General features: G+C 32.8%; 6 protein-coding genes across 7 annotated transcripts; 2 read left to right on the plus strand and 4 right to left on the minus strand.

Annotated features, from left to right (window-relative positions):
* The first annotated feature begins 32,056 nt into the window (after positions 1-32,056).
* LOC11409822 (F-box/kelch-repeat protein At3g06240) lies at positions 32,057-32,707 on the plus strand. The gene is made up of 2 exons (XM_024772948.1): positions 32,057-32,207; positions 32,310-32,707. The coding sequence occupies exons 1-2, from the start codon at positions 32,057-32,059 to the stop codon at positions 32,705-32,707; spliced, it is 549 nt and encodes a 182-aa protein (XP_024628716.1).
* A 2,088-nt stretch (positions 32,708-34,795) lies between these two features.
* On the minus strand, positions 34,796-35,248 carry LOC112417355 (uncharacterized). The gene has a single exon (XM_024772949.1). The coding sequence runs from the start codon at positions 35,246-35,248 to the stop codon at positions 34,796-34,798; it is 453 nt and encodes a 150-aa protein (XP_024628717.1).
* Positions 35,249-35,251: 3 nt separating this feature from the next.
* On the minus strand, positions 35,252-35,857 carry LOC112417356 (uncharacterized). The gene has a single exon (XM_024772950.1). The coding sequence runs from the start codon at positions 35,855-35,857 to the stop codon at positions 35,252-35,254; it is 606 nt and encodes a 201-aa protein (XP_024628718.1).
* A 10,955-nt stretch (positions 35,858-46,812) lies between these two features.
* On the plus strand, positions 46,813-48,528 carry LOC120577745 (probable BOI-related E3 ubiquitin-protein ligase 3). Its single transcript, XM_039829655.1, has 3 exons — positions 46,813-46,992; positions 47,108-47,450; positions 47,825-48,528. Exons 2-3 carry the CDS (start codon positions 47,112-47,114, stop codon positions 48,416-48,418), a joined length of 933 nt encoding a protein of 310 aa, XP_039685589.1. The 5' UTR covers positions 46,813-46,992; positions 47,108-47,111; the 3' UTR covers positions 48,419-48,528.
* A 16,786-nt stretch (positions 48,529-65,314) lies between these two features.
* Positions 65,315-68,495, minus strand: LOC120577614 (protein WHAT'S THIS FACTOR 1 homolog, chloroplastic). 2 transcript variants are annotated; one of them, XM_039829267.1, is made up of 4 exons: positions 67,810-68,495; positions 66,658-67,363; positions 66,052-66,551; positions 65,315-65,761 (listed from the first exon to the last, which is right to left on the minus strand). In XM_039829267.1, the coding sequence occupies exons 1-2, from the start codon at positions 68,421-68,423 to the stop codon at positions 66,817-66,819; spliced, it is 1,161 nt and encodes a 386-aa protein (XP_039685201.1). In that variant the 5' UTR covers positions 68,424-68,495; the 3' UTR covers positions 65,315-65,761; positions 66,052-66,551; positions 66,658-66,816. The 2 variants fall into 2 exon arrangements, with proteins under 2 accessions (XP_039685201.1, XP_039685200.1); XM_039829266.1 differs by having other exon boundaries at positions 66,052-67,363.
* A 1,777-nt stretch (positions 68,496-70,272) lies between these two features.
* LOC120577487 (protein MAIN-LIKE 1-like) lies at positions 70,273-71,494 on the minus strand. Its single transcript, XM_039829042.1, has 3 exons — positions 71,153-71,494; positions 70,913-71,071; positions 70,273-70,830 (listed from the first exon to the last, which is right to left on the minus strand). The coding sequence occupies exons 1-3, from the start codon at positions 71,492-71,494 to the stop codon at positions 70,273-70,275; spliced, it is 1,059 nt and encodes a 352-aa protein (XP_039684976.1).
* Positions 71,495-72,089: the final 595 nt, after the last annotated feature.

The raw sequence follows: 72,089 nt of genomic DNA on the forward strand, positions 1-72,089 counted from the left end.
CTATGTGTCTATGATTTTGGTCAAGTGGCTAGTTCAAGTCCAAGAACAGCTTGTACCTGTCTATCTGTTTCTGTTCGGTCAAGTGGCTAGCTCCAAGAGCAGCTTGCACCTGTCTATTGGTCTTTGTCTTCGGTGGAGTAACCAGTTCGCATCCAAGAACAAGCTCGCACCTGTCTATTTGCCTTGCTTTCAGTCGAGTGGCTAGTTCGAATCAAGAATAACTCGTACCTGTCCATCTTTTCCATGTCCCCGGTCGAGTGACCAGTTCGAATCCAAGAACAACTCGTACCTGTTTGTCTGCTTTTATTCCCGATCAAGTGCCCAGCTCAATCCAAGAGCGGCTTGTACCCGTCAATTTGTTATCTGTTATCCTGTCAATGTCTACCAATCCCGCAATGGATACAACATCTTTTGTTAATTCCAGCTTTCGTTTGTCTCGCACTCATAATCCAAATGTTGCATGGCATTCATGATATTTGAAAATGTACAAACGTATTTTTACGTCCAAACACAGTGCAAATGTTAATATTTAAGTATCTTCGTCCCGTCAAGCCAAAGACTCCGTCTCTTGACCCTCCGGACAAAGAAACTTAAATAGGGGCAGCTGTTATACCCTGATTTTGGACCTAAAAATACTCGTTCAAATTTCTTTTGTAACACTGATATTTGTCAATTCTCTGTTATTTTACTCTGAATCTTTACTCTCTTTTTAAACGTATTTTACTGCCTCTGTCTTTTCTGACATTACAAGTCATTTAAGAACTCTCTGAAACGTCGCATTACTTTTCTTGCATTTTATTTCAAAAAATCATACAAAAGGGTATTTTGATCATTTCCTGCAGTGGAACCCATTTTAGTCCCTGTGTTTGCCTCTGAGTCTTTTCAACCTGTCTGTACGAATTATTGTTGAGTCTTTGTTTAAAAATCATTTCAAAAAAATGCGTCTGAGTCAATTTGAGTCGTTTTAGTCCCTAGGGGCATTTTGGTCATTTCCTGTCGAAATTTCGACATGGAGGTATTTTGAAATACCTCATGTCGGTAATTGGTTCGTTTTAGTCCGTTTGTTGATTTTATTTTTGTTTCACTTTACGTTTTTTTTCAAATTTCCAATTTTAATCCAATTTTATTAAAATTTCATTTTAGGACTAAACACTTTAGAATTTGCATTTTGGTCCCCTTTTATTATTTTTTATTTACAGTCCAGTCCTTTTATTTTTCTTTTTTACAGAAAGGTCCAAGTCCAGATGGCAGCGCCTCATTGGTCCAAAATTACACTTGGCAGTCTATAAATAGACTGAATCTGCACAGATACACAATCATTGACATCACCACAAACAGATTTTTTTTCTCTCTCCATTCAGTTACAAATCAAAACAGAAAAATCATAGAAAATCATCAAGAATATTCACATAAACCCTAACCAAAAATCATCACAAATTCATCAAATTCATCATTCTTTTTGTGCGATTCTCGGAGATTCTTCGCGAATCTTCATCACTGAACCGTTTCTGCTCTGCAATTCAAGTGCGAATTCGCCACCGAAAGCGGCGAATCCGAGCACGATCACAGAGAGAGGAGAAGAAGGAAAAAAGTTCGGAACCGAATCCAGCAACAAAACCGAATCCAGCGCCGAATCCAGCAACAAATCCGCGCCAAGAACCACCAAAATCAACAAAGTCCGAACCAAATCACCAAGAACATCACCAAACAACAAGCACAAATTCGGTCAAAGAGTCACGAGAAGAAGAAGAGAAAAAAGGAAGGAATGTTCCGGATCTAGAAGAAAGCAAAGCTCTCTCCCTTGCTCCACAACACATCACAAATAGGTAACAACTTCTTCTTTCCTCTTTCCTCCTTTTGAATTCAAAAATTTCTGAACCTTTGAAGTTAGATCTACTCCGATTGGGACTTTTTTTCAAAAAATTAAGTTCGGATTCGTGAATAGCATAAAAAAGGATATCTAAATCTTTAAAAAAAATTTTGAATTCGGAGCTTTTGCTCGATTCCGGCGGCGGCGCCGCCACCCTAGGGCGGCCGGCCACCACGCCGGAATGGCAAGGTCCATCGGAGAAGACGATCGGAGTTGTAGAGAGAAATGGGAGCTTCTCTCACTAAGTGAGAGAAGAGAGAGAAGGAAGGGGAAGCAAATGAAAAAAACCGGTCCCATGCCTTTTTATAAACAATTAAATCGGTCCGGTTTATTTCTGGTTTTTTTTCCCTTCATTCTAAGCCATTGGATCTAGGGTTTGGGATCTTGGATCAATCTAACGGTTCCTGTGCACCCAGATCCAATGGACGTTGGGCTTATGGTCTGGGCTTAGTTTCTTTTTTTCTTTCCCTTGTTTTTCCTGTTATCTGCACCCTGCTTTTTTGCTAATTGAACCTCTGCGTGCTCAATCTTTTCTCTAAAAATTCCAAAAAAATTGTCATATGTTTCTTAACACATTTTAATACCTTTGTGATATTTTTCAGTGGTTTAAAAAATGATAAAAATGTGTGTGTTATTTCTTCTTGATTAATTTTGTGTTTGATCTAAGTTTGTGTATTTTTGTGGTATATTTTCTCATAAAATGTTGGCATGTGATGTGGATGATTGGTGTGTAATTTCATGGTGAATGTGTTGCTGATCATATGTATGTCTTGCTGATTGTGGATGTAGATTTTCATGTCTTTCTTGTTTTGCAAGCAATGTGTGTTTTTATCAAGAAATAAAGTGCAAAATATCTTTAAAAACGTGTCATGATTCTTGGTTTGAATGTGTCCTATTTATTCCCACATTATAGCTCAAAATCAGACCCCTTTAACATTGCTATAATGAGGGGATTATAGGTCATATGCATGTCTAAGTGTCATAACCAATTTTAGGTATATTTTGCCATTTTATTTCATTTCATTACTTTTTTTTCTCTTGCTATTCTATTCAATTTTGTTTACCTTTCTACTATTTTTATGCCTTATGATACTAACCATTTCATCTCACATTTCATTCATCCCATAGTTTAGACATCATTTTTCTATTCATTTCTATATCAAATGGGTTTGTAATAATTTTAGGTAGATTAGTTCCCTTTTTAATTCCTTGCAAGACCATAGCATGTATTTAGGACTCAATGTAAAAGGACTATGGACACTATAAGTGATGTACACCGACACGAGCACCGACACATGCACACACCCCACATGGATGTTCTAGATGCATGATTAGGGAATGTATGTTTAGATGTATGCCTAGGTTTTACAACGCTTAGACAAAAAAATCATTTTTTCAAAAAATGTGAATAACCTCACTTGGAAACCTTTTTTCTAAAATAGGAGTCAAAACTCCTCATTTTCCTTTTGTTTTCTTAAGAAAAATCCCAATGAATTTTAATCATACTTAGACTTTATTTTGCAAAATAACTACTTCCACCTCACATTTTCCAAATCTCATGCCCTTGAGGCCTCTCATCTCCATTCTTCAAAATTCCTTTTTCAAACTTAAAATCAACCAACAAAAACAAAGTAAAACAAAAAACAACTTAAACTCGACAATGCAACTTCAACTTCTTAATCATGCATGTGGTACCAACCAGGGCATCAAGCCCTCAACATATAAAGTATAATTATACTCACAGGGCATCAAGCCCTCAACTTAAGAGCAAATAGGCTCACAGGGCATCAAACCCTCAACGTAAAGAGCAAAGGCTCACAGGGCATCAAGCCCTCAACTTATATGAGTATGCATGGACTCAACAACTTACAACTTAGACAACTTCAACGACTTATATACCTCCAATATCTTGGAATAACAACTTACAACTTTACAACTTAGACCAACACTTGCAATCAAATGATATTATTAAATCAATAACAGCAGAGACAACAACATAAAGCAACTTACATCATAGCCACATTAATACTAACAACTTGGATAATATAAACAATAACAATTTCCATATCATACATTTTCAACACAATATATAAATATCTCAACTAACCAACAATCATTAATCATTTGATTCATGCTCTCTGTAAATCTATAACTTAATAAACAACTTCCATTCCTATCCTAAGATCAACTCACAACATCACGTGCGACAAAGATCGCAAGAACCCTAAACAAGGTTGACTGCCACTAAGTCGCTCGCAAGGCGAGCCACTCTACTCGCTATGGCGAGTTCAGGAAAAGGGATACTCGCTATGGCGAGTTAGCTACACGCCGTGGCGAGCTAAAACTGATTGCTCTCGGGAGTTTGACATTTTTCACCCAAAATTCCCATTTTTAACTTCTCTATGCCCAAATTTAATCTAAAAACTTGCCTAATCATTCCTAAACAGGTTAAGGCACTCAAAACCATCTCAAACTTGACATCTAACATCAATTCACAAAATCATGTTTCACTCACTGGGTAACTCGCTATGGCGAGCGACAACTAGGGTCACTCGCGAGGCGAGGGGAAATTACTTGCAAGGCGAGCGATGAAGTTCATCACTCGCGAGGCGAAGACAGCTACTCGCTATGGCGAACGATGAATGTCAGCTCGGGCAGAATGCAAATTTTCTCAAAAACTCATCCAATTTCATGGTTCTAACCTTAAAACTGATTCTAATCATTGTTCTATGAATATTCTAAGGTCTGGTCACTAATTCTACATCAATTTAACAGGTTCCTATTCTTAATTAATCAATTCACCAACTTTTAACCTAATCCTCAAATCCTCAAAACTACAACCTACAACATGTTAAATCCGATTCTTAGAATTATACAACTTAGAATTAAAGAAGGTTAGTCCCACCCTTACCTTAGGTTAATCGATTGCAAGCTTCTCCTCTTTGGTTCTTCTCTTCTCTTGGTTTCTCCCTTTTTCTCCAAAAACTTATTTCACGTGAAAACTATTATGACTCTACTTTCTCCTATTTATTTCCTCAACCCTCTTTATCTTATTTCAACTTATTCCACTAAACTCTTCTGAATTCCAAAACAGCCCCCACAACTTAATCTTATTTTATTTTCAAATCTTATTCTATTAAATAATAAAATAAGCCACGTAATAATCAACAACACATCACATAATAATATAAATTGCATAAGTCATATAAATAGACTCTAAACTCAATAAAATAATCAAATAATTGAATAGGACGTTACATTACGGAACCCTAACAGCACATGTTAACATTTGCTAAATTATAAATACACACTAAAAAACCCTTTTAAAATTATGTTCATAAGTATTACATACATTCATCCCCAAAATACATAAAAATTATACCTAATATTTCTAGTACTAGCACATTGTTATTGAAAACAAGTGTGCAACCAAACTCTCAAAAATCTATATACTACCCCCGTCCCTAATTATAGGGTCTTTTTGGAAAATAACGGGAATTAAGAAAATTGAAAGTGGTAATATATTTGTTTGTAATTATTACTGTTTTTACAATTTTATCCTTTAAGAGAAAGGGTTAGTGTATGTTTTGAACATAATATTTAATGTTGATTGAAAAAAATATATAAAATAAATTGGGGTATGTTTTTTGGATAAGGCAAGAAGAAGGTTAGACATCATGGAACCCAAAGACATCCCAACTAGGTTGTCACTCCGCTAGAACTCCTATCCTTTGCCGCTTGCTTCATATATATTATTAAAAAAAGGAAAAATATATGTACAAGAGGGAGGACTAGGCCAAAACCCTCGAAACAATACGAAAAAGAAACATCTGACAACTTAGGGAAAACGATAATTGGGATATGTTGTTAAAGAATTAATTAATGTACTTGAAAATATCAAAGGGGGTCTTATAAAAAGAGGAATATTTTTTCTTAAAAGAGTCTTGTATGTAGCACTATATTTGAACAAGGGAGATGCATTTCATAAAGCGTTGTTCCCTGATTTTATTAGGATCGCATCTAAAACAATATTTTTTTGGTCTATGTGTACGAACCCCAGACCTTACATATATTATGCATTATCCTTATCAACTGAGTTAAACTCACGAGAAAAAAAAAATTATTTAATATCTTTGAAAAACTAGCTGACATTAATGGAAAACTTTTTAACCAAATAAAAATCAATTAGAACTTTTAGTCAAAAAAATAAAAAATAAATCAATTAGAACTTTGTTTGCAACTCTATTTTTACTACGATCCTTCTCTTTTTAATTTTTTTCCGAATTGAAACTTCATATCTATATTATTTTTCTTTGTAAAAATAAATCTATATTTTTTTGCAAAATAAAATTTTATATGAATATAAAATAAACTCCGTATATAATATTTTACAGTATTTACACACCATACACCAACTATTTGTGCAAAATTCGGATGGTATCTCTTATTTATATATCATATAAACATTCAAAATAAAAATTATTTGATTTTGAAAAAAAAAACATATTAGTAAAATAAATCAATAAATTATCAGTTAAAATATATTTTGTGTACATCAGAAAAAAAAAATACTACCAGAATCTTCGAACTGCCTGCGGAACCTACGGATTTTGAGAAAATATCTGCAAGAAACCTTTTCCCTGCGGATTTTATCAAAGATAAATGTTCCCAGCTAAATACCTTTGAGGATTTTCAAATATATAAGGAAAATGGCAGCAAAATCCCCAGGATTTCCTGGGGAAGATTTTCTGCAAGATGATAGCCAACATATATTATATCATGCTAGCCAAATTAATAACTAATCAAAGTAAGAATGTTGATGTTTAAATAAATTAATATCTCATCAAAGTACATACGAACTAATAAATAACAAAAAAAAAAGTACTAACTAAGCTAATTAAGAATTTTGATATTCAAATAAACTAGCTAAAGATAAGAACACTCTAATTTCGACAAACATAGTATAATACCAAAGATGCACAAAAGATTGAAGCAAAACCAATGCATCAAACTGCAGAAACAACATTCACGGAACTTGATTGTTTCTTGCTTTTCCAGCCCGGTACCTTTCTTTGGTTTATGAGGCAAATCCTTGAGACGAAAGCATTTTAGTGAAGATCCAAAACGATACTTTCCAACATGAGTAACAGCATTTTCTGCATCACAACGTTTCTGGAAAACAACTCTGACGCCGTTAGTCTTCGCTAAGAGTTCGGTCTTTGATTCAATTAAGGGCCCAAAACAGCATAAAAGCTTGTTGAGAATAGTTGTTGAAGGAACAGAATCTTTGTTTGTATGTTTAAGAGTTAGCGCAGTAGGAGAACACTCCAAAGCATTATGCATTAAACCTAAATTTGAACTATTTTCAGAAGATGGTGAAAGCTCCATAGCTAATGTTGACATACTAATTCATTATCTATAATTATAAAGTAAGTTTTTATTTGTTTTTTAACGGTGTAAGGTAAGTTTTCTTTTAAGGGTGTATATATATGTAGAGAGAGAAAGACACACAAAAAAAAAAAAAATGAGGTGGGACAAACAACCATACCTTCAGAAGAACTAACACAATCTAAAACAAGTGAACCCCATTCTATTTCTAGAAAAATCTTCCCTAATCTGACTAGGAAGATGATCCCACCAGAGATAAACCAATGCCAGCCAACTTATCAGCATAATGATTCCCCTCTCTATAGATATAAGAAACAAACAATTTTCCCATCTGTTTCTTAAATTGCAAGACATAATGGTTCTAGACATAAAAGCTAGAATGACTAACATTGAGTCTGTTTCTAACCAAAGATGGTTCCGACCTTTTTGAGCAGCCATTTGAATTTATATATTATAGCACCCTGAAGCTCAGCACTCAGGGTTATAAGAGAAAGCTCCCAAGAAATCGGCGTTACAATCTCTAATAAGACCTCCAGAGAGGAATAGGGACCAGGATTTCCAATGGATGCTCCATTAATATTGCATTTGATCCAACTAAAAATGGGAGGCTTCCATAAAACTTCCTTAATTCTTGGAGCATTTCCCAATTTCAGCTTGACTGAGAAATTATTGAGAAGAACAAATTCTAAAATAGAAGATGTAGCAGCCATATTGGAATTATAGCCAGACATAGAAGTGCTAGAAATAATGAGATTTTTTTTTTAAAAGTTAAATTAGCCCACCTTAATTGACACTAGGGAGAATCGAACCTGAGACCTTGAGGAGGAGCACACTCTCAGGTCCCAAGCCAATACCACTAGGCCAACCCAAGTGGGTTTAGAAATAATGAGGTTGATTGCCGATCTACAGTTAATCTTCCTATCCTCAAACCTTCTTTGATTTCTATAGAACCAAATTGTGTTGAGACAATTAATGATAGAACCACTAACTTGCAGAGGGGAGACCAACTTCTATTTGCAGATATCAATTGCATCAGGTATTGAGGCAAAGTTGCATTGTATGCTCAAACACCATATTGGATAATCTCCAAGACTGTGTGAGAACTAGAGTAGTGCAATTAGGGTGAATCGTGATTACGCTATTATGTTCTATTCTCTATCCTTACCTCTATTTGATAGATCATAATCAAAACATTCATATTATGTCAAGGATACATACTTCAAATTATCCAATATTCTACCTCCATATGTCAAAGTCATTTTGAAAGTGTCAACCACTGCGATGGGTTTGAAAACCAATGACTCCCATAAGACTGGCCCATCATTTGAAATGTCATGTTGATTAAAAATCCTACAAAGGAATTCAAGAAAATAAAGTCAGAACCATAGTTGAAGGAACCATATGAGACCACTCACGGTCTTAATATTCTGTTTTTATTAGTCGATCTAGAATGAACCCATACACATGTCCATATATAGATATATGTTTTTAAAAGATGTTTTCTTTTTCAAACCAATTAACTCTTGTCAATTTGATTACTCCAACAAGGTTTGTTAGAATTGGGATTTTACTTCAAGTCCAAAGGGAATAGCAAAATCGGGACTCGTAAAATCGCAATCAAAATCAAAGGAATTTACTCAAGGACTGTTGTAGAATCGATATTTGAAATCTTAAAATCACAATCAAAATCGATGGATTTTACCTAAAAAAAAAAACTAAATATATGTTACAAATGGTATATAGTCATAAATAACTTGGTTTATAAGAAATCGTAAAATTGCAATCAAAATCGATGGATTTTGCCTATTATGGAATTCTACTATGGATTTGAGTCGTTGAAGGTGAAGAAAGTCGCAAAAACCTTGAATTTTAAGATTTAAGTTGGGATTTTGACAACAGTGTACTTCAATGGTAAACTTAATCTCCTTTACTAATTAAGCGATATCCTTGCCTAATCATTAGGTTAGCTCTTTCTATAAATAGCCTTGGTTGGATATTGTCCTCCTTACCTTACTATCTATTCTTCCCCTCTGTTTGCTAAGCATTCCCAAATTCCAATAATTTTTTAATAGTTTTCCTTTCTTATTGAAAACCAAAATCTTAAAAAAAAAAGTCGTATTCAAATTCTCAGAGTTGGGATTTTCTTACTCGGAAAACGCTTCAGTCTATTAGAAGTTCTTGTTGTATTGGTTTATGAAGTTCATCATATATGTACTGGTTGTGTAGCTATGGTCCAAGAGTTTTAGCTACAAGTTTATAAGTTTACCATCTTTTTGCTGCTAATACTCTTCATACGCAATCATAGGCAATCGTTCTAATACTCCTTCTTTATGCTGTTAAAACCTACTGAAAATGACTGAAAAACATACTAAGAATAACGTAAGATGACATGTCATCAGTTGTGAAGATTCCAATAGTTTTTCTTGTTATAATCACTGAGAGTTTTCTGAGACAACACCTTGAGATTGTGAGGTCATATGAACTCCAAAGCAAAAAAAGAGTGACTTTGACTTTTGACTATAGGCCTTGTGTCGGACCACATGTTCCATACATTGTGATCTTTGCTGGTTTGTGTATGATGTTTCCAAGAACAGTGTTTTCTTATGGCCTTGTTATATTGTGCAAACAAAGGTGAGATATTTGTGTTTTGAGTAATTACTCTGATGTTTGGTGTGCTTAATTTGGTATGTTCTCTTCACTGCTGATTTATATCTAATGTGGTATGCCTCCTACGATCTTATCTTGGAGGTAGCAGCTCTGCGAACTATATGGTAGTTATGATGGATGTTTTAACAGGATTTGTGAGCCCTTGATCTAGATATGTGCGCACTTTACATGCCTATGGTCTGTAACCTAATACTCCGTATGTTCTGCTACTTATGTTCTTATATTTATGCTTCTTAATGCATGATAGTTTGTTAGAATTTCTGGCTAAAAATGGGGAGTAGTATATGCATGTGTTCTGCTATTGAGGGAGAGTAGTTAAGTGATTGTGTTTGGTAGATTTTCATTTGCATGCCGTATAAGGAAGTATTGCCAAGGGGGAGTGTTAGCTAGCTTGATGATGCCATGTTTAATTTATGCTAGTTTATGTGCTTGATGTTTGGATGCAGGTGGGTGTGTTGTGTTCTGGTGTACTGATGTCTTACCATATGTCCTAACATTCTGATGTGAGAATTTATTTTTCTCTGAAGTGTTTTTATGTGGGAGTTTATTTCTCCCTGGGTTGCTGTTGTGAGAGTTTATTTCTCTCTGGAGTTGTTTGTTTATGTGAGGCTCGGTTCTATCCATTTCTGTTGTGTGTGCCTCTAATGTTCCAGATGATGTCTCAACATGTTCAATTATGCATTATTCTTAAAGTTGTCTCTTTTGAAGTAATGTTGAAGTTTCTTTTTACTTTTTTTCATGATGAGTTCTTATGTCAAAGTGAAAGAAGGTATGACTGTATGATATCCTGCTCGTTTTTATCTATGCAAGTTCTTTGGTTTTTGAGGATATGCGCCATAAAGGTTGTTTTAGCCAAAATTTGCTAAAGGGGGAGATTGTTAGGTTTGTAAACTGTAGTTGGCCGTATTTTGTTAAAACAAGTGTTCTGGCAAGATGTCTTGACATATTGGTACAACATCATAGTGTACCTTGTTTCACAATCTTGGAAGATTTGTTTTAAATGTGAGATCACTTAAGATTTTATTGAAGATATGATTTACGTGGATTGGTTGTTGTCCAAGAAGCGTGTGATTCTAGAAGGTACAGAGGTTGGTTTATGCATTACCGTATTCCGTAAAATGGATGTCAAGACATTTAAGGAAATAATATATTTGCTCCTAGAAAATTGTGAAGACCATATTTTCGTTTTGGTATGCTGATTGTTTAGCCAATGAAGAAAAGCCCATTCATAATCATGGCTATATAAAGGAAGAGTCTTTTAGGGTTTCATGTTTTTGTTAAGCCTTGTGCTTTATTGTATGCCTCAATGGTTGTTCCTATTGATTATTAAAGCACATAGTTTGAAGGTGAGAAAAACACAAGAGGGGTGGGGGGGGGGGTTGAATTGTGTTAGCTTTTTCTTCGTTTTCTCCTATTGAAGTCACTGATCAGAAGCAGATAGAGTTCAACTTCTGAAGTGATGTTCAGATACTAAATGGAGCGGTTAAAGAGAGAGAGAGAGAGAGAGAGAGGAAACACACAAAGCAATTATACAGGTTCCTTCCACAAATCGAAAGTAGTCCTGTCCCCCTTGCACTTCCAAGGAGAGTTCACTAAAAATGTAATATCTAATTACAACTTCTCACTCCTAAAACTAGCAAGAGACTTCAATTTCAAACTGCAAGAGATTTCCTATGCTCCTGAACACAATCAATAGACTTCCTATGCTCAAGCATAGCTGCAGGAGACTTTTATTCAAACAGAATTACAAAGAAAATTGTTTGAGGTTGAACACTTGATATACAATCAGTGGTGTTCACAATACAAATCAGATACAGACTCTTAAGACTCTAGAATTTCTAAGATATGAACTTTCATAAGAAATTCTAAGTGAAATTTTGATGCAGAACAATTTCAGCAGAGTTTTGGCGCTTTCAAATTGTTGTAGAGTCTTGTCGTTCTCTAAGTCTTCACTCCTTTATATAGAGGTGTGAAAGAGACGAGGTGAATTGTCAGCACATCAAAAAGAGTCGTTTGAAGTTTTGATCAATCACCAATGATCTTTTGTCTTATATGGTTATTGTCCTATGAAGGATCAATTTCAAATCCATTCCAAGTATGAAGGAACATTGTTCCAGGCCTAGTTGTTATTCTTGTCCTGTAGTAGAGACACAAACTGAGTAGAGGATGTAGTGGTTGTACACTTCGTACAATTGTACTTTGTCAACGTTCTTCAAAGAACAACCATTCAATGCCTTCAAATTCATTTGAATTAGCCGTTGCTTCACTCTTCTGGTCTTCTGCAATGTTAGGAATGATTAAGTCCTTTGAACAGCCTTTGAAGCTTTAATTCTTTCATCTTCTGATGATCTTCAGCTTCTGGCGATCTTGCTTCTAATGAGGTGCTTCTAATGAACTTGCTTCTGATGATGTCATCACTTCAGGAGCACTTAACTTCAGGAGCACTTTTCTTCAGATTCTTCAAGCTTCCTTTTTGTTGATTCCATTGCCCTCATTTGTTCTTCCATAACCTATACTTTAAATAGACACTTAATTTTTGTCTATGGTCTTACACACTTGAACAAATATTAGCATATCCAATTGACAATTTTTAATATTTTGTTATCATCAAAACTCTAAAGGTTAATGTTAAACACATTTTGTTCCAACATAGTTGGTTGGTTTTAGTTGAGTTGTATTAGGTCAAAACCATTGTTTGAGAAAATAGTCTTATTAGGGTTTTGAGTACTTGATGTGAGCCTCTATTTGTATCACCTTGATGCATTGAGTTGGACTTTTAGTTGAGTTGTAAGCTTTGAACCACTCGTAACCTTTTAAGCAAGAGTGGATTCTGTCTTTCACGGAGTGTGTCTCCATTTCATGTATAACTGTTGATTATCACTATTGGGTGATTGAGAGGAAGTGAGACGGAGGTCTCATATCTAGGTGTGTCTTATATAGAAATACCACGGGTTGTAATTAAGTGAGAAGGTAGTGAGCTGGGATAGTTCACGTGTGAACCGGTGGTTGTTCACATAGGACTTTGAATTAATACTATTATAGTGGATTTCCTTCCTAGCTTGGAGCCTCCAGATGTTGGTGAGGTTGCACCGAACTGGGTTAACAAATACCTTGTGTTATTTTCTTACTGTTCTTTACTTTAATTTATATATCATGTTAAAGTATTTGTTGTTACGTTGTCATGACATTGCATTCGACATTCTTGATGTCCTGACATCGTATGCGACATATGTCCACTACGTGCCAGAATTTCATAAAGAACCAAGTTATGCATGTTTTGGAAAAATGTAGATGTAGCATCAAAATCTCTTGAATTATTGAATTTATTGCATTATTATTGCTTATGGGGTTTAAAGCGATTTATTGTATCTTCCCCGTGTTTTAAGAGAAGTGGCAGTTTTTGGAGTTCGTGGGAAGTTGAGAAGATTTTTCCAGAAAATAAAAGCCTATAAACTCCCAAAGGTTGTCGTCATGGTGGAAAAAAAAAAATAGGAAAAGGTGAGGTTTGGAAAAGTGATGTGTTTTGATAGGGAAGAAAAGAACTTTTGAGTTATGATCCATTAATGCACTGCCAGGTGGTTGAGAGTATTGGCCCCCTAAATCTTGAGTTCCTGCAGTGAAAGGAGAACTGAAAAGAATACTCTTGAAAGTAATAATTATCATGACGTCATCCTCCAAAAATACATAGTGTTTTCAAAAATGCCAACTTTCTCCTTCATATTTTTAGTCAAAAATGGCATTTTTTGGGGGCAATTTGTTAGCCAGTAATTTCGACAGGCTCATTTAATGCAGTTAACAAGAGTTGTCTTCTGTTCTTTCAAGAACTGAAAGAGTCATCTTCAACATGAAGTATTTGACACTGTCTGGAGTTTAGAACTTAGAAGAGTTTATGTTCTTTGAAGTTTGACAAGAGGCGATGCAGAGAGAAGATTGGTCGAAGCCAAGCAGTTGTTGTCGAAGGAAAATAATTTGAATTCAAAAAGCAGCAGTTTTCCCATTAAAGACGTGGGGGACAGACAATTTTCGATGGAAGGAGTGCAGATCGTGGCAGTTAGCTTTTTCATTTATATTTACTATGTATAAATGGTAGTTTTTCATATGAAAAAATAGGTGGCAAATCACTTATAGAATTCTAGCACTTAAAGTACCGTCGTCCGGAGAAAAGAGTCATAGATAATGTATGTAATTTGATTTGTCGAACCACATTTACATTAATGCAATGCAATTTACCTTTTCTTTAAATTTATGCATTTAACCTTTTAGTCCTTTTTTACTTCCATTTTCTTTATTTACCCCGTCGAGAGACAATTATTTTCGTACAAAACTTCATCTTCTTCATAAAGAAACCTATTGATGAACATTCACGCACTTTCTGAAAAAAGATTGCACAACATGTCCTAGGATTTATGGTTTGATCCTGCTTGCAATAATCAAAATTAGGCTTCTTGTTTACCAAAAACACCGGTAAACAGGCCCTTAGTTGCCTCTTTGTTGAAAAGAGAACTTCACCTGGGGCACAACATGACCTTAGAATTTTTTTAGTCTACAACGATTTAGAAAGTGAATCAACTCCTCCTAAGCCATAGGATAAGCCCTTTCATTTTTTCGGCAAACTGGGATTCAGTGATGACTTCATTATCAGCTTTGGGCCTTCAGTAGCCTCCACCACCTGACATTCAGCAACATCATCATTTGCTTCAACAGATAGGTTTCGACAACACCTATGATGGCTTCGACAAAATTGCAGTCAGCAACTTCAGTATACATTGCATCAACAGCCTTCATAGGATCAATATCAACTTGCATTTGAGACTTTGACTTGTCTTCAATAGATAAATAGTTGTTATTGTAATGACTCTTGTTTTACAAAGTCCATGGATTACAATTTGAACACATTGTTCGAAAATGATTTATAATGGGTGGCATTTATTCTGGTCATCATTTTTGGAAAATACTTTTACTCAAAAAAAAAATTTGGAAAATATTTTGAAAGAAAATTTTTACTCTGATTTTCAAAATAAATAAATAAAAAATGCATTCTCTCCATTAAAAAAATCAGGATGTTAAATTTATCGTTGTTGTAATTTACTTTTTTCACAATTTAAGTATTCTACGATTTAAGTTTCTATATTTAGCTTTTAAAGTCATCTAAACTTATGTAATTTACTTTACAAATTCATTATATTATGCACTTTAAATTTCATTGCAATTTACTTTTCAAGTTATTTACATTTCTTTCACTTTACACATAAACATTTTCCTTTAGAGAGGAAGCGGGATCTAACATAACACTTTGCTACTTGAGTATCAGAGCAGTACCATACATCTCTACAATCATAATCAGTAGTACATTCAAATAGGTCTGTAAAGAAAGAAGAGAGTAAAAAGCTGTTATTAAAATGTGATAAATATTATGTAGGAAGTAAGTAATAAAATTTGAAAAGGATAAAAAATTACTTACAACCACCATTCATTGCAACAAGAATTAGGAAGAGAGAAATAACTATAACATAAAAAAACTTGACAATTTGAGCTATGTTTTTTCCCCTTTGCATGTGAGAAATGGAATATGGTTTTATGGCTTTATAATTTATAAATCCCATCCTCTCCTTTTATACATTAAATAGATTTCAGGGCTTATGGAGTTGCAAAAAAAACTTCTTAAAATAGAAATTATTATTAAATGTCTCTTAAGTACATCAAACTATCGTGTTTACCCGTTTAGCAAGCTTAATAAAGAGGTCACGTAAATAAACTTACTAATCAGAATAATTTAATCTTATTTTCAAAGTTTCCATTATTTTATAACCTTTTCGCAAGACACAAAAGGGAAACTAATGAGCTTTAAGTACACAATTTCTATAAAATAACAAAAAGTATCGATCCGACAAGGACTAGAGTTAGTTACCAATTTGTTTTACTAAATTGATTAGTTAAAAATATTAGATTTCTGAGTAGTTAAATTTGGTAGATCATGTTGAAACAAAATGGATTTTGTACAATGTCTCTAAAGTTTCGCTGATAACAAATCCAACTTCCGTAATCGATAAAATTATATCTTATCTTTTTTTCAATACTTCATTTGCAATAAATCCTCACTCACAATTAAATTTTTGTTCAACAACTTGTACACATATTTCCCCTATAGCTTATAAAAAGTGATTTAACCGGAATTCTTTCACAAAACGATTATGTGAAGAATTAACCGTAACATGCACGTGTTTTTCATAAATCAACCGAGCTTTGATGAACATGATTCTAGACGACTACATTTCACCAAATCGTCGTTTTCAAAAACACGATACGGTGAATAATTCCTAACTAACCAAGAAAACCTTGGAAATCGTTGCAAACCTCAATTAATGATTACGATAAACAAGTAAGAGAACAAACACAGGAAAAGTTTAAGAGAAAGAACACATAAATGATAAATGATGAAGAGAACAAAGATAAAGGAAAAGGAAAGAAAGCTTGCTGTTTGTTGGAAGCAGAGGCAGCAGAAGCAGAAGTTTTTTTTTTTTTTTTTTTCAGAAAAAGGTGGCGGTGAAAAGTGAAAGGGTGATTGTGGTTTGTTTTATATAAAGGGTAAATTTGGTAGTTTATGTCAAATGTTGGGGTGAAGGTATAATAAGGTTGGGGTATGGGGTATAACTTTCTAAAAGAACAATTAGATATGTTAATATATGTTCAAGTATGCAAGACCATACACTAAAACTCAATGTATAAATTCAAGTTCTGATACTTGAAGAACGTATACAATAGCAATTAGATTTTGAAGAAGCTTGACAGGATGCATTAACTAAAAAATAAAAGAGAAATACAAAGAAGAAAGAAGGAAAACTAGGTCAACACCTTTTCAAAAAGATAAAAATTTAAAGTTAGGCAAACTTAACCTATTTTTTTATGTCAATGGGATATCGTGAAAGGAAGGGAACCAAACAAAAAGTGCTAAATCAATATTAGCTAACTTTTCTTCACAAGAGTTCCTTCTCTAATAATTAATTAATTGTTTTGAAAAAATATTAAAAAACAGGGGACAAATATTTATAACTGAAACATAAAAAAAAGAAAAAAAATGTTCATAACAAAAAAGGCAAATGTTGGTTGTTAGTTAGTAAATATAAAAAATAATGAAAATATATTTTTCACTACGGCATAAAAATATTGGGCATATATTTATCACTAACAAACATAAAAAAAAAAATATAAAAAAAAATTATGAAACATATTTGTCATTGTGGCATAAAAAAACATGGATAAATTTAAACAACTATGGGATAAATATTTTTCATTCATAAATAAAAAAAAAAAGAAGTCTGAGATTGAAACACAATAGCACGTCACTTTGTTAGGGGCATGTTGTTTGTATCAGACTTTGGATGATTCATCACGTTAGCACATCTTGTGCGGGGTGAACCATTCCTTTTTTGAGTAATATATTCCATTTTGATTTGTTCAGAAAAAACAATAGCACGTCACTTGTGCATTGCGTGGGTTAATACACAGTAAACTAATAAATTAATGAAAATAAAATGATTATGATTGAGATGCACAAATAAAACTACAGGAAGAGGCAAGAGAGATTGTTGACCCTAAGCAAGATTTTGTAAGAAGATAGTACCCATATTGTGAATAAAAGTGGTACATAAATACATGAGTTTGAACATTTGATGAGTTAAATTATAAGTCATTTGGGAAAGAAAAAATATATGTCTTAAATTATAAGTCGCTTTACAATATCAATGAAATATTAATGTTATTTTTATTAATATAATCTTAACTATTTATAACTCTCTCTGCTTTCAATTATTTAATTTATTTGTCATAACATGTGTGAAATGCTCAAAACGTCGTATTATTTCGGATGGAGGGAATAATAAATTATGATGCATGAAATGAATTTGAATGTCATAATTATATGGTTTGTTACTTTTTTTCGAATTATTTGAATGTCATTTTAGTTGTGAAGATTGTATGTTTTAGATTTAAATTTTGGAAAAGATAAAAAAAATAAAAATAATGAAAAGCATGCAGCAAGGGTGAAGAAGTGCCACATAAACAAGCTGTGTTATGATTGAAAATTAAGAGGAAATGCATTTAATATTTTGCTTGTTAAAAAAGACTCATTATTATTAGTTTAGATTAATTCTTCTTTTGTGATACAAAATTACCGGATTCATGAGACAAATATAGAAAACAGTGATTGCATAAAAACAAATAATGGGTATGTTTGTGTGTGTGTGTATATATATATATATATATCATTGATCAACAATGGATTCAACCAAGTGTTAAGATTAGTGATTAAGACATGTTTGATTTTAAGAATTCGGACAAGTTTTCTGGGGAATATTAGTAAATTACCGATCAACTATATAATAGCATGCTAGCAAAATTAAAAACTAATCAAAGTAAGAATGTTTTTTTTAATAAATCAAAGTAATAATGTTGATATCTAAATAAATTAACAACTCATCAAAGTGATAATTAAATATATCAAATAAACTAACCACAGAAGATTATAGTAAACCACAAAAGATTACCGAAAAAACATTGTAATTTCGACAAATTACTTTGATACCAAATATGTACAAAACATTAAAGCCAGTGCATCAAACCGCAGAAACACCATGCACAGAAGTTGATTGTTTCTTGCTTTTCCTGCCTCGCTTTCCGGTTCCTTTCTTTGGTTTATGAGGCAAAACCTTGAGATGAAAGCTTTGTAGTGCAGATCCAAAACGATACTTTCCGATATGAGTAAAAGCAGTTTCTGCATCACAACGTTTCTCGAAAACAACTCTGACGCTATTAGTCTTCGCTAGCAATTCAGTCTTTGATTCAATTAAGGGACCAAAGCAGCATAAAAGCTTGTTGAGAATAGCTGTTGAAGGAACAAAATCTTTGTTTGTATATTTAAGAGTTAGAGCAGTAGGAGAACACTCCAAAACATTATGCACTAAACCCAAATTTAAACTAATTTCAGAAGATGGTGAAAACTCCATCTCTAATGTTAAAACATATAAGCAATTCCAGCAGCTTCTATCCTGAGAGACGTGCTTTATATTACCACATGTATTCCTTTTCTACAATTTTCAATAATGAGCCTTCAATGCTTTTTTTATTAATTATAGATGTATTACCACATGTATTCCTTTTATACAATTTTAATAATGATCCTTCAATTTTTAATATTAATGCCTCTATTATATCTCACATACAAATGTCATTCTCATTTAATATATATCGTTTGGAAGTAGTAATTCATTGTATATAAGTTAAAGGTCATAAACAAGTTAAGGGTTAGAACACTAATAGAAAAACTCGAATAGAGAGGGTACAAATTCGTCATTAAACCACTTAAATTCTATCGCAAACTGATTTTGTGACGACCGATAATTTGTAATGTTTTATCTCCTTACTAAATATTAGTGAGCAAAATAGAGTTCCGCCACTAATGGAAACCGAAAAATCCGTTACTAATTCTATACATCCTCTAAATATGCAGGAGAAAACAATATTTTGGTTTATATTTCTGTCATTAATTAGTGACGATATAAAGTTCCCTCTCCATTTATGAGGGAGTATTCTGTCACAAATTTAAGAGCGAATACATTTCCGTCACTAACCAAAAATCATTGTATTTGTGAGGTTTTCTATTTTCTGTCACTAATTAGTGAAAAAATCCTAAGCTTATATCATTCATGACATTTTAATGTATGATTTCCTGCCCAATTCCATTGTTGATATTAATGTTGCAAATGCATTCACCATATTAAACAAAATGAAAATTACAATTACACACTAAAAAACCCTTTTAAAATTATGTTCATAAGTATTACATACATTCATCCCCAAAATACATAAAAAAAATTATACTCCCTCCGTCCCAAATTGTATGTCACTTTAGAAAAAATATTTGTCCCAAATTGTATGTCACTTTACAATACCAATGAAACATTAATGTTACTTTTCCTATTATATCCTTAATTATTTATTACTATTTCTTCTTTCAATTCTTTCATTTATCTTTCCCATATCATTTATTAAGGATAATTTTGTAAAACAACTCATAATATTTCTTTCCCATACAATATTAATTATATTTCTTAATATATGTGAAATGCCCAAAACGTCATACAATTTGGGACGGAGGGAGTAACAAATATTTCTAGTACTAGCACATTGTTCTTGAAAACAAGTTTAAAACCAAACTCTCAAAAAACCATATACTACCACCGTCTCTAATTACAGGACCTTTTTTTAAAAAATAACGAGAATTAAGAAAATTGAAAGTGGTAATATATTTGTTTGTAATTATTATTGTTTTTACAATTTTATCATTTTTTTTTGTGTAAACCAGGTATTCTCCGCGCGCAACTGCGGAGACTAATCCCCTCGAGCATTGTGGGACCCAAATGGGCGGCAAGCTCTCCCTGAGAGTTTTAACGCTGCTGCATGCCCAAGGCTGGATTCGAACCCAGGACCTTGGTTAAGCTAGAAAAGACATGTTCCATCTCATCTAAGCGCTCATTTAAGATAAAAGGTTGGTGTATGTTTTCAACATAGTATTTAATGTTGATTGAAAGAAAGAAAAAAAGATATAAAATAAATAGAGGTATATTGGTAAAGAACTAATTTTAATACTTGGAAATATCAAAGGGACCTTATAAAAAAGACAAAAAAAAATTGTTAAAAGAGTCATGTATTTAGGAACTCGGATAGCACTATATTTATTTTTATTTTTTGACAAGAGTAGCACTATATTTGATGATGAGAGATGCATTTCAGTTCAGTTGGTTGGGACAATGCATAAAATATGCAAGGTTGAACCCCGGCCACTACCAAAAAAGAAAAAGATGCATTTCATAAAGCGTTGTTCCCTGATTTGATTATAATCGCATCTAAAACAAAATTACTATAAACTTAATAAAAATTAATTAGAACTTTTGGTCAAAAAATGAAAAATAAATCAATTATTACTCAAAAAAAAAATATCAATTAGAACTTTATTTGCAACTCTTTTTTTACTACTATCCTTCTCTTTTTAAATTTTTTCCGAATTGAAACTTCATAGCTATATTATTTTTCTTTGTAAAAAATTTTTTTTTTTTTGGATAAACTGGAAGAGTGGACATACATCAAGAAAAGAAAATTTTATTATGAATATAAAATAACTTGGTATATATTATCTTACAATATTTTTATCAAAAAAATATTTTACAATATTTACACCATACACCAACTATTTGTGCGAAATTCGGATGGTATCTCTTATTTATATATCATATAAATATTTAAAAGAAAAATTATTTAATTTTGAAAAAAATATATATTAGTAAAATAAATCAATAATTTATCAATTAAAAATATATTTTGTGTACTGTAATTAAAAAGTAACACTACCAGAGTGTTCGAATTGCCTGCGGAATTACCTACGGATTTTGAGAACATTTCCGCAAGACACCTTTTTCCTTCGGATTTTATCAAGGATTCATGTTCCGGCGGCTTTTCCTACGGAGATATTATCTGTAGGAAATATAGTTCAAATAAGGAACATGGCAGCAAAATTCCCAGGATTTCCTATGGAAGGCTTTCCAACGGAAAATCCGATGGACAAACCTTAGGGGGATGTATTGGATTAGGATTTTAAAAGACTATTTTAATAAAAAAAAAGTCTTTAAGATTTTAAAAGACTGTGTGAGATTGTATTGATTCTGTGAGATTTTAAAAGACTTTTTATGTAAAAGACTTTATACACTCAAGATTTTAAAGGATTTATCATACAGACTTTTAAGGATTTCAAATGATTTTATGTGATTTTAAAATTTCAAAGGATTCAATGAATTTTAGGGGAAAAAGAACAAACTTACAAGCGTGAATGATAAAAATAATGAACAAATAAATTCTAGCGTTTGAATAAAGAAAAATAAAACCAATAGAAAATTCTTTTACTATTGATTTTCAAATTTTAAGAATTTTATGGATTTTATAAGATTTTAAGGGACTAAAAAACACTCTAACACGTTATTCTCAATACACATTTTTTATTTATTAAAAATGTTATTCCCACAAAATTCAATTGTACATATTTAAAATTATGCCAGTACTTACAAATGTTTAAAAAAAAATATTGTGTCAGCCATTACAAATCGGTCGAGTTACACAAGTTTACCGAGTGTTAACTCAGTCAATCTCGTTAAACCTTCCAATTTTACCAGAAACCGATTTTACCTCAGAGTTAACACGATTTTTGTACCTAAAAATGTAAACTCGGTAATCTCGGAGAGTTAACACTCGATTTGCGGAACATTGATTACGACATACTCTCTATCATAATATTCTCAATACAATTTTTTATTTTTTTTATGAGATAGAGTGAGGGATATAGGGGGGATGAGAGATGAGAGAGAGAGAGAGAGAGAGAGAATGGAGAGATAGAGAAACGAAGAGAGAAAGGAGAGAATAGGGAGAGAGAGAGAGAGAGAGAGAGAGAGAGAGAGAGAGATAGTAACTTTTAAAACAAAAACAATCTCAAGAAATCTCATCTTTTCATAAAAGACTTTTTCTTGTTAAAATTACACTACAAAATCCCACAAAATCCATTAAAATCCAATTTATTAAACAATTCTTCGAAATTTGAATGATTTTGAATACCACAAGACTTTTTTTAAATGATGAAAAGTCTTGATTGAATACCTCAAGACTTTTTTAAAATGACAAAGAGTCTTGATTGAATACCACAAGACTTTTTTTAAATTGCAAAAAGTCTTGATTGAATACCGCAGGACTTTTTCATAATTAAAAGGTCTTTTAAAATCCCATAGAATCCTAATCCAATACATCTCCCTTAGTTTATGGTAGTATATAGCCATTAAGTAAAGGAGAGGATCAGCAATAGTAATTGAGTTTAACGAAAAGACACTTTTCAATCTTTCACAAGGTTCAAACGTGATAAAAAAATAAAAAAAAATTAAAAAAATTCTATGGTACACCCGCAAATTAAGGTGTACTTACTTTAAAAATCTATAAATTAACTATTATTTTTATGAAATAAAGAGCTATTTGTTGATATTTATATTTTAAAAATTATTATTTTTAAGAAAAAATATCATTTCATTGTTTATAAAAATCATACTAATTTTTTTTTACATTTTATTGTAAAATATATCAAAATTCTCTATTATGAATACTAAAAATCCAGAAAAATTAAATTTTATTTCGTCAACTTTTTGGTAAATAAAATTTAATTATTATAAACAGTTCCCTTCAAAAAAAAAAATTAATTATTATAATTTTGGTGATAGAAAACAATTTTTCTCTTCAAAATATAACACATTTAATTATTAATTTAATGATTTGGTGTACTAATACACTCAAATTTTTGGATGTACCATAGAATTTGCCTAAAAAAAATGGTTAAAATCTATTGAAGAGATACATAGAAAACTCATGGAGACTCGTAGGCGCAACCAAAGAAAAAAAGAAGATTTAATCTAACAATTCGGTGGAATTAAAAGCATGATAGCCAACTTATATATTACTATCATGCTAGCCAAATTAATAAATAATCAAAGTAAGAATGTTGATGTTTAAATAAATTAATATCTCATCAAAGTACGTACTAATAAATAACAATCCTTCAAAAAAAAAAAAACTAATAAATAACAAAAAAAAAGTACTAACTAAAGAAGAACACTGTAATTTCGACAAACATAATACTAAAGATGCCGAAAAGATTCAAACCAATGCATCAAACTGCATAAACATCATGCACAAAACTTGATTCTTTCTTGCTTTTCATGCCTCGCTTTCCAGTACCTTTCTTTGGTTTCTGAGGCAAAATCTTGAGACGAAAGCTTTGTAGTGAAGATCCAAAACGATACTTTCCAACATGAGTAACAGCATTTTCTGCATCACAACGTTTCTGGAAAACAACTCTGACGCCGTTAGTCTTCACTAAGAGTTCGGTCTTTGATTCAATTAAGGGCCCAAAACAGCATAAAAGCTTGTTGAGAATAGTTGTTGAAGGAACAGAATCTTTGTTTGTATATTTAAGAGTTAGCGCAGTAGGAGAACACTCCAAAGCATTATGCATTAAACCTAAATTTGAACTATTTTCAGAAGATGGTGAAAGCTCCATCGTTAATGTTGACATAGAAGCAAGTAGCATCACTACTTCAGTCTGCTTTCAATTGTGAGAGACGTGCTTTATATTACTACAAGTTTTCTCTATACAATATTTTTTGAAGATATTTATTTTCTTTGATCCTTGGTACGGTATTTTTTTATTACTTACTTACGGATAATAATATATTTTTAGTGTTATTTTTTACAAAATTAAATTGTTGATGATGTATATATGAAGATTCGGTGGAATATTTTATTAGTTTTGTTTTAATCAAATGTATTATAGGTATATTAGATTTTTTTAATAATAATCATTCAGTGCTTTTTTATATTACTTATTATGGGTATATTGGATTTTTTTAGAGGATGGATATATTAAATTATTGGTGTTTTTTCGATATTAAATTATTGATGTTGTAAATATGAAGATCGGTGCAATATTTTATTAATTTTATTTTAATCAAATGTATCTCATTCTCTCAAAAAAAAAAATCAAATGTATCTCATAATGATATTTTCGATATATATGCATTATGAGAGGATTTGCAAAATAATCACTGATCATATCATATGATATTTGATGTAGACAAGATCAAAATATCATGTTTCTAAAAAAAACATTTTTTGTGATTTCGTCGTCTCTGAACGATATTGTTTGTTTTGACCGTCTTTGTACGGTGTGTTTTTTATTTCTCGTCTTAATGCGGTAATTATTTGATTCAGGTTGAAAGATTAGCTTTGAGCAAGTGCAGGTCCGATCAATAACAATGACTTTGACGTCGTCAACGTTGCAGATCCGAAGACATGAGTATTCCGGAGACTTGAATATAGTCATATTAGTCATATTTGTAGGCATAGGCACTTTGCCGTTTTATGCTATTAACATGGATGCAGTGAGTTTGTCCACAGATTCATCATTTTTGTTTTTAGCGAATTTCGATTTGTATTGTATCGATGTACTCTATCAATCAATTTGAATGAATGAATATCGTTTATTTTTCTTTAAAAAAAAAACATTTTTTATATGTTAATTTTTTGTACACGCCTCAAAATTAGGGGAGGACAAAAGAGGCCAATTGGTCGTGTGTTGGCACACCCTATGGTTGCAAAAAATTTACCTGAATTGGATGAATTTGGATTTAGATCATGATGATCAAACCAATTTTTTTTTTTAAATATGATCAAAACAATTTATTAGTTCATTTATAATCTTTAAAGGTCTCCGCCAAGGCGACCCTCTCTCACCTTACCTCTTTGTGATGTGCATGGAAAATTTGTCTCATATGATTTTGGAAGCAGTTGATGACTCTAGATGGAAACCGGTGACCTTATCGAGAAATGGTCCTCCCTTGTCCCATCTCTTTTTTGCAGATGATGTGTTACTTTTTTCCAAAGCAACGGTTTCCCAAGTTCGGGTGATGGAAGACGTTTTTACTAAATTTGCTGGTACTTCAGGGCTGAAGGTTAATACTTCTAAGTCAAGGGCTTTTTTCTCAAATGTTGTTACGCACTCAAAAATCAATACCATGGTATCTGTCACGGGGATTCACAACACTTCTTCTCTTGATAAATACTTAGGTTTCCCCATTTTTCATGGTAGAATGAAAAGGGTCGACTATGATTTTCTGATTGACAAGGTCCAATCTTGTTTAGCTTCATGGAAAAATAAATTATTAAATAAAGCTGGCAGGTTGACTCTGGCCAAATCTGTCCTCAATGCTATTCCTACCTATTATATGCAAATCTCTTGGACCCCTCAAAGCATTTGTAATCAACTGGATAAAATGACTAGGAAGTTTATCTGGAAGGGTACTGATGGTAAAGGAGTTCACTTGGTGAGTTGGGATAAAATCACCCGGCCTAAATCTCTTGGGGGGCTTGGTGTTCGTGTGGCTCGCAATGCTAATACTGCTTTACTTGGAAAATTGGTGTGGGATATTCATACTAATGCTAACAAATCTTGGGTGCAAATCTTGTCCAACAAGTATCTTGGAAATTATAATGTTCTAGATGTTCCAAAGAAGAATGGCTCCACCACTTGGAACTCAATGTTGAAGGCGAGGTCGGTTTTGCGAGATGGCCTTGTGTTTCGGGTAGGTAACGGCACCACATCCTTTTGGTATTCCTCTTGGACCACCTTGGGGACCTTTGCAAGTATGGTTTTGTGGGTTGATATTCATTACATATCCTTGTGTATTCGTGACTTGATAATAGATGGTAATTGGAACTTTAACCTGTTGTATACTATTCTTCCTACCAATATTCAAAACCATGTGAAATCCCTACCCCCCCTGCTTGCATAATGATGTTCCAGACCACATCACTTGGGCCAACCATCTGGATGGTATTTATACAGTTAGGTCGGGATACTTCTGGCTCCTAACTACTCATTCTGAAGACCACCATGATGAAGATGTTTCTTGGAATTGGATTTGGAAAATGAAAGCCCCAGAGAAGATCAAGTTCCTTTTTTGGACCGCTAGCCATGTTTCACTCCCCACTAAAGCGCTTTTGCACCGTCGCGGTATGGTTTTGTCTCCTATGTGTTATAGATGTAATGATCATGTGGAAGATGTTTTACAGTGCCTCCGGGATTGCCCTCTTTCTGCTTGTATTTGGAGATCCTTGGGGTACAACGATATTTCTTTCTTCCAGGAGTTAAACACTCACTCGTGGCTCAGAAAAGGTCTCCGCCTCTCGGATCCTTTGATATTTATGGCAGGCATCTGGTGTATTTGGAAAGCACATAATACAATGTTGGGAGCTATCTTAGTTCTCTTTGAACGTATTTGGGTGGAGGTCTTGTCTCTCGTCCACAACAACGCTTGACTTCTTGGCACCCCTCCCATATGCAAGCTACAATTCTTAATGTTGATGGGAGCAGTTTCGGCAACCCAGACCGTTCTGCCTTTGGTGGTGTTCTTCGGACGGGACTTGGCTTTGTGGATTCTTAGGTTTTCTTGGTATTTCGAATAACTTGCATGTGGAACTGCTTGCGATCATGCATGATTTGAAGTTGACTTGGGAGAAAGGGCACTGAAATGTGATTTGTTATTTTGATTCCCTTCATGCTATAAACTTAATTCAAGCCCCCCTCAATGATTGGCATATTTATGACATTATCATCATAAATGTTAATGATCTCCTTAATCTCCCTTGGAATGGGCAGTTGACTCACACCCTTCGAGAGGCTAACGAATGTGCAGATTTTTTAGTTAAACATGGTGCTATTCACGATTCTGCTTGGTGCAGCTTGGAGAACCCCATCCCAGACTTGGAAGATTTACTCCTTGATGATGCTTCTAGAGTGCAGTTCTTAAGGTTGTAGCCTAGTTTATTTTTCTTTTCTTTTTTTCTTCTCATTTTCTCCTTCTCCCAAAAAAAAAATCCATTCAACTATAATTTTTTATCGAAATCTTTTAAAATTATATTGAGCCGTGTTTTTTTTTACATTATTAATTATTATTATGGTAAGGGTTTACCAACTTTTCTTTTGGTCCGTCTAGATTTTTTTCTTCCACTTTTAGTCTCCTTATATTTTTTCATATATTAAAACAATCTCTCGAAAAATTAGAATTTTTCAACAAAACCCAAATTAAATATAAATTTTTAGAGCAATGATATTTGTACATCTATATCATGACAACTTTAGTGACAACCTTGTTTTTCTCTCTTCTTATTAGTCAAAAACAATGGAGAGAGAAAAAGGAAGAGAGAGGATAAGACCATCATGTGAGTATGAGAGAAAGTTGTACAAAAGTTGTCACAAATTGGTTGTACAAAAAAACTCCAAAGGTTTGGTCTAGTGGTAAAAAGACAGGTCTTGAATCCGAGAGAACCCGGGTTCGAGCCCCGCTAGTGCCTTTGGAGGGAGGTAAATGTAATTACCTTTGTAAGTGCTCTTTGAGCCCAAAGATCTTCCCTGCCTTGGACTGGGGCACCATCCCCTCACCCTAAAATTTTTGTAACCAAAAAAAAAAATTGGTTGTACAAATAGCATTTCTCAAATTTTTATATTTTAAGAACTTAAAAGTTCATATTTAATTCATGTTTTGTTAAAACATTATTATTTATTTTATGAGAGATTGTTATAATATTTTAAACATTCTATAAAAATTTATTCAAAATATGAAGGTTACACGTGAGTTGACTTAAAAGTATGAACTAAAAGTGGTGATTGAAAATTTTTGAAGACTAAAAGTGGAACATAAATTTTAGTAAAATTAAAATGAAAAATTGATATATTTATAAAAAAACAAACACATATTTAACCCTTAGGGAATCCCAACTGAGAATATGAATAAGATTTTTTTTTTAAGACTATGGTTTTCTATGAGATGGAAAAGTAATCGAAAATTATTGGAATTAGGGAATGCTTAACAAACAGAGGCCTAGGGAAAGGAAAATCAGGAAGGAAGAATATATAGTAAGGTAAGGAGCACAAAATTCAACCTAGGCTAAATATTTATTGAAAGAGTTAATTACCTAATGATTAGGCAAAGGTTATCGCTTAATCAGTAGAGGTAAGGAGATTATGGTTACCATTGGAGTAATCAAATTGACAAGAGTTAATGAGTTTTGCCAAAAAAGGCATCTCTAAAAAACATATTAACATTCGTGGATATTTGTAAATACACACGCATACTTCAAAATCCGTTAAATAGTTGTCTAGACAATATGCTCATATATGACTACTATCGATGTTCATGGATATCCATCATCTTTTCTAATAAGGTTAATAGCACAAAGTTATTATCAACACGAATGTATAAACTAATTAAACTTGTGCCTCGTTGTTAGGTTAGAGATTACTGACTGCAATTATCATTTGCGATCGTCGTATAGATATCGAATAAATCTAAATGATGCAATCTTAAATAATTTTATTTCTCAAATGCTTGGAAGAAAAAGAAAAGAAAATAAGAAGGGAGAAAAGATAACCATTCAAAATAAAAAAGACAAAAGATCCAAAACTATCAACATTATATTTTAAAAAATAGCATACATTGTAAATGATCTAACTGTCCATATCTAATTAACTGATATATAAGCAAAATTGAGGATAAGTAAATTTAAGGATAATCTTGTCAAAATAACCAAACTAGAACTAGACTTCATTTTTTTTAAGTAGAAGAAGATAAAATGAAATATATTAAACCGAAAAACCACACCCGTGCAAGGAGATCTAGGCTAGGGTTCCAGATATTTTACAAACTTAATACATAATAAAACCAACACCACCACCGACTATAAAGCAATACAACACTCTAGCAAGGTAGGTTAGTCCATCAGTGATGAAAATTGAAAATTAAGTTTTTGGTTTTTGGTTTTAACCATAAAAAAGACAAGAGTTTCACTCTATCAACGAGCTGTTATAACGACTATTATTTTCACATAAAAATAAGGCTATTTATTTCCTTCAAAAGAAGCCAAACAGTTGTCATCCAAACCAAATTAAGCGTGGATCGGATTTTCCTACAATCTCCTACTAAAGTTGAAAATTGAGTAAAATGATAATATATATATATATATATATATATATATATATATATATATATATGGTAATTTCTACAATACACTCAACAAAATTGAGTGTACCGGTACACCTATATATTAAATTAATAGTTTAATGAGTTATTTTTTAAAAAAATATATATTTTCTATCAGTTATAATTATAATAATTATATTTTATTTCACAAAAGTGTCCGCAAATCAAAATTCAATTTTTTAAATTTTTATTACTCATAATATAGTGAATATTGATTATTTTTTCGATAAAATTTTTTAAAAAAATTGTATGATTCTTAAAAAGAATGAAATGATGTTTTTTCTTATGAAATAATATTTTCTAAAATATAAAAGTCAACAAATATCTCTTTATTACATAAAAATTATCATTAACTTATTGATTTATGAAATAGATGTACCTGTACATCTTAATTTAAGGGTGTACCGTAGAAACTCCCTATATATACATATGTGTAATACGTTCGCTGATGAAATATCAATCTAGTGTCGTACATGCGACCAAATACTTTCAAAAATTGTGCATCCCACAAATATATGATCAACACTTTCGTCCTTACTGTAAAGGATCATTTTCCTTCAAAAATAATATTTCACTATTTTATTCATTCAATAACAAGGACGTTATTTTGATGATTAGAGAATTTGATGAGAATTGGTAGTTATTGCAAAAATAATATTATTTTTGAATGAATAAGTTAAGTTGAGACTAGTATTTTTCTTAGATTTTTTTCAAACTAAGCGCAAAATATGAGTAGGGGACTAATTAATCACAAAAGGGGTCAAAATCGTACAAAATAAATTAGGGAGAAATTAAAAGCATAGTTTTGAAAACCGGACCGGTCGGTCGAACCGGTCTGACCGTGAATCGGATGGGTAACCAGTTCGGTAGACATATTGGATCGGTCATGCATTTAAACCGATGAGAACCGGAAAAATTCGGTTAAAACCGGCGAACCGGCGGTTTAATAAGCTGACCGGTATTTTTAATGAACAATTGTTTTATATATCAAAAAATTGAAAATTGGTGCAGCTGGGGATCAAACAGGCGCGCATGCATTCACTAAGACACTAAGAACCACTGCACCACTTTTGTTTGTTGTGATAAAATATTAATTCATATTGATTATATATTAATTCAAAAGGCCATATTGATTTTTCCATTCACATGTGAACTTGTATTGTCTTTTTTTTTTTTTGCATAATTTGTATTTTCGTCATTTTTTTTGAATAACTTGTATTTTGTCTTTCTTAAAAAAAAAAAAACATGTATTCTCTTTTTATTTTTTATTCTATCTTCATAATATATTATACAAGTAAACGTTTCTATTTTTTTAAAGGGAACCAAGCAATCTTTTTTATTTTAAGGAACCAAGTTCACTGTTATCATTTAAATATTATTGTCCGACATCTCAAATATTTTAATAAACATTTTTTTTACAATATTTTTTTTGAAAGAATAGTTTTATTTTACTATATTTATTTGAATATGTATTACTCTCTTCGTCCATATATTTAAACACCCATTTGATTTTATTTTTGTCCTTAAATGCAAACCTTTTTTAAATTACAACACTCATTAATTATTTTAGTTTCTAAAGTGACCGAGTCACTGATTCAATCCGAGTTAATCCGGTTAAATAACTATATAAATTTAATCTAAGGACCGAGTTATCTAACCGAGTCATCTGAGTGGTTCCGATTCAGTCATGCGGTTCGACCAATGACTCAGTGGTTCGACCATTGACCCATTGACCCAGTACCCCCGCCGAGTCGATGACCGAGCCGAGTTTTAAAACTATGATTAAAAGGGCTAAAAGTGCAATTAAGCAACAAAAAAAAATAGTAGAAGAAAGAACAACGCTCCTTTTTATTACCCTATTTTCCATCTTTCTTCAGGAAAAAAAAATTACCCTATTTTCCATCTATTTAGGTTCGGGTTCAAATACAAAGTGCCCAATATACGCTTCTTACCCTTCTTTTGCTTTTCTCTGACCAATTGCAGTCTGCAAAATGGTGCTAGGTAGTGAGGGCGCAGTTTATTCTCAATCACTCAATGAAAAACAACAATTAACCGAAACCCTAACGTCGCCGTCACTTCCTACTCTTCCTTTCGATCTCATTCCAGAAATTCTAAGTAGGCTACCCGTGAAATTCCTCTTGCAGTTCCGATGTGTTTGCAAGTCGTTGAATTCTCTAATCTCTGATCACAAATTCGCCAACAAACACATTCGCGTCTCAACCACGACCCTTGTCCACACCTTGACCTACTCGACTCCATTTTCACGAACATAACCACTAGCCATACCACGCAACTCGAATTTCCTTCCAACGATTCCGTAAACTTCATTGGATCTTGCAATGGTATCCTCTGTCTTGCCGACTTTAAAATAGGTTTAATTCGATTGTGGAACCCTTCCGTTAGAAAATTCAAGGACTTGCCCCCTCTTGAAAAGCCACAAACTTTTTGTCAAACTATGATGCATGGCTTTGGCCATGATCCTAATACTGATCATTACAAGGTGGTGGTTATTTTACGTGCACGTGATAGTAGTGGTAATTTATTTCACAAAAATGTGTACGAACCTAATGTGAAGGTTCATACTTTGGGCACAAATTTCTGGAGAAGTATTCAATAGTTGCCTTATGATTCTTTGCGTTTTCAACAATCCGGAAAATATGTGAGTGGCACAATTAATTGGGTGGTTTCTAAATATTTGTGTGGGAAAGGTCCGTGTTTTATTGTTTCTCTTAATTTGAGGACCGAGTCTTACCAAGAAGTTTTGCTGCCTGATTTTGGAGTGGTAGATACATATTCTTTGCATTTGGGTGTGTTGCGAAATTGTTTGTGCATGGTTTCTGGTGATGATGTTTGGGTTATGACAGAATATGCAAATAAAGAGTCATGGACTAAACTGTTCACTATTTCTTACATACGCGATCCTTGTGCATATTGTGTTTTTATCAAGGCAATACATACTTTTGAAGATGGCCAAATGCTGCTGAAGTTTATAGGGGATGTGAAAAAGTTGATTATTTACATTTCTATAAATGGAACTTCAAAGCCTATTGAGTTTGAAAACGCTTCTGAAGTCTGCGTTGAGAGTTTGATATCACCTTGTCTGTAATGCAAAGATTTAGATGTGGTGCTATGTCACCTGAGCATATATTTAATTAGAACCTATATGCTAATTGCTTTTATTACTGGTGCCTTCATGAATCGTTGTTAATTAATTGCCATTTGAACTACAGCTTAAGAAATTACAGTTATTTTCATTTATTTGTTTGATAGAGGTTTTTCGATTTCTTATCATGCATGTCAGTTTGTATATTTCTTAATTATGCACTAATTAGATTGTTTGAGGTAAGATTTTCAAACACCAGAAATAGGACTTAGACGTTATTATAGGTCAAGTCATTAGCACGTTTATTGAAATATCCGCTTTGAGCTGCGCGAATTTCAAATGTTATGATCCCCCGGTTCTGTGAAGGTTAGGAAAGCAAAATAGTCACTCGGAGTTAAGTATGCCAGGTACGTTCTTTTTGCATGTCTTTTGAGACATTTTCTGCATAAGTTTTGCTCTCCTTTCTGATATGAATATGTTTTAGACCTTAACATGGTATGTTGGAAAGGTTTTGGAATGTCGGAGTGTTAATGTTGATTGAATATTTCCATATCCGAGTTGAATCAGAAATTTAAAATACCGAGTTTTTATTGTTCGAGTTTTCAAGTTAAACACCATGGCGATATGATACAGTATTCAAAACATGTTCATTAGATTGAGTTGTATGTTCTGCTATTGTCAAGTCCCCTAGAGTTTAAGTCTATAAGAACTACTGTATTATAAATAAGTGCTAGAAATAGGTCAATTAGTTATTGACTTGTAACTATTAACTACTTCACTTGAACTTCTATTAAACTTGGAAACAGTAGCCACAACATGTTGTATTTAAAAGTTCATGGAGTCTAGTTGTATTATTAGATAAACAAAAACATTTCAGGTGTTCATGTCATATTGCATCAATGTCTAATGTTGTATTCACATCTAATTAAGGAATACCAAATCTGATTTTGGTCTGTTTCATGGCAGTTTTGCTTAAATGTGCAGTTTTTTATTATGTGTGCAATTTTTATTATATGTGTTTTACGAAGTCGGAAAGGGAGGGTCATTTGGTTATTTAGATAAAGTATTGTTAAGGAGAGACCAAGCTCTCGAATTCTTGGAAGGGAAACACCCAAGACTCTTAAATTTCTCGGAGAATCGACATAATTGAGTTATAATGTGTATGTGTCATTGTTCTATTGATCATGTTTTGTCTTTTGCTTAAAACAATTTAAGCATAAATATTGGAAACAGTCTCTTATGTAAAACAGGGTAAGGCTGTGTACAATACACCAAATGGTGGGACCCCTTCCCGGACCCTGCATATACGGGAGCTCTAGTGCACTGGATTGCCCTTTTATTTGTATGATCTTTGTTCATAATTCCCTACGTTGAGTACCAGTTTCTATCATATTAATACCGTCTTCGTGGCATCACCTTCCGTCATATTAAGAACAATGGTATTCATACTTTGTTGATGGCACCACAGTTCTATCATATTCATATCTATGCTGTTTGGTACCAGCACAACATTGGAATTAAAGAACTTATGACTCCTTTTCCTGATCTTTAAAGTAATGAATACTCCCTCAGTCTCATTATAAGTGTCTCATTTAAGTTGTATGCAGTTCTTGTGAAAACAATTTTAATGATGTTGAAAAAGAATAAAATGGTCTTAGACAACTTAGTAATCACAAAAGAAAAGTAAAGAGTTCTTTAAAGTAAGACAGACAATTTTTTTCCTACACCAAGCCTTAGTTTTATAGCATTAGAGCACCTCCAATGGTGATCTTTACAAATGGTTATTTTATGGGTCCCCATTGTGACACATCATTTTGAAATAACTCATTTATTTTTCACTCCAATGGTGAACTCTAAACAATTCATATTGGGTCCCACAACTTTACCTCATATATTAATATTATATTCATGTTTAATTTTATTACAACTTAAAATATTATTTTAATTATTTTAAATTAATATCAATATGAAATTAATTTAAAATAAAATAGAACTTAAATTTTTATTACAATAGTTAAAAATTAATATTAAATTCACAACTTGCATAATTAAAAACGATAAAAATAAATAACATTACATGATTAATAAAATTTAAACTTCGTTGTGCTCATGTCCAAAGCATTTCCAAATATGCTCCATTAAATCTGCTTGAAGTTGTCGATGAACTTGTCTTTCACGAATATTTGCTCTCCTTTGTAGTCTTGTTGCAAGATTAGGATGAGGACCGTTAGATGTTTCAGTTGCTGAGACGTCATTGTTCACATTATCATAAGAGTAATCAAAATCACCTCCATATGTATGTCGTTCGTCTTCAACAATCATGTTAAGTAATATGATGCATGCATAAATTATATGCTTGAGAGTTTCCATATGCCAAACACGTGCTGGGCCACGAATAATTGCAAATCGAGATTGGAGCACACCAAACGCCCGTTCCACATCTTTTCTTGCCGATTCTTGATGTTTAGCAAATAGTTTTATTTTTTTCTCCTTGCGGCGTTGGAATGGTCTTAACAAATGTAGCCCACTCAGGATATATACCATTTGCTAGATATAGTACCCCATATGATATGGAGTTCTATTAACTGTATATTGCACTGTCGGTGCTTGTCCTTCCAAAATATCATTAAACACATTAGATTGGTTTAACACATTAATGTCATTGTTTGAACCTGCAATACCAAAAAGTGCATGCCAAATCCACAAGTCTTGTGATGCCATTGCTTCAAGCATGATCGTTGGTTTACCATGGTCGCCTCGGCAAAATTGGCCTTTCCAAGCAACCGGACAATTTTTCCATTCCCAATGCATACAATCAATAGAACCTAATATACTTGGAAAGTTGCGTGCCTCACCCGTTTGTAATAAGTGATCAACATCATTGTTGTTTGGCCTTCTTAGATACTCCGCCCCAAATACCTCATTCACGCCTCTTGCAAATCTGTCTAAGCACTCAACTGTCGTGCTTTCTCCAATTCGAACATATTTGTCTACAATGTCGGCAGGAGACCCATATACCAACATACAAATAGCAGCAGTGCATTTCTGCAATGGTGAAAGACCCATTTTACCAGTTGCATCGGCCCTCATTTGGAAATACTCATCATGATGTCCAAGAGTAGTTACAATTCGAAGAAACACATGCTTATGCATTCAGAACCTTCGTCCAAATTGAGCATCTGTGTATACTGGATTTTCATAGAAGTAGTCATTTACCAATCGACTATGTCCTTCCTCACGGCTTCGATCAATTACTTTTCTTCTTCGCTTGAGCCTAGTAGAACTTTCTGATTGTTGTTCACTCTAGAGCATTGACATCAACAACTCCTCATGTTGTCCATGAACTCTTCTTCTATCAACTCCCAAAAAAGATTATTAAGATCTTCTGAACTATTTGGATCCATTTGAGTGAAAGAAGATTGAGAGAAGAGTTATAGAAGATTATATGGTGGAGTTTGTCGGTGGTGACAAAAATTGAGAATTTTGAGAAATAGGGTGTTGGTGATTTTGCATAAAATGCAATAAAGGTTATTGGTAATTAAACTGATTAGGATCCATTTGACATAAACAAAAATAAATTTGAAGTGAAGAGATAAATAATTGAATAAAATGTATTATCAAATGAAGACCAAAGAAATGAAGTTGTGAAGTTAAAACTATAAGAGAATAATTGTGGGTAAAAATAAGAGCAAATAGATGAAATATTGAAATTGTGATGAAAAAATTGAATGTAATTTTTCTAAATGAACACAATTTATAGTTACAGGAATTTCAAACTAACAAAAAAAAAAAGAACATGTAAAAATCAATGATGCATTGATGTCTGTCATTTATTCAAAACGGTAACAATATTTATTATTGTTTATTCAAAGTAACCGTTGCTTTCTGAAACAACGGTGATGCCAGCCTGTCGGACTCCAAGGAAAAGTTTTGGCAAAATAACCATTTTTATACTTACATGATGGCGGACGTAACTCAAATATCAACCGCTGGAGCTGCTCTTATGAGTCACATGTGTAAACTTTTACAATCTTGTTAGACAAGTTATTTGTCTAACGCATAGTCACATAATTCTTTTGACAAGATGTGAACTGCAAATTGGTTTGCATATAAGTTTGTGTAAGGCTAAGCATTAAATTTGAACCCACCAACATCCCGAAATATCTGAATCACCTGTGGATTTATTGGACGGATTAGTTTTTGTGATCATTATGTCTTTATTTTATCATGTGTTGATATATTTTTTATATGAACATTTATAGTATATATTGTCAGTCCACTAATCAAAATTCTGGAATTCGTCCCTCGCTACACCTCCAAAGATTAGCAAATTATCTTGTCTATTACTAATATATCTATATGAATGTTGTATATTTTTTAGGTATGTTGACTTTGAGTCATTGGTATCAAATCAGTGATTCTTCGAAGAGGGTGATGTACAGGTGGACACTTTGAAAATTAAGTAAAATGTGCCAATTATGCGAGATATTTTGGATTGAAAAGTGTGTACTCTACAAAAAAAATATGAATTAGCCATTATAAAGTGAGGAATTATGGTTTCGAGTCCTTGAACTCTTATTTGAACATATGTCCTTAGTGCACAACTTTGAGCATATTATGGCAAGCTAGCCTTGAATTCGGATTGAACTGTTCAAATTAGTTTACACGACCCTGGCTCAATCGATTTAGGGCAAGTCCATCGCATGGTCCATTCATGCATTGCGCAAGGAGGGCTGACCTGGACTGCAAAGGAAATGACCCTTGGCCTAGTTCGAAACTTTATTGATCATTATTAATTTAATATAACTAATTTTAATATATATTGTAGCTTTTTAGCTCTATCAAATAAGGGATTTTTCGTTTATTAGCACTTTTACAATGAAGTTCTGACTAATCTTGTTTTTTTGTCAAGTAGCTTAGTGGTTAGAGAAATTCACCTTAAAGATGAATAATTTAGGTGTTCGGGATTCGAACCCCGACCCCTGCATATATTATGCATTATCCCTTACCAAATGAGCTAAGCTTATGGGGACTCCGATTAATCTTGTTATTATCAACTCACACCCACCTAACCAAAAAAACAGGTTGGTTGAAACACTTTTATTTAATTTTTTTTCTCACATGCATGCGTACTATTTGTTCATCTGTATCTGTCACAATCATTTTTGTTTTATGTTATAAGGTTAATAATCAGTGTCAATAAAAGTTGGTTCTTTTCAATTGAACCACCAAAAATGACATTAGAATAAATGCATGAAACTTCAAAGTGGTAGATGAGTCAGCATAAATAGTAGAGACAAGACAACCCTTCCTTTCAATTACTTGCTAGTGCAAATTCATGATCTATAACACCCAATGTGGTTTCTCTAGAATAAGCATCTTGTGTGAGGTGAATACAATGTTTAACAAAATTGAATGTGAAATGACATGTCTTATTATAAGTAGAGTAAGCATCTTGTGTATTAATGCACATGGAATAAGAAAAATAGAGCATATATTGGGAAATGTATTCTTCAATTGAGAAAAAAAAAATTTCTCAATTAACTATTTCAATTGACCATATCTGAACTCACTTTCCTTTGTCATTGGTACACACTTATTCAATTTTGGTAGTTTTACATTCAAGGGAATTGAACTCTTGATAGTGAAGTTACATGTTGATAGTTGAACAAGAAAATGCCAACTACTAAAAAAGAATGGTAGACTTTCAAGCTGTGAAATGCTGAATATAATTATGCCTATGGTAAAGAAAGAAAGAAAAAAAAGTAGAGGGGTCCACACAAACCCATGAATTGAGCAATTTCTTTAAAAACCACTTCTCTCAACTTAATTAACGATCATTTTTTTTTCTTGGCTATGGATAGAAACAAAGCTGCCCTCTATAAAAGTATCATAAATACAAGAAAGATATGTTTCCAATACAAGAAATAGTGATAGCTCAACTCACTGGCCCATTTAAGCAAAAACTATCCCCTTAAGTATGTCATAAACAAAATTATAAAAAAAAACTCTTCAAAAAAGCTAACAAAAATAAAATTAAATGTAATATAGGGTTTTTAACAAGTTAATGTAATATAATCAATTCAATAAGTTTTATTTATTTTTTAACTATTTAGGAGAGGAAAATAGAGATTGATGCTTGACGTACGTGTTCAAAAGAATGTTTGAAAGTCCTTGTAAACTTAGCTCAGTTGGTTTGAACAATACATAATATATGCAAGGTTCAGAATTCAAACTTTGACTATAAAAAAAAAAGTTTTAAATATACGATTGTATTCTACGTGATGAAAGAGTGATATCCAAAAGATTCTCATGTATAATGTGAGAATTAATAAAAAATCGAAGTGTTGAGATCACTCACGACCTACAATGTTGAACATATAGAAAAGAGAAAAGGATGTATAAAGAAAGTAGATTGCAAGTGAAGATGCAAACAAGTTGCCCTAAAAAGAGGGGCAAGCACAAACACGCATGATTTTCCCTAATACCCACTAAAGTAGTTAATCAGATTGTAGTTATTTTGTGACCACTAGCCTGTCTTTTCTTTTTCCTAACTTTCATGATTTTTTTTTCTTTTAATTTCATCATGTTTGTGGATATGCAACTAAAGTAGGAGGAATATGGTTGGAGTATACGTGAGCTTTGATGGAGCAATAGAATTGGAAGGAAAAGATAAATAGCTTTGAGGAGGTGGCATGGCATCAATATTTGCTACTTTCATCTAGTCGTCCTCCTCTAAGAATAAAATCTATCCCCTTAAGTATGTCATAAACAAAATTATAAAAAAATTTGTAACTTTGTTTTTTTTTGTCTGTAACCTTCCTACTAGGTGAAAGGGGTTGTGGAAACTCAGAGTTTGACCGAAGGTAAATAAAGTCTGAAAAAGAATTGTTTCATTCAGGAATTAAATTCAGATTCTTCCAGATAATTCGTCTTTCGGTTGAACTCATTTACCATTTGAGTTCAATTGTTTGGTTTGTAACATTATTTTGTTATGATATGCATGTTAATAATATCTTAATCATTTAATTTGTACACACGATTGATGTTACATCGTAGATCGACCAAGTTGAGTTTTCATCAATTAGACGAAAATAAAGTTAACTATGGTAAGACTTTGCTTGCTACCCAAGTTAATTATGGTTTTGATCAACAAGATTATACCATTCATCTAATTGGATGAATACTCAATTTAAAACTTTATTTTAGTCAAATTACTTGTTCATTAGATCTATAATCATCTTACTTTGACTATTACACTAATCAAATTAATTAAAATAAGATTTTTCATGCTCACCAACCTAACTATAATTAGATAACCTTTTGGTCCTCAAAGGTTTGACATTTCTTCCAATTGAATTAAAACTTAATTTAAAATTTTATCTTTGTCAAATTACTTGTTAATTGGGTTTATAATCATCCTTTTTCAATATTACACTAATCAAATGAACTTTAGCAAGACTTTGCTAGCTAACCAAGTTAATTATGGTTTTGGTAAACAAATGTTAGACCTTTCGTCTAATAGGATGGAAACTCAATTTAAAACTTTACTTTAGTCATGTTACTTGTTCATTACTCCCGGTCACATTTATAAGCAACTTTTGCTTTTTTAGATTCATTAAACAATTGATGTATCTGGAATGTACTATAGTCTTGATACATCACTTATTTAATGAATATGAAAAGGTAAAAGTTGCTTATAAATGTGACCGGAGGGAGTAGGTCTATAATCATTATACTTTGACTATTTTACTAATCGAATTAACTATAGTAATATTTTTCATAGTTACCAAGCTAACTATGATTAAATAACCATTTGGTCATCAAAGGATTGACATTTCTTCCAATTGGATAAAAACTCATTTTAAAACTTCATTTTAGTCAATGTACTTGTTAATTGGGTCTATAATCATCTTTTTTTTTTTTTATATTACACTAATAAAATGAACTATAGTAAGACTTTTCTTGCTAACCAAGTTAAATATGATTTTGATCAACAAAGATTAGACCTTTCGTCTGATTCTATGAAAACTTAACTTAAATCTTTATTATTGTCAAGGTACTTGTTTATTACATCTATGATCATCCTTCTTTGACTATTACATTAATCAAATGAACTATAACAAAACTTTGATTACTAACCAAGGTTTGATATTTCTTCCAATTGGATGAAAACTCAATTTAAAATATTCGTTTAGTCAAGTTACTTGTTAATTAGGTATGTACTCATCCTTTTTTGATATTACACAAATCAAATTAACAATAGTAAGACTTTGTTTGGTTACCAGGTTAACTATGGTTTTAGTCATCAAAGGTTTGACATTTCATCTAATTGGAAGAAACTAAATTTAAAACTTTATATTAGTTAACTTACTTTGTTCATTAGGTCTATAATCAACTTACTTTTATTATTACATTAATTAAATGAATTTGTAGTAGGACTTTTCTTACTAACCAAGCTAACTATGGATAGATAAACCTTTGGTAATCAAAGATTTGACTTTTCTATCAAAATTATGGAAGACAAAGAACCCTTGAAGGATGAATTCAATAGGACGAGGTTTCTTTGAATTCACTTTTGCCTCGATGGAAGACCTAAGAATTGTTTAGGCGAAGGGCACTCTTAATGGACTAAGGATTTCAACACATGTCTCAAAGGCAGACCCATGCACAATTTTAAATTAGACCATTGGAGATACCTCAGGAGTATTGGGGTGAACATACTCTCTTGGAGATCGCTGGTGGAATAGGTACGCTATAGATACTGCCACACAAAATCGAGTGCTCGGTAATTATGCTCGCATTTTGGTTGATATTGATTTTTCTCGCTGTATACTTGATGGAATAATGGTTGAAAGAGACGACTTCACTTTTAAATTGGAAGTGGTTTACGAATGGCTCTCAGATTTAATTGTCAGATTATTGCTCATGATGTTACAGATTATCGATGGTTGCACCCTAAGAAGGTTGTTGAAAAGGTATACCGTGGTAAAACACTAGTGCACCCACCGAAACAACTGATCCATAAGTGTGTGGAAAGGGGAATACAAATAGTATTGGACAACATCCATCGTCCCCCTCAGATTTCTCATATTAACCAGCCTCCCTAGGCCATCATCTCTTTTCATTTTACTATTTCCAATGTTACAAATTAAATTGTTGATACAACTACATTGGTTGAACAACATGAAATGAGCACACCTTTTATACAAATACATATTTGGCAACACAACAGGTATATAATAAATTTGATACTTAGATTCAGCAGGTTGGTGATGCTCATGTAACATCATTGAACAGAGAGACAACTCCAACCATGTGTCCGGCACTATAAAATGATCTTAATTTAATTAGGCATTTGTTGGTTAAGGAGACAGACGATGCTAACGTCCCGTTTACTATTTATTTAACATAGAAACAAAAAAATGAGCTTAAGAAGACCACTTATAACACTCGTATTAAGGGTAAACTCAAGGATGGTTGAATGATATCATTTTCATTTTGGGTTGTTTCTCATCCTTTCTTTTATTTTTTATTTATTTTTCAAGCTTTTAGCTTTCTTTTATTTTAAGGGCTTTGGTTTGTCCCCTCTCTTGTACATAATTTTTCATTTTTTTAATAAAATTTTCAAAATGGCTATCAGAGGATAGAGGTTTATTGAAGGTGCCAACACGGTCGGAATGTCTAAGTTTCACCTTGGTGTTACAAGTTACAACCTTTTTTGTTACAAAAATACAATAAAAAAATAAAAATCCAAATTTTTTAATGTAATTAGTGGAAAAATCAACACTTTTGAATCAGAGCCTGTTTGTTATAATTTTTTTTAAAAAGAAATTTTTTTTTAATAAATAATCACCTTTTAAAAGTAGGGTCTTGTTAATGAATGTCTCCGGAGCACTCTTTAAACATGCTAAATAAAATAATTATTCTTTTAAAATTTAAAAGTTTTTAATTTCCAATGAGCTTAACCAATGCTCAAAAGACATTAGTTAACATTTCTCTTAAAAATATTATATTTGTTTGTTACAATTTTTAAAAATATATCTTTTTAAAAAAAAAATCTCTATAAAATAATTTATGGTAAATTCACTTTTATTTTAATTCATACCAAACCAAGCCAAACTGTTCTACCAATACCAACAAGTTTTGTGTAGACCTTCCCTCAAAAAAAAAAAAAAAAAAGTTTTGTGTAGACCAACCAATACCAATCTGCCACGTGGCTAATTAAATTTCAAGGCACAATCCAACGTTTTTCCACACAAAGAAAGACCATTTAGACTCAACTAATTTCTTGAATCAAAAAAGGAAGCAAAAGGAAACAGCCAAAAAAAGGTTCTCATCTCGCACGTGCTGTCCCTACGTCATTGTGGGCCCTCATTATTCTTCTTTCTCATCCTTACACCAAAGTGTAAAAAAAAGTGAATATTTTGGCCTAGAAAAACTGTGCAATGTCACATTGCAGAAACAAGAAAGTGGATCTGATTTGGATTTTAAAGTGCCAACATCGCACCCTTAGTCGGCAGGTATACGTGGCAATTACCCTACTTGTCAATTATTGAAAATCTCAACCATTAATTTTTACTCTGTAGTTTGAACTTATAATTTATAGTTTCTTACTTTTTCTTTCAATTTTATCTTTATTATTTCATTTAAATTCTATTTTTTTATTATAATTTTTATAATAAGTTACGTAATAAAGACTACTATTTCTTTATTCCAATTTTTGTATATATATCAGCTGATCTTTTTTTTTGTTTTGAAAAAATATATACCTTCGTTTTTTTTTACAAAACAAAATACTATTACTCTATTAGTGTTACTTTTATTTTTTTGAGGTAAGTATTTTTTTAAAGAAAAATTAGTTTATAAAATTACAAATACTTAAATATTAATTGATATAATTTTTATCATGAATTAAGAATACCCTTTATGTCATTTTACATTTATCAGCTAGTTGAACCGCTATTTTTACCAAACACTTCAGTTAGCTTATCAGCTAAAAGATATCCGCTATTTTTACCAAACAGAGCCTAACATAAGTAAAATTGACTTTTTAGGTTCATTCATTTAATGATGTATGGGATCCATGAACCACATACATCATTAAATGAATGAACCTAAAATTAAATTTTGCTTATATTAAAATACAGAGGGAGTACCATTTTATTTAATTATGTATTTAGTTTGTATTTTCTTTACATGAAAATTAATTTAATTTGTATACAATGATAGTTGTAAAACTACTATATATATTATGTTATATTCTCTCAAAATATATATGCGCGTGCATCCAATCATGTTATGTTACGTAATTTTTTTCTTTTTTAGGAAATGTTACCTAAATATCTTAAGATGTATTTTAAAACAAATCTAAAAAATTGAAAAAATATATAAAAAAAAGTAAAGATTCCGTCAAAAAAAATATATAAAAAAAAGTAAAGACATAACGGGCAATTTGATTGAACGAATGTATAGAAATATTCTTAGGCAAGCCGTTGTTATGGCCGAAGTCCAAATTGGAACAACTTCCATATATTTGTTTGTCCACGCTTAAAGAATTAATTTTTTTTTCTTCGTTTTTTCTAATTCTAATTTTTAAAACAAGTTTTTTATCATTAATTTTTTTACTATCAAATATTGTAATTGTTAAAAATAACAAAATCTTATCAAATTTGTTGAAAGTTTCTTTATCTAAAGAAAAATATACCCCTTCCCCCTCCTTAATTATAAATACCATTTAAAAAAAATCATGTATCTAAATATAAAATTCCATAAAAAAAAAAAAAAAATCATGTATCATAAGTTTTTTTTAACAACTTCCATACAAATTAATTGGTACATTTATTATTTTTTTCCTAAACATACCTCTAATTAATATTAAGTCAAATTAAATACGTATATAAATAAAAGGAAATTTAATAATATTCATACATAAATTTAGTTCTCCGTTTTTTTTTTTTAAGAAAATTTTAGTAACATGGAAGATTAGAATGATCATATTCTTGACAATGGTTAACGTATATTTATTGGTGGTTGGGTACTAGCTCTTTTTTCGTTTTCTTTCATTCGTTTTGTAAGTATGTGTTAACTTTTGAGTTTTAAGAGCGGATCTTGTCTTGTGCTAAGTAAAACACTTTCTTGTTGGTAATATTAGGCATGACAATGGGGTGGGGTGGGGATGAGTTTTGCCTTCCCCATCCCCATCCCCTACTCCCATATACTTACCCGTTACCTTACACATATCCAACAGGGATGAGAAATTGAATCTCATCTCCGTCCCCAGTGGGTTCGGGTATTCTCACCTCATCCCCGTCCCCGTAGTGAACCAATTTTTTTTAATAAAAAAAAGTTTTTTTTTTAAGCTTCAATGGTAACGTTGCAATGCATTATCCAAAAATTTGCACCTGTTCTAACATTTCCTTACCGCATAATTCGGTTGTTCCTTTAATTATCAATGAATGTTCTTATATCATGACAATTATCAAACCAAATAACATGGTATATCATTATCAACCCCCTTAACAAAAACAAAAATATGACCTTTCTACATTCGGGTAGGGTTTGAGTATGGGTTCGGGGTGGATACATATATCCCCGTTACCCGTCCTGTACCCGTATTTTGAAATCGAGGAAAACTCAAACCCATACCCAAACCCAGTCAAATCGGGGTTGGTTTGGGTGGGTATCCATGGGCATGAGTTTTGTTGCCATGCCTAGGTAATATACTCCATCCGGTCCTTTTTATTAGAAACAAAATTGAGAATTTTTTTGGTCTTTTTTATAAGAAATATTGACCAAGTTTCAAGTATGTTTGAAGTTAAATTTCATTTGTACCCTTATTTATTACAAGAGAGAATATTAAAAGTAAGTAAATTGGTGGAATAAAGAGTAATTAATTTAGGGGTGTTAATAGAATTTTCTTAAATATAGAGGTGTATTAATTGAAGATTACTATTTTCAATGTATTTCCTTGATCTTGATGTTTTATGTCTTTTGTTTTTTTTTTTTTTTTTGAACAATAAAAAATAGGATTATATTAACAACAAGAGTCTCAATAGCACAAGACGTGCCACCAAGACTACTTCAGAATTCTGTAGAACAACAAAACCAAGCTAGCCAATACCCAGACATTGTAACGGGTTTGACCACCAACTAAAAGTACCAAACAAAAAAGAAGCTTTTCTAGCTTTCAACCAACCTAAAGACAAATATTTTACTTTATCAAGCAACCTGGGCAAAGGAGTAATAGCATCATTGAAACACATATTGTTACATTCAGTCCATAAGACCCAGGCACAAAGAAGCCAAATAAGCTGGAAAAAGGACTGTGTAGCCTTATTTCCACCTGTTGTGTGAACAAACTGAACAAAGTGGTCAGACAAAACATTAGTGTCCACTCCAACAAAACCAATCCAATTACGAACCAACAGCCAAAGTAAAGCAAAGTACGAACAAGAAAGAAACTAATGTTGCGTCGATTCCAAAGCACCGCAACAAGAGACACACAAACCAGTTTCTGATGGAATTACACCTCTTTTGTTTCTTGTATAAAGAACCGGAGAGTATTTAATTTTAACTAAAAAATATTATTACTATAAAAAATAAACATATTAACTACACATTCAATTTTTTTCAATATGAGTAAAATTAGTCAAGTTTTCTATAATAAAGGATGAAGAGAGTATTTAACGCTATTTCTTTTTTGCAGTGGCTATTTATCGTTACTTGACAGCTAAGGATGGGTTTTAATTCCATTAATCTTCCCAATACTGACTGATTTAACTTTTGAAAAACATGACCATATCAATTAAATATACTCCTTATTAATTAATTATTTTCGAAAAATGTGCAAGTTACTGAAAATACCGCTGAAAACATGCTATAGTCTATAATTATGACAGGTACATAGAAATCTAGAAGGATTGAAACTTATCAATCCATTAATAGACAAAATCTTACAATAAGTAAGTAGCAAAAAATTTCACTCTCTCTCTCTCCACACACGCGTAATATTTAAATTTAGAATATTTTTTATTTTGATTTTGATTTTGATATAGTATTAAATTAAAAACCTTACCATATATAACCTTGACACCTCATTTGCATGCTTTTGATTCATTGTTTTCTAACGCTCATTTATTCATTCCCCAAATTTTCTCTCTTCGTATATCTTTTTTCCTTAACCATAACCTTCACCACAAAATAAATACTACTACACCTTAGCTTAGAATCATAAGAGAAAAAACTTAGTGAAGAAAAACAAACCCTTGTGAAACATGACCCAATAGGTATAGTACAATCTTCATAAAATTATTTGTTTGTTATGATTTTTTAACCTAAACCATGTTTTTTTTTTTTTTTTGTATTGTTTATGTTTTTAATTGATTTGTTATGATTTTGCAGAGACATGATGATGATGAACACGACCGACACAAATTTTACAAACATGTACAACAACTACAGCTACTCATCACTGTTACCACTTTCCGGCACAACCACCGTGTCGGAAAATCTCATTCCGTCGCAATCTCCGTCGAACAACCCTTTCATAACCGATTACATCCGTCAAAAAATAACCACCGTGAAACCAGACACAATCTTCGCTTACAACAACAACGTTGTATCGTTCCCACAAAAACGTTCTAGAGATTCTATTAATAACAATAACTACCCTTTCATCAGTGAAGATTTCTCTCAATACATCCACCATCAAAACACCGACATCGACAACTTCATTTCTCAACACGTAAATTTCTTACCTTATTCTCCTAAATTCTTGTTTTTTTATTTAGGCTTAATTGTACCTTTGACCTCTATCTTTTCAAAAGTTGCGATTTTAGCTTTCTAACTAATTAAAATACAAAACAACCTCATATGTATTGTATCTTTGATAGTATTGGCTCCCAAAGTGGAAAGATAGGGGGCCAAAAGTGGCATTGGGGGCCAAAACTGCCTAAGATCCAACACATATAAGGGGTTGTTTTGTATTTTAATTAGTTAAGAGGCCAAAATCGCAACTTTTGGAAAGATAGTAGGTCAAAAGTGCAATTATGCCTTTTATTTATTTATTAAAAAAAAACTAATTTTTTTTATTTTTTGTTTGCATGTGTGTTTTTTTAGACGGAGAAGTTTAGAGTGGAATTAGAAGAGAAAAGAAAGAGAGAAACAATGATGATAATGGAAGCAATAGAAAACGAAGTGATGAAGAAAATGAAAGCAAAAGAAGAAGAAATCCAAAAGATTGAAAGAATGAACATGATTCTTGAAGAAAAAGTGAAAACACTATGCATGGAGAATCAAATCTGGAGAGAGTTAGCACAAAACAATGAAGCAACCGCAAATGCCCTCAGAAACAATCTCCAACAAATACTCATGCAACAAATGGAAAACAACAACAACGGCGGTGAATACAGCGATGGCGGAGATTTTGCCGGTGCCGCCGCGGCGGGGGAGGATGCTGAGTCATGTTGCAGTAATGATGAATATTCCGGGTGGCGTAAGGTAGCAATGACGGTGCAGGATAAGGATGAAGGTACTAGTAATGGTAGAGTGATGAATAATAGATTATGCAGAAATTGTGGGGAAGGTGAATCTAGTGTTTTGATCATGCCTTGTAGACATTTATGTTTGTGTTCAATGTGTGGAGCTATGGTTCTTACTTGTCCTATTTGTGATTCTGTTAAATCTGCTACTCTTAATGTTAATCTTGATTAGCTATGCTAATCTTGATTAACTATGCAGTCATAGGAATAGGAATTAGGAGATCGTAGTTTTTTTTGTTTTTTTTTTTTTTGGATATAATGGTAGTTTTATTTTGGTGGTTAGGTTTTTTTTTGGTACAATATTATGGTTGGTTTTATTTTAATATACAATGGTTTAAGTTTATCCAATATTATGGTTGCATATATAATTTTTTTTTTTTTTTGGTTCATTATATACCTTTCTTTTATTTTTTGGTATATATAATGTTGCACAACATCTTATAATCTTTATTCTATGTTTTCATGAGTACACAATTTACACGAGTAACATATTTCCAAATTTTAGTTAGTTATAACATCCATTTCGAATTAGTTTGTGCATTTGTGGAACTTATTAATTTCTGGGTTCAATTTTTCTCAATTTCACTTTTAAATATTAGTATGTGCAATGTGCATTTGTGGAACTTGTTTATCTCTCTGGGTTTAGTTCTTTCTGATTACACTTTTTTTTTTTTTTGTCTTTTTTCCTTTTCCATTATGATATCATTGTTTTACATTATTTCCAAATTAAATAAATTTTTAAAGTTGTATTCCATCCATCATGTAATATGTCAAAAGTGATATTTTGAGTCTTCAAAATTAGATATTTGAGCAATAAATCACACACAAAACGTGCCTATGATTTTAATTTTTGCATTAAACACGTTAATTTTTTCTTTATAATCCAAGTTTAACTTTTCTAGATATGTAAAAAAATTTACATTCCATAAATAAATAAAAAGTCCAATATACTACAATTTAATTTAGTTAATTCACCGTGACGTGCTATGAAAAATAAGTTGATTCTGATTTGGATATGTGACAAATATAAAAGGAGTAAAAGGTTAAAAAAAGGTATGTGGGGTCCACACTACCAATCCGACAGCTCGGAGTAGTGACCTCAAATAAATTCAGCGGATCTCGAGTACGAAACACGCGCGTAAAGAAGCGCGTAAGAGAAAGCGAAAGAGCGTGAGGCAAAATCTGACACGTAGAACGCGCGCAAATGTCGCTGTTTATGAAGAGGGCCTGCAACGCCCATTTTCTCTGTTTTCTGCGTTTTGCACAAAACGACACCAAAATAAGTTGTTGTGTGAAGTGTAGTGTACCCTGACAAAAAAGGACATTGATTTTTATTGTAGAAAGATGCAGTTTTGCTTGGGAATTTGTAAAAGCTATAATAATTATGGTTGCAGAATATTGCCGATTGCGTGCAGAAAACGACGGCGTTTTCTTGATCCCTGTTTATAGGGACAACACAAGTTGCGGTAAAATACTGTAATTTACTGGGGTGTGGGTTGTACGGTACTGAATCTACTATTCAATGAATACTGTATTTAGGTTTTTTTTTTTTTTTTTTATTAATTTTTGTGGGAAATGGACTCCAGTGCACTTTTATAGCAATGGAATATATCCGGTCGGTGTCCAATCCTACCGGATATATTGTTATCAAAAGATCAACGTTTACCTTATCTCAAGGCTACGTGTCTGAAAGAATACATCGGTTTTAAATTGGTTTAATAACAGTTTTAACCCTTTAATTTTACAAAACCGCCTTCTAAGTTTTGCATTTATGGCACAGTTTTGGTTCCCAATGCCAATTTTGACTCGGTCTATGCTGACGTGGCACCCTAAGTGAGGTGCCACGTGTTATTTATTTTTTTGAGTTAATAGTGCTTTACCTCCTTGTAATATAAGACATTTCCGGTTTTTCCTGTAAAATTTTCTTTTTGGATTCCGTCCTTGTAATTTGAAGTTTTTTGGTTTTGGACCTTCATGAATTTTGGCGGTACAAAATCGATGATATCGAAGGGGGTAAACCGAAATTTTCTCAAATTAACAGGGAGGATAAACCGAAATTTGCTCAAATTATAGGGGGCAAAATTTTTCATGAAGATCTAAAACCAAACAATCTTCAAATTACAATGACGGAATCCAAAAAAAATATTTTGCAGGGGACAATCAGAAATGACCTACTCCATCCGTTCCAAATTATAAGCAAAAAACTCTCATTTTCTTTGTCCCAAAATATAAGCAAAAAATACCAATTTTTATGTTATTTCAAAAAAAATCATCTTTTCTAAAGTAATATTAAATGCAAATTGCATTCAATTTGTTCTACTTTCTATTCTATCAATAATCATTAACCAATAAGAATTGTTTTTACATCTTTCCATGAAACTTATTTCAATAAAAACACAAAAAATTATACTTCAAACTACTATGTTTTTGTTTTCTTAATAACTGTGAATTTGTGTTTTTTGCTTATAAATTGGGATGAGGGGAGTATATTACATGGGAATAAAGCATTATTAACCCCTTTTTTTTTTCTTCCCAAAAATTGGTCTTGGGGCCAAAACTGCTACAGTTGCAAACTTAAGGAGCGGTTTTGTAGTTTTTTTTAGGGGGCCAAAATCGCAACTTCGTGAAAGTTAGGGGGCGAAAACTGCTATTAAGCCTTTTAAATTTTAATGCACCGCATCGCATACGAGCACGACCTGGCACTAGGATCACGTTACACGTGTCATCTAACCGTTCTTAATCATACACCTCAAAAATAGAGGTTCATCTTAGAACCCTAGCCTAAAAAGATTTAGTTACACATGATAACGAAAGATAAATTACAAAAGAAATAAAACATATCTTAGAGAAACTTGGAGTGAGGAGAGAAACTCGTCATTTGAAACTCATGGTATTTGCCTTCCTCTTGAACCGCTTCGTTCTGAATAAGAAATAATAAATGAAGAGAACGTTATTATAGGGAGTGTTTCCACCTGAACTTGGGCTAAAATATTGGGCTCTTTATACAAAAAGTCACAAAACAGCGCATTGGCCCGCAAGGAACAGGCGCCTAGAACCATGCGCCAAGCGCATGTGTATGGTGTTTCAGGCGCCAAACGCCTACACCCATGCGCTAGACACCTCCTCATGTGCCTTGGCACACGGAACTGTGTCATGCGTATGTGTACCAATTTACATTCAATCAGTGCAATTTATGTTTATTCATTTAAATTCCTTTGCAATTTACTTGTTCTTTTTAAGCAATTTACTTCGACGAATTTAACCCTTGTTAAATTCCCTTGTTAAATTCGACAATTATCTTTATCTTTTACATAATAATATCAAGAACATTTATCATTTTCTAAATAATAACAAACACTATATCTCAAAGATTTATCGATTGATCTTGTAACCAATTAATTTTAAAACAACAATTGTCTACCAAAAATCAAGGTAAATATAATGTATGGAAAATTGAATGAGATTGGACCATACTTTGGACTTTTCAACGTAAAGTTTCTATTGTTGAGTTCTTTATCAAGTATCCTTATATAATTATGGAAAATGATAGATGGACCACTCCCTATTGTACACACTTTGCACCACTTGTTAATGTGGATGACAATTCTGTAATTTTATTTAAAAACAAGGGGTAAAATTGAGATTTCATGTTCCCTTCCTCACCCTCATGCGTTTTTTTCTCTCTCTCTCCTTTTGTAGTTGTAATTTTATCTATCTCTCTTTTTCTCTTCTCCCTCGCCTGAGTAGTGACGAGGATGTTGACGGAGTGTGGTGAGAACGGCGGCAACTATGATGGTAATGGCTAGATCTTACATAATGATGGTGGTGGTGGTGGGATTTGAGGACGATGAACGGGAAGACTTCTGGATGGTGTGAACTGTGAAGGCCACGACAGTTGTGGTGCTGGTGGAGTGTTGTGTTGCAGAGGGGGTGGGGTGGAGGTACGATGACAGGGAGATGATGGTAGTGGTGAGAGAGGCCAGGACGGGGAAGCGGTGGTGGTGGAAAACGAAACGCCGGTGGGGAAAAAGAGAGCCACCAGAGTGAATAACAGAGAAAACAACAATTTTTTTTTTATTTTTTTCTTGTACAAATGACATGGATAATAAGAATTTTATTATAAAATTGGCCACTTAAGAGTGGTAGAAGGGTGTTTGTCCAAGTAAGGTGGTTTACGTATAACAACTCTATAATTATTAACGACCATACAAGTGGGTAAAAATAAATCCTTATCAAGAATTTATGCAATACAACAAAAGAGTCATGAATGTTTATCTCTAAACAATATTGTCTACTATGGTTAGAATTTCTAATAATTTTATACATTAATTGACCATGGATCATAGCTGCCAATAGTCCATGGAAACATCATACTCACTCCGTTTTTAAATATAAGTAAAATTTATTTTTTAGATTCATTCAATTAATAATGTATATGGTCCATATTATAAACCACATATATCATTAATTAAATGAACCTAAAAAGTAAAATTTGCTTATATTTAAAAACGGAATGAATACATTATTAAGAAAGAAACACAAGTTTTATGTGAGAAAGCAACCCGAAACACAAGCAGGTCTGTTGGTTCATTTGATTCAGTCGCGGTGACGGTCCCACAAGTTTTACAAAAGTGACAACACAAAAATAAAAGCAGATTTTCATTGTGTGGGGAAGGAGGTCTTTATTGATGAGGGTCCCACGGGGATAGAACCATCTGTCCCTCCATGACCGGCATGCCCTCCATTACATGTGAATCCTGATTAATAAATTAAGGAAAATACTAATATGTGTTTTAAGATTTTCTTTTGTCAAACAAGTTAAAATGGAACTTCGATTAAAATATACACTATTTGTCTTGCATAAGGTGTGTTAAAAACAGAAAGCTAAAAGTGAGTTTACAAGGTTAGACTACAAGGTAGAAAAAGCTAAATTACATGTCAATGCCAAAAACACAATGGAAGTAAGCCACCAATTATGATAACTAAAAACAAAATTTACATGTTTCTTCGCCTTTAGCTGCTAGAAAGAAAGTAGCTTAACCTTGTTCACTATTTCATCAATCGACACAACCTTGTTGTTAAAAATCTTGTTATTGTGTTCTTTGCATAACACCCAAATCAAAATAAGAGTAGATCGAAGGCGTCTTTAGTCGCTTCCTAAATACCCAAACTGCAGAAAGTGATCAAACAAATACATAGGATCAACCCCTAAAATACCAAGCCATCTTTGCAGATGATGCCAAACGCTGCCAAAAATAGGACAAGAAAGAAACAAGTGATGAGACGTTTCCTCCAACCCGCAGTCGCCCACTTCTTAAATCGTGTTTCCAGGACATTCTTTATCATTTTTCTGAAACTTTTTATAAACAACCAATCAATTAAACAACAAACAATTAAAAACTTTACTAGCTCCATTGATTTGATGATAACTTAGATAATTTTTTTAAGTAATTAAGTATATTTAAAAGCAATAGTGGTGTCATATGGACACTATTTTTTCGATCCTTTCTCTAACATCCACTCTTCAATTGAATTTTTTTTAACGAAAAATATTAGTAATTTTTTTTTTGTTAGATGAAAAATGTTAATAATCGGTTACTCTCTTTAATCTTTTTTATAAGGGATAAATGAATCAACAAAAGTTGATGTGTTTGATTCATAATATAGATCAAATATATCAATTTTTGTTGATTCATTGTTTATAATAAGATAAATGTTAACTAGTGTCCACGGGGCATTGGTTAAACACTTTAAATGATAATTTTTTTTATAAGAGTTTGTATAATAAAGTTGAGCTAGTGCCCCCGAGACATTATTAAAGAAATATTACTTAATTTAGAAAGCTTAACGAGTGCCTTGAGAGGATTCGTTAACAAGACCCTTGTAATAAAAGGATCGGATCAGAGAGAGTATTAAATTAAATTTTGGAGAAGAGAAACTCCGTGCTACTTATGATGGAATAGAGTAAATTGTGTCTGTAGCTCAATTTATTAACTTGTGATTTTGTATATCAATTACACGGAAGGTTTTAAAGAAATAATTAAACCTTACGCGTTAATTAAATCTAATGGTTGATATAGAAATTTCTCGTTTCTCATATAAGATATTGGTTCTCACCGGATATGCTCCCAATATATATATATATATATATATATATATATATATATATATATATAAGGTATTGCTAACCAGTGTCCTAAGGACAATGGTTAAGGATTCCATAAATAGAAGTTTTGCTCAGGAATACAAGTCTTTTACTTTTTTCTTAGCAATAATTATACCACTTTTCGATGCAAATTTACTTATTTTAGTACTTTAACCAATGCCTCAAAGGCAATGGTTTTAACTGTCATTGACTTTGATCTTAGACAAAATTACAGTTTTAGTCTCTTAACTTAATTTCAGTTAACAGTTTGATCCTTTATCTTTTTTTTTTCATTTCAATTTGGTCCTTTTTGTCCATTTTCATATACATTTTCAAGTTTCAAATCTAATATTCTTATGCAAACATAGACGAGGATCATAGATTTGAAGACTAAAAGACCATAAGAAAATAAAATCATGAATTTTAAGCTTAAAATTTTATATGAAAATGGACAAAAAGGACCAAATTGAAATGAAAAAAAAGATAAAAGACCAAACTGTTTCCTAAAATTAAATTAAGGGACTAAAAGTGTAGAACTTTTTACCTTTGACATATTCACTTATTATGGAACTGTGTTGCTTTGGTTACTTATTAATTACACAACATTGTCCTTTTGTGTAGTTTTTGCCAGCTACTTCATATCCAAAGACTAAAGTTTGGCTCTAGTACAATTATTTAAATTATCATGGGAAAAACATAAATAAAAAGGTGAAAAAACCTATACCTAGCTATAATATACATGAATTCCCATAATAGGATAATATATATAACACATGGTTTGAAGAACTAGTGTAAAGTAAGCATACAGTTAAATTAACACCGACTGAACATTATTCTTTACCAAACACATCCACATTGATGAATGGGACCATTATTTCAATACCGTCATCAAATTGAATGGGTGGTGATGGTGTAGTATCAACTTGGTTTAAAATTCAAACAATATTGACATTATTGTGTTAGTAAAGGAAAAAGGGTGTAAACTTGTTTCTTTTCTTTCTTCCTATTTTAAAAAAAGTGGGTCTTTGAAGATAATTGGAATTGTCACAAAGTATGATTTCAATTTTAACATGGCCATTTTTACGAATCCGGAGGCTCGACTCTGTAAGTGAAAAAAGACCCGTAATAAAATAAAAATGTATGTATTTTTTTTAAAGAACAATGTTCTATTTAAATTTTTTAAAAGAAAAATACAAGAAGCCCTATATATGATGTAGACCCAAAGGTAAAAATCACTACCGCATACATGAAGAACCTCAAACCACCATAAAAAAACACACACCTAACACCAAAATCAAGATGACCTAATTCTAATAAGCCTAATACAAGACAACAGAAAAGAAAAGTGGAAAACCGATGAGTAGTGGAGTAGTACTTAATAGTATTATTGAACTATAATTTTTTTTGTAGGCCCATACCCTGCAGAAGCCCAATTCCATTAAACGGTTTGCACACTTCAAAGTTCAGCTTTGAATTTCAAGTACTCAAGTAGGTTGAATGACACTCCTCGTGATGAAGGTGTATATTTGTTGAGTAGTGCATTGCAATGTTGGAATCGTCCAATTTTTTTAAGCTTTGAAAAGACCTCACACAAATAATCGAGTCACAATTCATACGCAACAAAACCTACATACATATCTATCAATATTAAATATGAATAATAATAATATATCATTGCCAAAAGGAAAGACAAATCAACACTAACCCACACTGCTTCATGTCTCCCTTTTAAGAAAGAGACGTGTGAATGAATAAACTAACCCACTTTCATTGCTTTGGTCTCTTTTGTGCATAGATTATAGAATCACACATCCATTTCATGTGGGGTATGCCATATCCCCTCTATGACTATCTTCACCTCCCAATCATATTTATTTGGATTTTAATTTGGATATGGTTAAATTATTCTTTAAACATCACTATCTTTTCACACATAAGCATATTTAATTATGCTTTGTAAATATCAAGAAGAAGACTTCAAATCCAACGTCACGTATGCACTACGGACCTTGTCACCTTAGGACAACGACACTCAACCTAATGATGGTATTTATTTATTTTTAATTTATGTTCTCAATTAGCTAAAGAAGAAGAAAATGATGAATAACCAATTAATTAGTTTACTTTCTCCGTAACTTATATCTTAATTTTAGCTGTGGAAATGGTTTCTATGAGTTGTACTCCAAAACTATTTTTGAATCTATGCAGAGTGCATAAAAATTTCTTTATGTACCATAACTGCACCCCAAATTTTATAGTCCTAAAATTGTTTTGGTGATTCCCTTGAAAAAGAAAGCTTCTAAGTTTCTAGACCCATTCTTGTTGGTGGTCCTTTATTCATGTTTTTATAGCTAAAGGATAAGTAAATGTGTTAAATAAACTTGGTGCACAAAAATTAGAGACGTGTATCACACATGTTTTCTACATCGGTGATATATACATATTCCAAATTTTCAGTTAAGGATTGAAGTGGGATAGAACAAAGGCATATAATACTATGGATCTAATTAAAGAAGACAAGGGACCATGATGGGGACCCTAACTTTTTTACCTAGTGAAAGGAGACACTTATGTTGGTCCATCAACTTAGAATTGATTTTGTTGTTTCCTATAATACATGTTTCCTTCTTTAAAAAGATGGACCCACTTCTATTCTCCCATAGAACAAGTCATCCCTCAAGGATAAAAAGGAAATAAGATAAAATAAAATGATAAGACCAAAAAGTAGCATCTCTATTTTTTGCTCCTTCAAATTAAATGTGAATCACAAAGTCTAATGTGCCATGGTGAAAGTGATTGTGAAATACGAATAATATAATTTTGTGTCTCAATCGCCTATGAAATATTGCTTATTGAGGTAGGCATAAATCTAATCTAATCCAAATCACATTACTTTGTTTGTGAAATTAATTAACATGAATGGTCATTTTCAACCGGCATTATTATAATTTTTGTTAAACTAGTGCGAGCAGAGAAAATAGATATGCCGGCTAGTAATAATTTAATTGTATAAATTGTGTAAGTTGTATTAGATATGAAAAAAAAATCCTTTTATGCATATAATTACAAATAACTAATGTTGATTAAAGATATATCTACTTAAAATTTTCTCAATTGATTGAGACTAGGGCAACCTAAGAGAAAGTAAGACCTTATAAATCGACTCTTGGACCAGCCCTTGCAAATCACTAATATTATTTTGGATGTATACATAAACAAAGTAATTAGTCCATTGAATTTTCACAATACAATTTCATTTTTTTATCTTTCATTTTTTTTTAGGATATATCTTTATGAAGTATTTTATAAATATCTGTGTATTTATCGAGTATCTTATAAGTGTCCAATTAAATATATATTTTAAATTAAAATAATTTATTTCGAAACTTCATATATCTATAAATATTTGCAGAGTATCGATATCTGATATGGATACGTTTTCATTTTAGAGTATTCGGACTTCATAGTTATGGAATGAAGAAACCATGCATATATGCAACAATCATGCTAACGTTTTTTTGTATACTCTCATCCTCGATTATTTTAATTCTAAGGATAATGGCTTGATATGTTTGTATTTATTTTTATGAAAAGGCATGATAGGTCAATATAAAATGTGCCCACAAGTTACCAAAAGAAAGAAGACATAAATTAGTTCATTCACCTAGAAATCGTATATCACACAATAACATTAACTTTATGGGAGAATTTCAATGACCTGCCATAAGTCCACTTTACAAGGATGGATGGATTTGGTATGATGGGGGCAGCAAGGCTAAAAGATAGGGACATTATTTATTACACTTTTGAATCCAGAAACAACTCCCACTATGGATGAATTAAAGGAATTATCAATAGATTTATAAATTAAAAGTAAAAAGCATCAACATTTGTAACTATTCTTTTTCTCTAGCCTTTAGACATTTTGAAGTGCAAAGTACTAATACAATAATATTTGTATCTTTCATGGCTTCATATCTTATACTCATCCCATTAATGAATTCATGATGATTGTGGTTGCAAACATGATTATGTTGTAGCTATCCTCTTTTTCCCTTTTTTATTTTGGCTTCGCCCTTGAGTTTCACGAAGTTGTGATTTTGGTTCTCTAAAAAAAATAAAATTATAAAACTGTCCTCTAAGTTTTGTAACTGTAACAGTTTTGCCCTCATGACAATTTTTGGTAAAAAAATAAATAGAAAATAACACGTGGCACCTTACTTAGGGTGCCACGTCAGCGTAGATCGAGTCAAAATTGATCTTGGGGGCCAAAACTGTCACATATGCAAAACTTAGGAGCCGGTTTTGTAGTTTTTTTAGAGGGCCAAAATCGCAACTTTGGGAAAGTTAAAAGGCTAAAACTGCTATTAAGCCTTTTATTTTTTTCAAAGTCTCATTAATAGTTTCTTAGTTGTTAATATTAGGGCCTCGTACCTTGCTACAAAATCAAACATCTAAATCCACACATGCTCTTTGGTCGAGTTAAGTGGGAAATCAAACATCAAACATCTTTCTATGTTGATAAATAGTACTATAATGGGTTGGATAGGACCTTCACACTTATATTTTGCAATTGGACTTGTCGTGATATAAACTAGTTGATGTTAATCTAGTGACTAAAAAATCTTCACTATGTTACCTATCTCCACCGAAATAATTGTTTTTTTTTCCCCTATTGCCCATTTTGAAAGTCTTGCTTTCTAATCGTTAGGCATGTACCTTAGAATTGAGATTGTGAAATTGACGTTACAAAATGGTTGGTCCAGCTAGCTATCACGTCGAGACAAATATATAGAGGGAGTACATTAGAAATGACATCAATATGGGAATGCATCAAACTATGCTGTCCACCATTCTAGTTGTGAATGATGGGAAACATTGGGACCATATTTAATATTGAATAATAAATCGTTGTCGTTGCAGTTGATTTCTTTTTTTTAACAGGTAGTTTAGTGGCTAGAATTCACTTTATAAGGTGAATAATTGAGGTGTATGAGATTCGAATATCGACCCCTACATATAATAATGCATTATCCTATCAACTGAGTTATGCTCACATGACGTTTTAGTTGAATTCTAATTTATATATTTTACACCTCCTTTATCTAGTCAAGAAAATATGCACCGTTAATTTTACCTTTCTTCTCTATTGCGTGTTTGGAGTATTTTCACACCCCACACTTGTCAATTCATTTTCATTGCACTATTGAAGAATCCAATCAATTGAAGATGAGCAATGATATTTGAACAACCATTTGATATAACCTTTATGACAATTTTTATTTATCTTTTCTTATTAGTCAAAAACAATGGAGAGAATAAGAAGATAATGTGAGTATGAGAGAGAAAGTTGTATAAAAGTTGTACAAAAATGGTTTATTTCTCATTGAAGATTGATTCAATAATCTAATAGAGGATCAATTGAATGATCAAAAGAATGCGAAATATTTAAATTAGAATACGCTTATTAATTTGTTTTTGCAAGTAATCAAATAGAAACCCTCAACTTTATGTAAATACGAAATATTTATAGTCCCTAGGCTAGTTAAGCTGCTATTATCTATTTTCCATCAATTTTGTAGTCTTTGATGTTGAATTGCAAAAGAACAAATATTACGAGTCCAAGACATTTCGTTAGGCGAGCAAAGCGAGCTAAGTTAGAGAGTTCTAATGGGGTGTTTGTTTCAAGGTTAAGAATGACATTCTCGGGAATACATGGCTAGGGAATGATTATATCCATGTTTGTTATGAGGTTGAGAAAAAATATTCTTGGGTTTAAAGGTTCATGGGAATGGAGTAACTTCCCATAACTTTCATTATTCCTATGAATTTATTCCCATGTAAAGAGATGAGAATGTGCATTCCCATGATATTATGCATGGATTTTAAAAAAAAAATTGTGACTTTCAATTTTTTTCAGGAATGTCAAATTATTTATCACAAATTTTAGGATTGAGTGGTTCACTAGGCAAGCCCAAGTGAGGTCAAGGCGAGGAGTTCCTGAGAGTTTCCAAGAAGATGCAGGAGAAAGTTTGCTACGTGAGAATTAATTTAACTCACCTAGCAAGTCATGACAGTTTAGTGACCTTTTTGAATGAGCTCTCATATTCCCCCATTTGAAGAAACCTAGGATCCCTAAGCGAGCATAATTTTAGAGTTGTCAAATCGGACCGGGCGATATGGGCCGGTCCGTTTAGCCCGATTAATTATAGAGCTTGGGCCTTAAATATTGAGCCCGAATTTTGATAGGACTTTTTAGCTCGGTCCTAAAAAGTCCGCTACCCGTTAGGGCTAGCCCGCATAACAAAAAAATTCCTATAAATTATATATATTTTTCAAATAATTCTTTACTTAGTTGATTATCAAAGTAATAAATAAAAGTGAAAATTCAATGAATTAACACAAATATACATGTAATATAAAATTATATTTACTCGTTTCGTTATTTATAATTTTAAAGATCAAATATATAAATATCTATAACCATAACGTATCTAATTTATTTAAAATTGCATTCCTCGCCGTTTTAGTTTATGACGTTTGTAGGAAAATGTTTACAATTTATTTTTGTTCTAGGTATTATTTAAACATATTAAAAATATTATTTACAAAAAAAAAAATTATAGGAGTATTTTATAGTACTTTTTTAAAAAAAAAAAAATATAATTTTTAATACGGGCCGGCCCGTTAAGCCCGCGGCCCGTGTAGGGCCGAACTCGGGTAGTATATTTCATGCCCGTTTTTCAACCGGGCTTTTTGGCCCGGCCCGATAAAGCCCGAATCCCATTAGGGCCGCCCGTTTTGACAGCTCGACATAATTTGTTGGGCGAATCTTCACCTATATGGCTTGTATATTATATAATTCAAACATGATTCTTACACTCTTAGACTCATAATAGAGAGATAAACATGAAGAGAAAGTTGTTTTAAGGTTATTGGAAGCTTGGATGTTCTTTTTCTTCTTCATCTTTGTGTTAGTCATGCTCACCATGGATAACTAACTATTTTTTTGGGTCGAGATTAGGATTAGTTAGCATGGATTTCAATGTAAAATTATTGGTCTGACTAATTATATATATAATCTCTTTCATTATGTTGATGATTTGTTTTCGTTCTTAACTCTTTGTCTGACGTGCAATCCAAAAATAATTTATTGATTTAGAAAATGCGAGACATCGACTTTTTATTTAAAAGATATGAAATAATCTCTTTTATGGTTACTAGTTGTTAGACATAGGGCTATGTTTACAACCACATACATTGCATAAGCTTAATGTCATTGAATCAATTAACTGAGCGAGCCATATGAAGTTACTGTTGGTATAAGCCTTAGAGACCAATTATTTATACGAACATGATACATACTTGTATCAGATATTTATTTATTCAATTTTTTTTACAAGAATATTTATTTATTAGATAAATGCATTTCTTTGTTATGTTTTTTTATGTTAAAATAATCAAGTCTCCATAATAGTTAATTCGTTTAAGAATAGTGTCCGTATAATAATAATAATAATAATACACAAATTAATTAAACATTTATTTTACACTTTTGACATGTCATTGTCTAGTTAAATGACCTTGAGACAAACCATAATTGATAATTCTCCGGTACATTTGCTGTTTGCTGTCTATGCTGTTGCTGATATAGAAATGTGATAAATTTAGTGGTCCACTCATTTTGGAAGACATAGTTGGTGATGCAGGACAAAAAGATCTATGACAACTTTTTTATACTGTAACAATGCAAATTAGACATATCATATCAGAATATAAATGATATTTTAGGGAAAGAAAAAAAAAAATCCAAAATGGGTTGTAGTTTCAATATTTCTGGTGTTCCACATACAATGGCAAATCTTATTAGGGACATGGAGTAGTAAGGTAGCTCAATTTGTTTTAGGTAACGATTAAGTTAAGAGACTAATTGTGTAATTTTGTAAAAAAAAAAATATCATCCCAAAGTTTTTCTTCGTTTCTCATATTAACTTCAAGGTAAATTTAACGTTTTGAATTTCTGGACCATGACCTCTTATTCATATGTTATGTTTTATGGTTTTGTTTGGTATGAGATTCCTATACCAATATATTTTTTGGTGAACAATATTTTAATTCTATTCACAATGATTTACTGGTAGATAGACGTGGGATTATTGATAAGTTGACTTTGACTTTAACACCACTAGAAGTGCTTTTAAAGTTTGTTTTATTTTAGTTCACTTGGTAGGATAATAAATTTGGAGTTCAAACCCTATATATCCACACTTTTTTATTTTATAAGATGAATTTTAGCCATTAAATTACTCAAAAAAAAAAAAAAAAAAGTAACTAGAAAGCCTCTTAGTCAGAGACTGTATTTTTTGAAATTTTAGTCTTTAAATCCTTTGACTTAGCCCTGCTCATAATGACTTGAATGTTTGACTTCCACATGATCAAAAGTGTGTCAGCTGCAATAATTACAGGTATTTCACCTGTTGAATGGTTTGTCTCACCGAGTAATAGGAATCAAAGTAAAAATTGAATCATTATTTTAAAATTAAAGATTTCTATGTCATCATATAATTTATTCAACTTAAAAAAAAAAAAATTTCAGTATATTATTTCAACTAAAAGGTTGGTCGGTAGTAGGTATCTCATGGTAGAACGGTAATAAAAGTGACTCGAAACTCTAACAACGATCGACGTTACCCTTTGCATGTAGAAACTCAATATTGTTCATCAACTGAGATTGTGACATGACTAAAATCAATTCGACATAGACAAGGAGAAAACAAATGTAAGTTCGGTTTTGAGGTACACATCAGTTTTATTTTTTTATCGAATTGATTAAGTCACCATCTCATCTGTGAAGATAAAAAGGACCGTAAACTTGTACTTTTCGAAGACGAAACCTATTGTTGAAGTTTTGAACAATTACAAAACGACGTCTTGAAGTTTCAAACAATTTTCAATTATAACGATGGAAAAATATTAAAGCGGACCACATTAGAGTTTCCTTTTAACGCTCATGTAAAACCACTTTAGTTTATAATAAAAGTATTAAAAGATTTTTACAAAAGTGGAATATATATCAATATTGTTCTAGACTAAAACATTTGGCTAGAAGAGCAAAATCTACAAACTAGTAGCAGCAGCAGGATACATAGACGTAACTTAATGGGTTCGACAAAAAAATGGCAAAACAAATGAGTTATGTGTTGATGCATACATTCGTATTTCTTATTTTTGTCAAATCAATATTGATCAAGTCACAGCTTTAGCCGCAAAGATAAGAAAGACCGTGAGCATCTACTTTTGCAAGACGATGTCTAGTGTAATCTGGGCATAACACGGGTGTATAAAGAGAAAAAAGGCAAGCACTCCACATATAAGGAAGTAGACAAATAGCAAAAACCCTAAACCCCAAATAGTTCAATCTAGAAAGGAGCTGGTGTTGTGCAAGGCAAAAACCATAGAAAAAGTACTACTTCGAGCCATAATACTAGAGTAGAGAAGCCTCAAAATTAGCTGATTGGGATTAGTAGTTTAAATTAGGGCTGGAAATGAGTCGAGCTGAATCGAACTTAGCTAAGCTCGGCTCGATAAAAATTAACTCGGCTCGAAATCATCACGAACTTTTTTTCAAGCTTGAACTCGACTCGATTCGAGCTCGCGAACAACTCGATTTAGCTCGATGAACCAAGAGAGAGACAAAGAATATGGTTTAAATGAGCACAAAAACAGCTCATAAACCTCTTAATTGTCTAAAAACAACTTAAGTAAATGGATAACAACATTATTAATTAAATTAATTAATTAATATCCCTGTAATTCCAATGCTATTTTGAATCACTGTGCACGCCTATTTTTATAGATCACTTGCTTTGTATCCATCATAAAACTACCGATGTGGGACATGAAACTGCGTTTAATTTTTTCTGGACAAACAAGCTTAAATCTATCGAGTGCATTAACATTATTTTTACTCAATTGGACGTTTTTAGTTTATATTGTTAAAGTGGTATGATAAAAAACTGACAAAAAAGGTAGAAATAACATTTCATTTAAAATTATTGTAATTGATTTAGCAAACATATATATATATATATATATATATATATATATATATATATATATATATACCGAATTGTCTCGTGAACCAAACAAGTCGAACTATCCATAACTCAAGTTCGACTCATTTGGTTCATGAACCAAGTTCAACGAATCAATTACCGAATCGAGTTTCAAACTATTTTCGAGTTGGTTCGGTTCATTGCCAGCCCTAGTTTGAATATATCAAGTGCTTCCACCATAGCATGTTTCAGATCGAATTCGTAATTGAGGACCTGGAACTTACCTGACGGAGAATTAGGAAAATGAAAATAGATTTTACAGACACAAACTACACATGTCTACAGAAATATCTCAAAAGTGCACAAAATATTCAACAAGACTAATGCAGTGTAAGGTTAAATACCGGCCATGGAAGATTGCGGTTGCGGATTTTTTGACAACTATCACAGCCAATTTGTGAAGATTGGCAGTACAGCAGATTTTCAGTATTTTCCCATAGTCACTATACGCAATTGACGACACTGAATTAATGTCCATTTGTTCACATTTTTGTTAAGAGTGTGGGTAGAAATAGAAAATCATGTATTGAATCCTACCTAAGAAGTATAAGCTTTAATGGTTATCATTTGATAAATGTAGCAATATGAAAAATATAAACATTTTCCAAAGCATGAAAAATATTGTTAAAACCATTTTCCTAATTGAATCCTCTTTAATGAGCAATGTACTGGATAAAACATGCAGAGAAACTAAACCACGAGGTATGGCTCATTCGGCAAACTCAATTCCATTCGGGAGGATCTTACTAGCAGTTCAGGGGATTCAAAATCTAATCAGTGCTTCGCCTCATGCGAACAACTCATTCAATTATAAACAGCTAATTCAACCATAATAATTCAATTAATCTCAATGTCATGCATTGAATGGATAAACATCACTGACTCGGTACTTGAAAGTAAATAAAATCAATCATGTTTACTAGTTTATTTCTTAGTTTTAGTATTAAAAAAAAAAAGAGTTAAAATGACATTCATACCACTGCCATGAGGTTGTTTCAAACAAAAACAACCACTATATCTTCAACTATATGATTATTACTTCATTCTGGTTCTTCATGCAATCATTTTAAAACCAATTCATATCAGACAATTAAGTCACCAATACAGTTCATACCATTGTTGAAAAATCTGGATCAGATACTCAAAATCAAACTTTTTCAACCATATGACTCTTCCTCAGCATGAACCTCCATGTATAATGTCATTGAACAGGAGGATACAACAATAACTTCTTTCGATAAGGTACATATTCAATCTGTTCAAAAATAGAGGTAGGCTATTCAATGAAATTTTATAAATTTGAAATTAAGGCAGGTATTCAGTGAATTTTTATAAATTTGAAATTTTTAACAAATTTATTTTATTATCTCATGTAATGTAAGTTTAAACTTTACTTAATGATACAATACGTGCACGTATGTAATGGGCAAGTGTGTGCAGATGATACAAATATTACACAGAAATTCAAGTGATATGAATGTACTTACTAGTTACTTCGCTATGTATCTAGAATATGTTATATGTGAGTCCAATGGTGGAACTTACCTCCGATCACAGGCTAACCATCAAAGAACTTGCATTTTCTAAAATTGTATAAAATCTGAGGTCAGACTGAGTCACTCATTATTGGAGAAAAATGACATCATGAGTCCATTCTATAAGAATTTGTCTTCTCTCATAGTTTAACCATTTAATGCACTAAAAATTTCCATCCATAAATTCACCAAAGGATCTTCTCTATACCGATGACAATGACTGGTGTATGCTGTATCAATATTAAGTCGGAAAAATCCCAATTTATTATAGCTAACTGCCGACCGGGGCTGGATTTATACATCAAAAACAATTCCTCAACGAAGCAGTATAAGCAGTCAGAAAAATTACTGCACCAAAACTCTGATGGCTTCTCTTGAAGTGATTACACGTCCTTAACCTGTCAGCCATATATGCACTATATGGAGCACGTGCAAGCTAAGATCCTGTTGATGGTTACATATAATGCCAAAGTCTCCATTCAAGCCTCATACACACCATTTTCTATCATCCTGAAAGTGTGATCTGAGAGATGATTAAGTTCTTTGAGGGCATAAATACACATTGGATTATTAGAGTTGAAAATTGTTAACTAAATGATACACTTTTCTACAGCACCTTAATCTTGACGCTTGCAAGGTGCCAACAATCAGAATAATCCAATAACAAATTCTGTGGAAGAATCTTCCATCGGTTTTCTTAAAATAAGGAATAATCTCCTTATCTCTCCTTCATGAAGGGAGAGAAGCAGAGACACCTAATCACGAAAATTCAACCCTAAAGAACAGCTTGTAAAGAACTCTTGCTGTTACACAAATCAACATTTCCTCTACCACAGAGTGCCACAAATTTATCATTAAATTGCAATAAAGGACACTTATCTATCAAGTTCGAACCAACATATGCATCCTTGAGGAAGACTGTACTCCTTACCCCTTTATTAGTGAGGTAAAATATCCCGTGATGCTTTATTAAACAAAGCAGCAATTGCGACGGTAAATAACACTCTGCATGAAATGCATCCAGCTGTGCAGAAGTCATCCTCCTCTCCATGGTTAAGCTGAGGAGCTCGTGAATCACTGCCAAGGCCCGTTTTCGAGTCTTCGGATCTGAAGCATCAAACCTCCTTGCATTCAAATAAGGAGAAGGAAACTCTAATTTCTGCCACCTCTCAAACTGTTCAAGGAAATTAACATTTGGCCTAAAACCAGCAGGAAAGTTCACTTTGAATGCATATGGACCAGCATAGTTTCCATCTTTTGAAATCTTCACCTTCTTCTTATCATCGTTTGGCTTTGCGTTCACAATTCCTTCCTGTGCCAACCTATTGCATATTTACATCAACTTACTTGATATCCAAATAATTTATAAAATGTGGTCCGCAATTACAATTTGCAACTACTGTAGCACCGACAATTCCGCTCGAAAGAGTGTCCAGTGTTCCACACCAACACATGTGATTACATTTAGTTATGTCGTTTTCTTAAATTACTACCGGTGTCACGTGTCAGTGTCGTGTCACATGTCCATGTATGTGTCGGTGCTTCATAGACTGCAACTGCATTCACAATACAAGAGTTTTAGAGGTCATCACAGCGGCATTGCAACCGCAACCACGGCTGTTTTTGCCAGCCACAATATCAAAGTTCAATAACTTCGATTACAACCGCAATTTATAACCATGGTCTTTACATGTTACGCAAATCCAATAATGCACCTAACAGCTTAACAAAAAACATAAAACTCTAGAAAAAAAGACAAGAAATGTACCTAGCTTCTCTAGCAGTAACAGCCAAAGTAGAATCCCAATCCTCCAAATAAACAAAATCCCTTCCATTAAACCGCTTAATCGAAAAAAACTGCGGATACTTCCCAATCAAACATTCCTTAAAATCACAAGGCAAACCCATCTCATTCCCAACAAACTCAACCGTTTCAAGTGGAATCCTACAATCAACACAAAGCATAAGCATCTTCCTTAAATTATTAACCAAAATCGGCTCCATCAAAACTTTCGCCTCGGCTTCTTCGTTCGCCACTCTTTCGGCCTTATCGGTTAAATTCACAAAAGGGGGAGAGCCAGTTACACGGAAAATTGTGGGGTGTTTTTCAATGAGGGTCATGAAATCCCATTTGCGAACGAAGCCGATGTTTTTCTCGAGATCACGGAGGAAGAGAGGGTTGTTTTTGGGTTGGGATTGGATTAGGGTTTTGAGTTCGAGGATTAGGGATGGTTTTTTGCGAAGGGACATTACTCTGTCGAGTTCTGGGACGCGGTGGTAGGTTTTTTTCTTTGGTCTTCTTCCGCCGCTTGATTTTTGGCGGATGGTGGTTGTGATGGGTGGCGGGTTTGTGGTGAGGAATGGAACGTTGCGACGGAGCATTGGAGGGAAATGTGACGAGGCGAGGAAAACCGGTGAGAGCTTATTTGCAGCTTACTACTCTCTCCGTTTCAAATTATCCCCATCTATCTATTTCCCCCTTGAAATTGTAAGTTTCATCAATTACCCCTTTGAAATTAACAAAACTTCAATCACCCTCTGAAATTTCACAACGTTAGTCAATTTACCCCCTCCGTCAAATTTTTCTGTTAGTGAACATGATATTTTGCAAATACCCCCCTAAAGTTTTGCACTTATGTGCAAAATGCCCCCCAAACTTAAATATTTATATTATTTTTTCTTAAAAACAAACAATTAATAGTTAAATATTAAAACTAACTATTAATTTTGAAGTTTGAAAAAACTACATACATATATACATCAAAATAGGGAAAAATGTGTATTTTTGAAGTGACAATAATGGTTATTTCTAATAGACAAATTATTATTTTTAGAGGTTTATAAACAAATTAATAATCAGATTTAAATTTATATTTTCTCCTTCACCATCTTAGTCTTTTAACTCCTTCAACTCCTTCAACAATTTGCTCAAACCATTTAAACTACACAACCCCCAATATTAATCCACAAATAATCATCCCATTATTGTCACTTTAAAAAATACATATTTTTTCCCATTTTGGAGCCTATTTTGATGTATATATGCATGTAGTTTTCCCAAATTCCAAAATTAATAGTTAGTTTTAATATTTAACTATTAATTGTTTGTTTTTAAGAAAAAAATAATATAAATTTTTAAGTTTGGGGGGCATTTTGCACATAAGTGCAAAACTTCAGGGGGGGTATTTGCAAAACGTCATGTTCACTAACAGAAAAATTTGACGGAGGGGGTAAATTGACTAACGTTGTGAAATTTCAGGGGGATAATTGAAGTTTTGTTAATTTCAGGGGGTAATTGATGAAACTTACAATTTCAGGGGGGAAATTGACTATTTACTCATTAACAATCTATAAAAAATCAGCAAAATTTCATAATTATTAAGTGAGTATTACTTTTTCCACCCTATGTCTTTCCTCGTGCGCCCTATTTTTTTTTTTTCAAAAATACCTCTAGTCCAGAATATATAATTCGAACTCATTCCAGAATATTAGTTTCGGATTTATTCGTGGATTTTTGCACTTCAACCACCCTGATGGATGATGATGCCAGTTATGAATAGATGGATTCAGATTACATAATCCGTATAGATTGTACAATATCCTGATTTTTTGAATCTGAAATGGTTAAATCACCCCGTTGAAAGTCAACAAAAGGGTGTGGGAAATGATGGTTACGGATTATATAAGCCGGAACAATGCAGTCTGGATTATATAATCCGGAGTGCACCACCACAAATGCAGAAGCCATCTGTTTTGGTTGAGCCTCTGTTTTGGCGCATTTTCCTTGATTTCAAACAGACATATCATGCCGGTGACATGTTCTAACATTAAATCGAACTTATAACATTAAAATTATCAACACAACATAATTTTGAAACATAACATTAATCAAATATAATTAAAAATTATCCAAGATTACGTAACATTAAAAATTATCCAAATGTTACATCACTAAAAATTATCCAAGATGTTCAAACATAACATAATTAAAAAGTACAATCATCACTAAAAATCAACATGTACCACCGCCACCTCTGCCACCCCTTCCACCCTCAATAGCTCTTCGACGACGGTAAACCTTCCTATCGTACACCTCTTTCAACACATCCTCCAAATGCTGCCATGTCTCAGTCCCTCGCGGCACCAGACCACTAGACATCACAACATACACATGGTCTCTGATGCGGCTCATCCTTCTGCTAAGCTGTAAGTACCTATGGTCTCCAACCTCCTAAGCAGCTCGCGCATCAAGGACCTCATGCTCTAGTGGCCTCGACACTTGTACCGGCATGTCAGGAAGAATCATGTGGGGATGAGAATGGTGATAAAACCACTCTATGTATCCACCTTCTGCCTCCACACAATGAACTGCACACTGCCCCAACTTCTCAGGTGTCAACGCATAATCAAGTGCACGCTGAAAGCGGTTTGAGATCTCCGCTAAATTAAGATCAGGAGGTGCACTCTCAACAGGATGTCTCGGTATGGTCTGAACCCTCCCAAACTGACGAAGCACCCGCTCTGGCAGATATCTCACCATGCGGTCTCCGTATCTTATCCATCCAGAGTAAAGGCTGACCCGCTCAAACTGACTTGTCGCACAGTGCTCTCCATATGGGGCCATGACAACCCTCGTCAAATCCAGCGCATCCAGATGGTTTATGTAGTTGTCTGGTGTGCCCAAACCAGACAGTGGTAAAAAAAGCATCGCGCGTGGATACCAATCCTCCCAATATCCTACCCAGGCATCCTTGCTTCCCATACCTTGGAAGTGCTGATACACCCAAGCCTGCAGCAATGACAATCACATATAAATATACAAACCATAAACACTTACATATAAAAAATAAAACATAATTTTTAAATTATACCTGCAACAAAGTCAGGTATCCTGCCACCTGACTGCAGTTCCAACGTGTAGCATTGTTGAGCTCCCTATACAAGTGAGCTAGTGCCGCAGCTCCCCATGAATAACCAGCAACAAGATCAAGGTCTCTAAAGTACATGTGGTAGACAACATCCACAACATTCTAGCTCTTGTCAATGAAGATCATGATCCCCACCAAGTATAGAAATTATATGCGGACAACCTGGTCCCGCAACCTCCGCACCTCCTCGGTCACACCACCATACTCAATATCCAACGCCAACTGCTCCTTCAAACGGTCCTTGAAAATCCTCTGCAAGTAGCCAAATCGGCAATATGCACCTTTGGTCTTCGTCACCTCAAGAAGAGCATCAACCGGATCAGACCCCAAGTACAACTCTATCCATTCCATCGCCTGGTCCCGTGATATGAACCCATGGGACAGGAACATGCCGTCAATGGGGAGATGCAGCAAATAGGCCACATCATCAAGTGTCACTGTCATCTCCCCAAACGGAAGGTGGAAGCTCGAAGTCTCCTCGTGCCACCTCTCCACAAATGCACAAATGAGACCGTGGTCAATCATGCTGTAGTTGGTATCCTAAAGCCAAACAAGACCGGTGCCCTGCAATCTCTCTTGCCACCACTGTGCCGCCATGATAGGGATGATCTCTTTATCATGCATCACTTCTATCTTCTTTCCGTTGCTGACGCATTTTAAATTGCAATGCCACTGCAAATAATTAAAACAATACCTAAACACCATTTTACACTCATGGCTTCACAAACAGTCAGTTTAACAATTTAACATTGCATAAACAGTACATTAACAACATATTAAAGTAAGTTTAACATTAATAAATACCTCGCCCTCAGTCGCCTTCCTGAAAACGTGCACATGGTACCTTCACAGCAGGCAAGTGTCGTGTGGGTCACCGAGATAATCATTAAGTGGCTCAGGGTCCACCACCTTCGCCGTGGCTCGGCATCTTCCATTTCCTCATCCATAGCCTGAAGCTCCTCCTCAAGCTCCTGCTCTTCCATTAACTGCACGTCCACGACATCTTCCATATACTCTTGCTCATGCTGCTCCGGCTAATTCTCGACATCAGGCTCGACATCAACACGGCGTCCTCTAGCACTACCCCGACGCCTCGGAACAACACCTTGTTACTCCATCC

This window comes from Medicago truncatula, chromosome 8 (assembly GCF_003473485.1).
Source record: "Medicago truncatula cultivar Jemalong A17 chromosome 8, MtrunA17r5.0-ANR, whole genome shotgun sequence".
NCBI classification, from domain to species: Eukaryota; Viridiplantae; Streptophyta; class Magnoliopsida; order Fabales; family Fabaceae; genus Medicago; species Medicago truncatula.

Excerpts from the sequence above, each read along its gene's own strand:
- LOC120577745 (XM_039829655.1), top strand. The coding sequence starts at position 47,112 with ATGATGATGATGAACACGACCGACACAAATTTTACAAACATGTACAAC. Across the intron at positions 47,451-47,824 it reads ACAACTTCATTTCTCAACAC|ACGGAGAAGTTTAGAGTGGA; the intron begins GTAAATTTCTTA and ends GTGTTTTTTTAG.
- LOC11409822 (XM_024772948.1), top strand. The coding sequence starts at position 32,057 with ATGATGCATGGCTTTGGCCATGATCCTAATACTGATCATTACAAGGTG. Across the intron at positions 32,208-32,309 it reads GGGCACAAATTTCTGGAGAA|GTCCGTGTTTTATTGTTTCT; the intron begins GTATTCAATAGT and ends TGTGTGGGAAAG.
- LOC120577614 (XM_039829267.1), bottom strand. The coding sequence starts at position 68,423 with ATGCTCCGTCGCAACGTTCCATTCCTCACCACAAACCCGCCACCCATC. Across the intron at positions 67,364-67,809 it reads GTTACTGCTAGAGAAGCTAG|GTTGGCACAGGAAGGAATTG; the intron begins GTACATTTCTTG and ends AATATGCAATAG.
- LOC112417355 (XM_024772949.1), bottom strand. The coding sequence starts at position 35,248 with ATGGTATATATCCTGAGTGGGCTACATTTGTTAAGACCATTCCAACGC.
- LOC112417356 (XM_024772950.1), bottom strand. The coding sequence starts at position 35,857 with ATGCATAAGCATGTGTTTCTTCGAATTGTAACTACTCTTGGACATCAT.
- LOC120577487 (XM_039829042.1), bottom strand. The coding sequence starts at position 71,494 with ATGATTGACCACGGTCTCATTTGTGCATTTGTGGAGAGGTGGCACGAG. Across the intron at positions 71,072-71,152 it reads ATGGTGGTGTGACCGAGGAG|AATGTTGTGGATGTTGTCTA; the intron begins GTGCGGAGGTTG and ends GACAAGAGCTAG. Across the intron at positions 70,831-70,912 it reads GATACCTGACTTTGTTGCAG|GCTTGGGTGTATCAGCACTT; the intron begins GTATAATTTAAA and ends TCATTGCTGCAG.